The sequence below is a fragment of the Cyprinodon tularosa genome, unplaced genomic scaffold (assembly GCF_016077235.1).
Source record: "Cyprinodon tularosa strain WSP-4 unplaced genomic scaffold, ASM1607723v1 ctg323, whole genome shotgun sequence".
Lineage (NCBI taxonomy): Eukaryota > Metazoa > Chordata > Actinopteri > Cyprinodontiformes > Cyprinodontidae > Cyprinodon > Cyprinodon tularosa.
In genome coordinates this window covers 844,858-904,346 of record NW_024039034.1, presented here as the reverse complement: position 1 = coordinate 904,346, position 59,489 = coordinate 844,858, and the positions used below count along the sequence as shown (strand labels likewise).

The following is a 59,489-nucleotide window of genomic DNA, read 5'->3' as shown; positions in this document are numbered from 1 at the left end:
GGGGCCGGTTTGGGATTGGGCTAGAGCAGAGGTGGGAAATGTGGAGTCACCTCTACGTCGAGCATTTGTTCTGCCCAGCCACTGAACCGGGTCAGTCCAATCTGCACAATTTAGTTCACTGTGCAGATTGGACTGACCTGGTTGTGTTGCTGGGCAGAACAAATACATTATGTAGAGGTGTCTCCACATCACCCACCTTTAGGCAGAGGTTGTTCAAAGTTCAGCTGATACACTAAACCGGTAAGCTGGGACTTCATCTTGATGAAAAGTATCTTGTAAAATGATTGGCTTTGGAGGGGGTTGGTGTGGTCCGTTCTCGACTGGCTGCAGCTTGAGTGAGGCACAGGTGATCCAGGCGAGGATGATAAAGAGTCTTCCAGATTGAATTTTCGCTTTAGCTTCATATTTATAAAATGCCTGAAACGGATTAAAACTTTACATGTTTAAGATCATCTGAAATTTTTAGGTTAATATAATACAAGACAGGGGCTTATTTAATTTTGCCACTTTTGCAATAATGAAAAGACAAGGAAATACACTAATAGAGTGAGGCTAATCTTAGTCGGCCCCTTACACCCGAAAGTCTCCCTGAAGCAGGGCATACATTGTACGATGTTTTGCCCTTTTCAGGCCAATTTTCCAGTCGTGTGAGAATTTTTTGATTGGGTCGACTTGCAGCACGATCATACATTGTACATCGTGTAGTGTGCAGTGGGTAACGAGGTTGCAATCAGCCACTCACGACAACCTCACTATCAGCAATCGTGAGGTCAGAAGAAAAATCAAACATGTTCAAATTCAGTCGGCCGTTGTGGGAAAATCTCTCAGTGAGCATGCGCAAACAAAGATTCTTCTTCTTCCTCTCAGAAGAAAACACAAAAGAATTGCGTGGGTATGAGTGAAATGGAGTTCTGTCCGTAAAATTGACAAACCAAAGTAGCCACGTTTGCTCAGCAATGTCTTTGTCCAAACACTTTGTTGCCTTTTTTTTTTTAGGGCTTTCAGCACACAAAATTGCACAAATTGAAACGGCAGCATGTTTCACTTTAGCGAGATTCATATTCCTCTTCTACTTGTTTGGCTTCCAGATAGACCAGTCCGAGTAGTGTCAGCTCACTGCGGAGCTCAGTCCGACGTGGATTTCAGACGTACACTGTGAGCAGGTAGATCACATCAGAGCGTCGGGTCGCACAGGGTGAGAACATACATCGTGAGCTGTGAACTTTTAAACCCTGTGGTTTCATCGTACAGTGTGAGCTGTAGCTCCGTGCAATAATTAAAAATATTGCACAGTGTTTGCCCGGCTTGAGAGAGCAGCTTTTCGTCATTAGCAGTGCAGCAATGTGCAAAAATTTCGAAGGATTAAACAATAGAAACTTCACACCAACAAAGACCCCATGTGATGGCACCTCAGGCTGGTTTGAGCCTGATTCTGCTTCTGAGTTGTGACCTTGGGCAAAACACTTCACCTGCCTTACCTACTGTTGGTGGTCGGATGGCCTAGTTTGGTGCCGTTTGTATGGCACCTTCAGTTCTGTCAGCGTGCCCCACGACATCTGTGGCTACAGAGTAGTTTTCCGCCATCAGTGTATGAACAGATCATTGACTAAGAGTAGTGTAAAACTCTTGGGAGTCTTTTGAATTGAAAAAAGCTCATTGTAAATACGGGCCATTGGTTGAAATGCACAATGAGGAGGACTGATATGTTCTTTATGTGACAGCCTTATTTAATAATAGCAATTACGTCAAATTTTTTCCATTGCAATACTCCTGGATTCAGTCATTTTTAAAGACAAAGACATTTAACTATGTAATACTAAGACTGGTTGCAGCGCATGTGCCTCACCGTCATTTTATTTTACATGTATTTATTTATGAAGATATAAAATTTTATTACAAAAGAAAAGTCTGATAAGTTACATTCCTAATTGCAATGATATAAGAAATATAAAATAAAAGTAAATAGAACTTTAAATGTATAAAACGCTACCCAATTCTCACCAATCAACGTGCTTATATATGTTTGAAAATAAACTCCTAATATATAACACTACTAATTAGTGAAAATGTTGTTCAACAGACAAAGAGAAGCGATTTTTACTGCTTAGAACAGACTACTCCCTAAACCTTGATATGAGATACATATAATTTTTTTATTCTTAAAAGACATGCTTTACTTCCTCACACTATTGCAAACATGAATCAAACAGTGAACCACAAAGCGAGTTGACTGGCACTCTTCCATCCTGGGATAACCCAATAAGCCAGTTAAAAGCTTTCCATGGTTTTTATTAGAAGTTCTGTAGATCAGCAGGATAGACAAAGTTGTTCCTGAAGAGTTTGTAGGCCAGGAGCTGTCCACCGAAAATCATCATGACCAGGCCTGAACCTGCAGAGAGTTGAAAGTAGATAAAGGGCTGAAGGGAAACAACAAAGAGGAAGGCTTAAAGGTCAGCAGCATTTGGAGGCGTGTTGGATGTGAATCGGGGGGAGATCATATCTCACTCAGACAGAAATACAGAGAGATTTTTTTTTTTTTTTGTAGGCTGTCCAAAAGGTATCTAGGATGAATTTGGAGGCAAAGAAAACATTAATAAGAAGGTAAAATTCTTACCCAAAGCGATCCACCAGTGTTCAGCTGAGGGAAAATCTGACATCACTGAAAAAATAAAAACATTAAAAAAAATCATATACATCAAATTTGTACTGTTCTAGAGTAATTTCCTGGTAACTATATAATATATTTTCTGCATGTTTGTCTCTACCAATGGCATTCACTTATATAATCAGGCCTACAATCCTATCAGTTGTTCTGACCCATTCATCCACATGACTTTGCACGTGTGTGTTTACCTGCTACAGTCATGCCAATGTGCAACAGTGTGACAGTTATGGCATAATCCCAGACCCACTCCTCTACAATCCAAGCAAACACCAACCCCCCCAGAACATACGTCACTTCTGTGGAAATGACCCCGACTGGAAGGAAGAAACATAAGACAGAAAACTACAAGTAACTACAACATTTTGGGATTTTTTTTTGTTTGCATGAATATTAAGATAGGAAGAAATAACAATTTCTCAAATATTTTTCAACTTTGCTAGTATCCTGTTCGTAACAACTTACCTAGATATTTGGGGTTCTGCCATGATGGTTGTGTTGTGTAGTCAAATGGAGTTAATAAGCTGTTTATCTCATGAACTCTAAGGAAATGACAATACCATTAAGTGTGCCCAAGCAAATTACAACAGCTTTATTTGCGCTAGTTAAGCCTGCTTATTTGTATGCCTTTTTATTGTAACATCACCATGTGTGTCTGAGTGTACCCGAAGAGTCCAATGCAAAGACTGACCACGATGTAGTAGAGAGAGTAGAAGCACACCATGCACATCAGCAGATTTTGCAGAATAACCTGAGGAAAAAAGACTGTGAGCTGAAAAGAGCAGTAATGACCTTTCTGGTTGTGTAAAATAAATAAAAAGATTCCTTGACTTTAACTTTAGAATATTCCCCTTCTTACAATAGATCATTACTACTACGCCCTTCTAAAATAAGTAGAAAATGAAGAAAGACAAATAAAAACAGCTTTAGCAATAGTTTAACCTGATATTGAATATGTAATGCCTATAATCCAAATATTTTATTTACGTCCCAAAAATGACCCTGGCGCTGCTGGCTGGCTTAATTACTCATTTAATTCACCTGTCTAATTCTGCCCTGTTTCTCATCACTGCTCAACTGATCTACCTGCTCCTGCTTCTATTTAAACTCCTTGGTCCCAGCCATCAGTGCTAGATTATTCTTAACCTTTGGTGTGAAAGTTTTCTAGCGTGTCTAATACTGTTCTGATTGCCTGATCCTGACCCGTGTCTGTATTTGGACATTTGAGCTAACATGTCCCTGTTCTGATCTGTTTGCCTAACCTGTCTTCGGACTCCATTTGGATTCTTCTGTGAACTGAACCTGGATCTGCCTTTTGACTTTGCCCTATGGATTATCCTGTCTTCATCTGCTCTGATCTGATCTCTTGTCATTTCTGCAGCCTTCTAGGCTTCAGCGTCTGGAACGCTCTGGTGGCGTCTGCTTTGACTTTTCAGCCAACCGGCTGGAGTCATCCTTGTTCTCTGGGCACGGACTGAACTGTTTAACCAGGTTAGTGACTCACACATTCATAATCAACCTCTGTCAGATTATCGTGGGTCACCAACCGGTGTTTCTCTCCCATAGACGATCCTGCCTTAGATGACCAAGCCACTGATACTGAAGATCCACAGCCCGGCATTTTGAATAAACACTTTCTAAGTTATTTCATTGTCTGTCTTCCCCAAATTTTGGGTCCCCTGTTCTGAGTCCGTGACAAGAAAATTTATTAACCTTTTTTTTCCTGTCCAAAATGACCTAGAAAACATATCCTCCTGACTCCAGACAGTCAATGTCCTGCTAAAGCCTGCTTTCATAGATGACTGCCTGCAGCTCTTACAGGAAATGAGCTACACGACTCCACAGGGGCAGAGATAAAAGCCCTTTTCACATGACTGACATTTCAGGTGGCCAAACACAGGTGTAACTAATTATTTCATTAATGAGCTCCATTCCACTCGGATGGGTCACTGCCAGGACTCTCTGGCTTACTGCACACCTTAATGGAATGGGGGTCATCTGTAATCTTATTAGTTACACTTGTGATTTCCTGCTGGGACAAGTCAAATGTCTCCTGTGTTGTAGAGAGAACAGCACTTCACAAACAGAAAAACACCTGTTTGCTTTTTGTTTTTATTGTCTTGTATTACGTATAAGGTGTTTTGTTATATCTTAAAATAAAAACTTGTTCCATACTGCTTGTTTTAATTTAATCATAATCCGTTGTAGGGATGGATCACAAATTAGTTTAGGCTAGGAATGATGCACTGGTCTGCATCATTTAATAGAAAACTTTGGTGTCTAAATAAATTCATAAATGGAATTAGTAAAACCTTTCCAAAAATTAAAATATCTATTAAGACATTAAAATATGTAGAGCATTAGATGGTTAAATAAAAAAATTGTATGACTTGTTTTGCTTATTAGCAGCAGTTAGCATGTTAAAGCTAAGAATCGTTTAACACCTTTGGTAGAAATATATTGTGTTTAAGACAGCGTTGCCAATATGCACTAGGTAAATACTACTACTACTTTATTCATAGTCTTAAACTTTACTAAAACTTGCAGTTGTTAAAGCATGAACAGGCCCTTCAAACACTGGGCATATTTGGGCTATAAATAAAAGCTTTTAGCACATATGTGTTGTTCAGTAGCTTTAACAAAGACATTGAAAGTAGGGTTTGCCTCTTTTACTTTTCACTCCTTTAATAATATTAAATAGTTGTTTAGTCCTGTTGGGCTTCCTGTTTGGACCTGTTCACTTCCTGTTTGGATTAACTGAGTGTGCAACTGAGTGTGCAGCTGTTCAGAGGATCTCCATCTGAAGTTAAGTTATTTTCTCTGTGATATCTCTGTATCTAAGTAACTCTAACTGACTACTTTAAAACATAGCACCTTCTGCTGCACTTTTCTACTGAGCACTTGTCAGTTTCACACGGTTTTATTTCTGATAGCAAGAAGTAGCTAGCCTAGGCTAGCGCTAGCTTAGCATTGCTATGGCTTCTCTCTCTCCCTCCCTTGACTCTTTTCCAACTCTTCCTTCTTCCTCTCCTCTCTCCTGCTCTCTGTGTCAGATGTTCAGTTATTCCTCTGCCTCCTTTAGTGATAATGGGATGTGTAATAAGTGTAGTATTTTTGTAGCTTTGGAGGCGAGGGTGTCAGAGTTAGAATCCAGGCTTCAGGCTGTTGAAGTAGGCCCCCCACGTAGCTGTCCTCCAAAAGTGCCTGAGCAGCCAGGCGATTGGGTAACTGTACGCAGAAAGCGTAGTCGTGGATCTCTGCCCACTGGTCACCACCAACCCGTTCACGTTTCTAACCGGTTTTCCCCACTCAGTGACACACCCACTGAGAAGCCCACTCTGGTGATTGGCAGCTCCATAGTCAGAAACGTGGCATTAGAGACACCAGGGACCATAGTCAAATGTTTGCCGGGGGCCAGAACGGGCGACATCAAATCCTACCTGAAACTACTGGCTAAGGATAAGGTTAAATACAGTAAGATTGTTATTCACGCTGGTGGTAATGACACCCGGTTACGCCGATCGGAGGTCACTAAAATTAGTGTTGCTTCGGTGTGTAAGTTTGCCAAAAAAATGTCGGACTCCGTAATTTTCTCTGGTCCCCTCCCTGATCTGACCAGTGATGACATGTTTAGCCGCATGTCGTCATTCAATCGCTGGTTGTCTAGGTGGTGCCCTGAAAACAACGTGGGCTACATTAATAATTGTCAATCCTTTTGGGGAAAGCCTGGTCTGATTCGGAGAGACGGCATCCATCCCACTTTGGATGGTGCAGCTCTTCTTTCTAGGAATCTGGCCACATTTATTAGTCCTCCAAAACCCTGACCACCCAGGGTGCAGACCAGGAAGCAGAGTTGTAGTTTAACACACATCTCTGCAGCTTCTCTACTGTTACCCACTCTTTACTCCATCCAGACAGTGTCTTGCCCACGACCAAAATCTAATAAATTAGCAAAGATTCCCAAAGGAGTAAATCATGATAATCTAATTAAAATCAAAATAACTCCAATTGGGGAAAAAGTTAAAACAATTAAATGCGGTCTGTTTAACATAAGATCGCTTTCCTCTAAAAGTCTACTAGTTAATGACTTGATTTGTGATAATCACATTGACTTGTTTTGCCTTACAGAAACCTGGCTGCAGCAAGAGGATTATGTGAGCATAAATGAGGCAACTCCTTCAAGCTATTTAAATTTTCACATCCCCAGAAGTTCTGGGCGAGGAGGAGGAGTAGCAACAATCTTCGAGTCTGACTTACTGATTACTCCCAAAACAATTAATTCCTACAACTCTTTTGAACATTTAACCCTTAATTTCCCTGATCCAAATTTCAAGGCAAGAAAACCTCTTCTTTTTGTAACTTTGTATCGTCCACCAGGTCCTTACTCTGAATTTTTAGATGAGTTTGCAGAGTTCCTTTCTGATTTGGTATTAAATACTGACAGGGTCATCATAGTGGGAGATTTTAACATCCATGCTGACATTGAAGGCGATAGCTTAAGAGCAGCCTTTAATGCTATCTTAGACACTATTGGCTTTGTTCAAAATGTGAATAGTCCCACGCATTCTCATCTTCATACTTTGGATCTTGTGCTGACATACGGCATAGAATGTGAAGAAATAACAGTATTTCCTCACAACCCTGTCCTCTCTGACCACTTTCTAATAACCTTCAGGATTACTTTAACAGAGTTCTCCTCCCCCAAAAGAAGGTTCAATTTTAGTAGATCTTTATCAGATAGTGCAGTTATAAATTTTAAAGAATCTGCTTCACTTTCTCTCTGCTCTGTGTCACTGAGCAGTGCTGCAGAGTGCAAAAGCTTAGCTTATTCCCCTTCACAGGTTGATGATTTTGTTGAGGGGGTTGCTAGTTCTCTGCGTATTGCCTTAGACAACGCAGCTCCTTTGAAAATGAAAACCGTTAAAAATAGAAAGCTTGCTCCTTGGTTTAATGCAGAGCTGCGTACTTTGAAGCAAAATGCTAGGAAACTGGAGAGAAAATATCGCTCCACAGGCCTGCGAGAGTCCTTCCTAGTCTGGAAAAATGGTTTACTGTTGTATAAGAGGACCCTTTGTAAAGCAAGAGCAGCATACTTCTCCTCATTAATAGAGGAGAATAAGAATAATCCTAGATTTCTTTTTAATACAGTTGCCAAACTCACCCAGAGCCATAGCTCTGTTGAACCGTCCATTCCACCTGCTCTTAGCAGCAATGATTTTATGGGATTCTTTATAAATAAGATTGATCTTATTAAAAATAAGATCATAAGCACTCCTCTATCCGCGATTGTACCTGAGGTAGTCATGGAATCTGAACCGGGTTTAGACTGCTTTGATCCAGTTGAACTCTCTGAATTAGCAAAATTATTGTCTTCATCTAAGCCTTCTATTTAAGGAGGTATTCCCTTTGATCTCCTCCTCCATTTTAGATGTGATTAATCTATCTCTGTTACAGGGATATGTACCTAAAGCTTTTAAGATTGCTGTAATTAAACCTCTGCTTAAGAAACCGTCTCTTGACCCAGATGACTTGGTCAATTATAGACCTATATCCAATCTTCCTTTCTTATCCAAAATTCTTGAGAAAGTAGTTGCCAAACAAGTTTGCGATCACTTCCACCATAATGAACTTTTTGAAGAGTTTCAGTCTGGCTTTAGAGCTCATCATAGCACTGAAACAGCTCTGGTGAAAGTCACTAATGATATTCTCATGGCCTCAGATAATGGACTTGTATCTGTGCTCGTCCTGTTGGATCTTAGTGCTGCATTTGATACAGTTGACCATAATATTCTTTTAGAAAGACTTGAATATTTTGTTGGAATTAAAGGAACAGCACTAGACTGGTTTAAATCTTATCTATCTGATCGAATTCAGTTTGTTCATGTTAATGATAGATCTTCAACACGCTCAAAGGTTACCTGTGGAGTACCACAGGGATCAGTGCTAGGACCAATTCTCTTTACTTTATACATGCTCCCAATTGGTAGAATTATTAGACAGCATGGGATTAATTTCCACTGTTATGCTGATGATACCCAGCTATATCTGTCTATAAATCCAGATGAAGCTAACCCATTACATAGATTACAGGCATGTCTTGAAGACATAAAAACCTGGATGACTCTTAATTTTCTGCTTCTGAATGCAGACAAAACAGAAGTTATAGTCTTTGGACCAGAGTCTCTGAAAAAGAAACTGATTAGCCAGTCACTTCATTTGGATGGGATTAAACTGATTTCAGATAATAAAGTAAAAAATCTTGGTGTTATTTTTGATCAGGACCTGTCATTTAAATCCCATATCAAAGAGGTTTCTAGAATTTCCTTCTTTCATCTGAGGAACATTGCAAAAATTAGAAATATCCTGTCCAGGGGTGATGCTGAGAAACTAGTCCATGCATTTGTTACTTCAAGGCTGGACTATTGTAATTCTTTACTATCAGGAAGTCCACAAACTGTAGTTAAAAGCCTTCAGCTGATCCAAAATGCTGCAGCCAGAGTTCTAATGAAAATTAAAAAGAGAGATCATATCTCGCCTATCCTGGCTTCTCCTCATTGGCTTCCTGTTAAATCAAGAATAGAATTTAAAATCCTCCTTCTCACATATAAAGCCTTAAATGGCCAAGCTCCATCTTATATCAGAGATCTGATTGTTCCTTATGTTCCTAACAGAGCACTTCGCTCTCAATCTGCAGGTTTACTAGTGGTTCCTAGAATTTCTAAAAGTAGAATGGGAGGCAGATCTTTTAGTTATCAGGCTCCTCTCCTGTGGAACCAACTACCAGTTTTAGTCCGTGAGGCAGACACCCTGTCTACTTTTAAGGCTAGGCTTAAAACTTTCATTTTTGATAAAGCTTATAGTTAGGGTGGCTCAGGTTATCCTGAGATATCTCTATAGTTATGCTGCTATAGGCTTAGACTTTTGGAGGACATAGGGACCCCCATTTCATCATTCTGCTTCATTCTCTCTCTGTTCTCCTATTCTGCAGAATCTGTTAGTTCAATCTCTAACCTTCTGCTCTCTCTGCTTTTCCTCAGAGTAGCTTTGCCTCGTCTGTTCCTGTTTGGCTGTGACGTCATCCTGGAAAAAAACATCAGCTGTGCTGCTTCTATCAACACCCTTGTTAATAGATGTTGGAGATCGGCCTGTTTTCCAGTGTGGTCCTGTTTCTCTGACCGTGACTGAGTGGATGTGCTCTCTTCGTCCTCTGGCATGGGAGCTGCCTTGGAGCTCGTCTGCCTGGCTGTGTGTTTCCTGGACGGGGCCGCCTTTTACAGCTGCTTTTTGTATCTCTGCTTCTGTCTCCTTGAACCCCAGTCGGCCTCGGCAGATGGCCGCTCACACTGAGCCTGGTTCTGCTGGAGGTTTCTTCCTGTTAAAAGGGAGTTTTTCCTCTCCACTGTCGCTACAAGCATGCTTAGTGTGGGGGATTGTATTTGAGTCAATGAGTCAATGCAATCAACTGGTTTTCCTTAGATAGAAAACTTTGTATCAATTTGACTGTATGATCTGGTTGAACTGTAAAGTGCCTTGAGATGACATGTGTTGTGAATTTGGCGCTATATAAATAAACTGAATTGAATTGAATTTAGGGCAAGGTGAAATGCTAAATAAGTGTTGGTGATAACAGCTAGCTGAAAGCAGACATATAATTTACAAACACCATAATAGCAAATTAACCTAACTACTACTATTCTATTATCATTATGTCATTATATCAGTATGATGCTTGATATGGTGAAAATAGCAGACAGGCAATTTTAGCTCAAGGATCTTGCTTTCCTAATATTATTAGATCTTAAGAAAGCACAAGATTTCAAATATGTATAATTCATTTAGATGACTAAACCATACAGGACAAAAATTAATGCCGTTCCTAAGGGCCTCTGTTTAAACAGCTAGAAAAGTATGAGTGCTTGTAAAACGAAAGCAGCAGGGCCTATCCTAATACCTTCAGACAGCTAAACACCTTTAGTTAACCCTTTGTAATGTTTGTTTACCATCTCAATAAGAGACTTTGTCGCTTTTCTTAAAAAAGCTGACCCAGAAACCAGCATTCTCATCTGAAGTTTAAACATTATGTTATGTTACAGTAAAAGACCATCACTAAAATTGTCTATAATTGATTGGTGTTTGAAAGACATGATGCCATACACTAGCCTTCTGTATGTCTAGAATGATTAACTTTTCTAAATAAAGGCAGCATATTGGAATGAACTAAATAAAACATCAAGTGATGAGTTAGAATAGAACCAAAGGAGTAATATTTTACAATTTTATTAATATATTACAAATGTTTTTTTCTATCTCATACCAACATTGAATGTAAAATAATAATCAATAACGTATTTAGGAAAACTCTCCCACAGTTAATACTTTGATGACTTTGCAATACATCACAGTATTTTCCTTCATTGTTTTAAATAGCTCTCTATTCTATTTAACATGATGTTCTGGTCTTCTTACCCAGGTATCACTGGGAGTAGTCTTGAGGGAGAAGGGTCCATGGCGTTTTATGAGTGTGACTCCACAGCAACGACAGCAATAGTCCAACAACATGAATGGTTGACGGTCAAAATGAGAGAAAGTAGCCTACATGTGTACTTGTGAGTCTTTGAGAGCATGTTGTAGGGAAGCAAGGAGGGCTGGATTGGATGAAGTGAGATTACTGCTAAGAGGTTGGAGTAAATCCTATATGGGATAAGCCACATAATGCAGGTGTGCACAAATACTCATAACCAACAATTAGATAGTTGGCATTAAGACTGTTTAGTCAGTGTATGCAATTAGACACTAACTATGTTTGATCCTCACCTGGAGCTGCAAATTTCAAATAGTTTAAATAAACAAAACTATGAAACATAGCACATATAACAGCTAGACATGTTTTTAACATATCATATCCTTGTTTAACTGGTTAACTGGTTTAACTGGTTATCTGGCTTTGTTTTGATTTATCATAACATTTTCAAGCCAAGGTCTTGCATCTTACTTAAATGTATCAGACACAATTTCCAAGCAGTCTACAGTATGAACACTAGGGGGCAGGACAGCCTGCAAACCTTTAGAGAACTTAATCCACCACAAGAACAAGGGATTTCTAGAGGCAACTATGCACAGTTCTGACTCCACTAAATGGGATTCTGATCACATGAGGATATATTCAAATGTTCACACATATAATTTTCAAATATTATAATAGGATTGAAATTGTTGCTTATTCACAGACATAAACAAATATATACTGGGAACATGATAAATATAAATATATCTATTTTCTTCTCTCCCATCTCTTCTAGAAATAGCTTAAGAAAATTAACAGTTTGACGTCACATCATACATGCGTAAAAAAAGCACGTGTTCCTTTGTGTGGGTTTGGGGTTGACTTGGCTGCCACGGTAACCTGCATCATTGTATCCATGGTGACGGAGAGCAGAGGAAAAGCAAAGGGGGTTCCATGAGGATTAAGGTAGGCGTCATAGTCGAGCATCCCTCTGTGTGTACACACTGTGTGAACAGCAGCTGACAAGAAATGACACGTACAGATATTTGTTTGATTCCGCTGTATAAGAATCATAGACATGAATTATCTAATTTTACCTTTATATGAATATATTTTATTAAAAGTGGTGGAAACATGAAAACCTCAAGCACTAAAACCAACGGAAATAGAGGCAGTCTGTAAGTTACATACAGGTACCAGCATCAAGACTTAAAATTAAAATCAGCTGATTGTGTTGAAAAAAAAAAAAAAAAAGTAGAAACCTTTTGGAAACTTTCCACACCTGCAAGCTCTCTAAAGGATTTTACATATCTGCAATCATACGAGTCGAATGAAGCAAACTGGAGTTTTCTAATAAATAAATCCTTTAATTTTTCAGCCACTAAAAGCTAGTTGGGATGCCTATATTATATAGAGAATGCCAAAACAATTGATAAAGTCTTATATCTTTATGGTTGCCTGATTCATCCATATATCATAAAAATATCTCATAATGTAAATCTGGAGGACCGTATTATAAAAAACAGGCAGTTAGACATAAGTCTCAGTGAGAGAGGGTGTTTACAGAAGGACAGAGTTAAAACAATCTGTTTTCAATCTACTGACAAAGGATCAACTTTACTCTGGATTGGAGTCGAAAAATAAGGCCTGAAAAATAAGTGAAGCTCTGGAGAACATTAAGACTCGCTTATCTTTATGTCAATAGGGGATGTTTAAGGGGCAGAGCTGTTTGATTAAAGTATCGGGTGCCACACCAACAGAGTGAGATTGAATTGAATTAATCAATACTGCCCTCATGGATTTCTCTCTAATTGTCTTACAGTTTTCGCTCAAAAGGACTAATTATTTAGAACAACACTCTTTTCCCTATTTTTTCTCATGGTCTCTCTTCCCATTGCCCCTCCATTAAGTTACTCTTTTTCTTTTTTGCTAAGGACTCCCAACCACAGCTGCTCACAATAAGTGCAACACAAGCTTTTGCAGATCTCCCAACTCCACAAAGGCTTGTAAACAGCAGATGTAAAAAAACTAACAATACAAGGTATTGTTTTGTTTTTTCTTTCTTCCCCCACTTTGCCTTTTTTTTTCCCACACTCAGTCCATGTCTTCCATGTGTTCTGCTCCCTCCGCCGCCTCAGTCTGTTTTCCTTTTCATTCCTTCATGGAATGTAAATATAGGCACAATATGACCATTCGCTTTAACACGGGTCTCCACTTTTTACTGATTTTTGCCTAAGCTGCTTTGCTTAGAACATAATTTTTTAGGATTTTATAGAGTGAGGTGGGGGATGTTCTAGTGGGTGTTAAGGCGTGAAGGTCATGGTCACATTTAAGGTCAAAGAAGACATTTATAGAGCAGCTGTAACACCTCAGCTGTTGTGAGCAAATGTGTCTCCACTGTTGGTCTGTGCATGCTGCTCTGCAGCCTTTTTGGCTCTTTCTTTCCAAATTGGAATCCAAGCCATTTAAACAAATAATAGGTTGTTACTGGCTCACATTCTTTAACAGTTTATTGTTGAAATAATGCATCTTTCTTACCATTCCCTCACCTCTACTACAAGCTGTTGTTTTTTCTTCTGAATAGCTTCCACCATGTAAACACAGGAAATGACAAGAATGCCAACATCTGCAGCACTTTTAGCTGCCCTGATGTGAGTACGTGTGTGTGAGTCCATAAGTTTGGGAAAGGGAAAAAGGGGGGCAGGGTGCAGAAAAGTTGAACAAAGACCACTGCTAAAAAAAAAAAAAACATGGATAGATAGACAAATTGCGCCAAATAGACTAAAAAGAACTAGAGAGTTTTTAAATTCATCTTCTTTTGGGTTTCTCTCCACCTCTTTGGTGTTATTATCTATTTTCTGCAAGCATTTCCCCCTTTTTGTATCCTTCTTAAATATAAATGAAACACCACCCATGGGCGTACATGCAGTTAACTCATCTATCTCTCCTCTCTGTGTGTCTTTCTTGCTCACAGAATCCCGCGACTGTAAAGCGCTTTCAGAACTGGATGGAGCTGCATCTCTACTCGAGTCTTTGGATTTAAAAATGATTTTATTTGGACACTGATTAATTAAAACAGAAACTCTGAAGCTGGAAACTTTTATCTTTTTTATGTTAAAAAGGGGGGATCAAGTTTTGGCCCCAAGAGCTTCACAAAACGACTTTTACGCATTGGAAAACAGTAATCATCCTCGCTTATCTTGTTATGGTTGCCAGCAATAAAAAAAAATATACATATATAAAACGTATTGCAACGTAAGGTTTTACGCCTTTAAATAACCAGAGTGAGGAAGAAAATTATTTCCTTTAATTAACGCGTTTCTCCGCCCTCAAAGATACTCATCATCCTTTGCGCGCGTACCGTGCTCTCCTCCAGGCGTAAAACGTGTTCCGCGTTCAATATACTGAACTAAAACGGAATTTGCCATGTACTAAAGTCCCAATTTGGTTAAACAAAATCAAGACACCGAGCGTGATCTGCCTTAAGGAGCTTGGATGCTGGTGAGGACTGCTGCTGTGTCTAAAGGCTGCATGGGAGCGCATGCGGTGTCATCTTAATTCTCCCCGGCGCGGCATCATCTCGCTGGAAGTAGGCTTCGCTGGAAAGATGGCTTTTGACTTTTCCCCCAGGATCCAAAGCGTAATCCCTCTGCATGCCTGATTACACCGTGACAGTGGAAACTCGTCTTTAGTAAGGTAGGGAAGGAGCTGTCTCTATCTGATCCATCCAACTTTTGATCCAACAACTAAATCTGACAGTGGTGCCTGTTTTTGTCCATATCCTCTTATGTTTTCAGTAATATTTAAATTTTAACTAGTTTAAGCAGGAATACAAGATCTATAAAAGGGCAACTTATGTATCCCACTTCCATTTTATTTACCAGGATGAGGAAAAGCTATATGCTCATACCCTTCAAGGGTCGTAAATTAAAACCACATTTATTTTTGTGTATTTTATTCTATGATGAACAAAGTAGTGTATTATTTGTTAGGTGGGAGTGAAACATTAAGATGTAAAACTTGTTTTTGGTTCTTACTCTGTTAAGTTCAAGCAAATACCCTCAAATATTTCCCAAAGAGTAAACGGAGTCCTTATTTGTTAAATGTTAGGAAACATTAGAGAACAATGAGCATCAAGAAAGATGCAATACTGTACCACTGAACACAGAAAGCTGGCATTCCTGGAAGAGCAGCAAAAAAACAAAAACAGAAGAATTGCAGGAAGTAGACAAAAACCCACAAGGTGCTCTGCAGTTTAAAAAGTTGGCTTCAATGCAAACACTAAATATGGCAGAAAACTAACACTGCATATCACCCTTTAAAAAAAAAACAAGCCCAGTGTTTAACAGGCTGGTGGTGCTTTCATGGTGTGGGAATAGTTTTCTTGTCTGAAGACAGAGAAATGTGTTACACTTAAATATGGATGAGGATCAATAAATGGTCCTCTTGGAAGAAAATCTGGTTGATGAAGAATTAACTTTGATAGGAATTAATCTTTTAACAAGACCCCAAACCTTGGAATAGTTTAGATCAAAGCATATTGATGTGTTAGAATGATCTAGTTGAACTCAAGGCTTCATTTGATATCCTGAATCTGACTAAAACATGTCTGTTCTTAGGTGATTTTCAACTGACATGATTAATTTTGACTATTTTGGCTTCATGCCATATTCTAGTAAAGACAAAACTGTGCCTGTCACATGTTTGTTTGAAAGAAAATAAGTCGAGTTGCATTTTTTCCTTTCACTTGGCAATAATTTACTACTTTTTTTTTCTAAAATTCCAGTGTACACTGAAGTTTTTGAGAGAAAAAAAATGCATGCTTCATGGTCTGAACTGAAAAGCCAATAGGAATTTATCATGTACATTCCAGATTTTTTATCCTGTAAGTTTTTTTTTTGTTATAATATAGGCCTATTTATTGAAAAATTGTCAATTTCTGATTAAGTAATTTTTTCAGTGTTTGTACATATATTTATTTTTAATAAATCTTATCTAACACACCACACAAGTCAACATATACATTATCAGGCCCGTTTCGTTACACTGATAAAACCTTTTTTTCTGGCAGCAGTTTGATCTTACAATGATGCATCTAAAAAGGAAGCTCATAATACTGTATGAGTTTAGATACATATACATATTTTTACCTGTACCTTCGTATACCTTTTATATTTTATCTCCCTTTTGCTAAAGGTGCAACACAAATTCTTTTAGTCAAAACCAGAGAGCTAATTTTACTTCAAATCTCCTGAAATCCTACAGTTCTGAGTCCATACACTCCAAATAAAACGTATCTATTTACTTTAGAAGACAAACAGGCCCAGAGCATCACAGTCCTCCACTATACCTAACAGTGTGCATGCAAATTCTAATTTGAGTTTTGTTTGAGTCCACCTGATCTTTCCCAACAAGATTCAGCAAACTCCACGTATTTAATGGTAGGACAGCCAAGGCTTTCTTCTGCATCAATGAAGCATTCTTTTTAATGGCTGTAATCTAAGATTTATTAAGTGTTTTTGTTCAGGTCTCTAGCAGTGAATAAAAAAAACACATTCACACACACACATGCATATATATATATATATATATATATATATATATGATATGACTTAAATTTAATGCCTTGGTGATTTGAAAAAAGCATTTTGCTAAATTGTGATTATATTGCAAATCTCTTCGAATATAGTATATGCCCAGCATCCATGAAGCAGTAAAACTAGAATATATCTCTTTAGCTTAAAGCTGTTGGTTGTTGTGTCACCACTTGTAGGGGAATGTCAGATCTGACCTTTGCTTGATATAAATTCCCTGGACATCTCCCTGTTAGACTAATACATATGTTGACATACTATGTTTTCAAAGCAGTAATAAATAAACAGCCCGTTCTTAGCAGCAGTAAACAGATCTAATTTAAGAAAATCCACTTCAGACCAGCAGGCTGTTGTTATTGGGCTCTGGGTACCCTCTATAAGGGGGCTGGGTTTAGGATTATTGCTCTCTGCAACAACAACAACAAAACCGTTATAACTACTATGACAGAACTGTTAGGGAGGCTGCTGACTACCACCTATAAGGTAGATTCTGTTTGATGATGTTTAATAATTTTGCAAAGAACCATATGTTTTATTTTCCCTTCTTTTATTTTACCTTTGCAAACTGTTATTCAGTCAGAGTATACCTATAAAAAGAGTCGTCCACGATTTATATATTCTAAATTGAAATGAAGTTTTGGAGTCTAGATAAACCATCACAGACTGAGTGCAATGTAGATCTAATGTAATAAATTTAGGTTGGACCTGATTTAAGTGGGCACTCTTAGAAAAACCAATGAAAATCTGTCGAGAAAACGTTTTCTGATTTACAGGTCCATTTGATGGCTTTTTTTGCTGACTTATTTTTTCGATGGGAATGGTGATAACATTCTGATTGTGATTTTTCAAACAAAAAAATGAATTTATATATTTATGACACATTTGAACATATTCACAGTTCGAACTGAAAAGGTGCAAATGAAATGTGATTTAAGGCAGTTCCATCTTGTGCTTTTGTATTCCAAACACAGGCAAAAAAATCCAGGCAGTTGTTGTGATCCCTGAATGGAGAGCCTCATCAAGCCTAATGGTGCCTCTCACCACTTAGAACTAGTTTACAGAACGATCTGCTCCTCCCTGTTTCCAATAAAATATTTTCATGTATGTTCAATGACTGTTTAAGAATTGGTTCATATTGAAGATTGCAATACTGTACCACTGAACACACAAAGCTGGCATTCCTGGAGGAGCAGCAAAAAAACAAAAACAGAAGAATTGCAGGAAGTAGACAAAAACCCACAAGGTGCTCTGCAGTTTAAAAAGTTGGCTTCAATGCAAACACTAAATGTGGCAGAAAACTAACACTGCATATCACCCTTAAAAAAAACAAGCCCAGTGTTTAACAGGCCGGTGGTGCTTTCATGGTGTGGGAATAGCTTTCATGTCCGAAGACAGAGAAACGTGTTACACTTGAATATGGATGAGGATCAATAAATGGTCCTCTTGGAAGAAAACCCGGTTGATGAAAATTTAACTTTGATAGGAATTAATCTTTTAACAAGACCCCAAAACTTGGAATAGTTTAGATCAAAGCATATTGATGTGTTAGAATGATCTAGTTGAACTCAAGGCTTCATTTGATATCCTGAATCTGACTAAAACATGTCTGTTCTGAGGTGATTTTTTTTAACTTTCTTCATTAATCTTGACTAATTTGGCTTCATACCATATTCTAGTAAAGACAAAACTGTGCCTGTCATATGTTTGTGTGAAAGAAAAAAAAGTTGAGTTGCATTTTTTCCTTTCACTTGGCAATAATTTACTACTTTTTTTCTTTAAAATTCCAATGTACACTGACGTTTTTGAGAGAAAAAAATGCACGTTTCATGGTCTGAACTGAAAAGCCAATAGGAACTCTTAAGTTTTTTTTATAATATAGGCCTATTTATTGGAAAAATGGTCAATTTCTGATTAAGTAATTTTTCAGTGTTTGTACATATCTTTTTTTTTTTCAAATCTTATCTATTACACCACACAAGTCAACATATACATTATCAGACCCATTTCGTATAAGAATAAGATTTGACTAATTTGTTCGATGGGAATGGTGATAACATTCTGATTGTGATTTTTCAAACAAAAAAATTAATTTATTTATTTATGACACATTTGAACATATTCACAGTTCGAACTGAAAAGGTGCAAATGAAATGTGATTTAAGGCAGTTCCATCTTGTGCTTTTGTATTCCAAACACAGGCAAAAAATCCAGGCAGTTGTTGTGATCCCTGAATGGAGAGCCTCATCAAGCCTAATGGTGCCTCTCACCACTTAGAACCAGTTTACAGAACGATCTGCTCCTCCCTGTTTCTAATAAAATATTTTCATGTATGTTCAATGACTGTTTAAGAATTGGTTCATATTGAATATGCTGCTGTAATCTGTTGTAGTAAAGATAAAACTGACTAAAAAACAGCAATATAGACCATAGAAATTCCTGGATGACCTGGAAAACTGAGAATCTTCACCAGCATAGATACCCTAGAGAAGACCCAGAGCCTGGATAGACCATGTCCCCTGTTGTCACACATTCACCTCAAAGCATCAAACAGCCAAGGGAGCTGTATGTATACCACTGATCTCTAGTTATTTACTGGATTGCTGATAGACCCGAAAACAACTGAAGGCACCTGCCGCCATCTTGGTACTCCCCACTGTCTGCCTGTAATATAATGTAATTACCATAACAATTTAATAATGTATATTACATATACATTATCAATTTAGCACTTTTGGCACATCATCAGATTGTGTGTGTGTGTGTGTGTGTGTGTGTGTGTGTGTGTGTGTGTGTGTGTGTGTGTGTGTGTGTGTGTGTGTGTGTGTGTGTGTGTGTGTGTGTGTGTGTGTGTGTGTGTGTGGGTAACATGCTTAATATCTAACTACAGTATTACTATGCTCCATTAACACACTAATGTTGTTCTGATGGATTTGCATATGTTATATCACATGATTTATAGATTTCAGGGTCTTCATACTGAATATCCAATGTGATTTGCCTATTTGTTGAACCATAAATTGCATAAATTTACTGATGTTATGAAACAGCAAGTGTGCGTCAAAGTGATGACTTTATCTTTATTTAAAGAGTATTAAGCCCCCCTGAAAATGAGAAAATCATCTTTGTTTGATGCTGTAATGCACGTATTGTTTACATTCCGAGGGGTCTAACCAGGGAGTACCAATATGGCGGATGGTGACTTCACAGCGCCAACGGCCAATCAGCAATCCAGTCAATAGAGATCAGTGATGCGTCCCATTATTGCTTCTTCTGCTTGGGGTTATCTTAGAAGCACTTTTCTGCCATCTGGTGGTTGGAGTCATGCAAACATTTGTCTAAATTTGTTTATTTGGATGCTAAGTACTTCTCTTTCATTTAATGTTTGAGCGAAAAGCACAAATTATTGTTTATTGCATTTAGTTATTACCCTTTAGTTGGGCAGCGCTGGGATTCTTAATAATGAGCTGGCAGTCATTGCTGAGCAGAGGGGTGTCTATACTCTCCTCCCTAAACTGTTGTCCTATTGACCTGATTTCTGGATGGACGGAGGGGAATAAGGCTGATAGTTTCAGATGCACTATACCGTCAGTATTTGGCTGTTGTAGAGAGAAAGCTGAAAGTTATAGCTCTGACTTAAATCAGTCCATATATATTTTAGCTGTGACCCACATACATGGCCAAAAGACCTAAAGAGACTGCCAATAAAGAGCTTGAAGAAACATCCTCCTCAAATGTAGAAGCTCTCGGTTTTGGGCTCAAAATCACATTGATTTGGTTTAATGATGATGTTTCGCTAAAACCAAACCAAAACCATCTCTCGTGTTTGGTTATACTGGCATAATGAAAGATAATAAAAAAGAAGGCGTGTTTCTACAGAAAAAGAATAAAAAATTGCTGAACTTTTTTTCTTTTTATTTGTTATTCATATTTTCTACAGGTTATGAGTCATAATATTAATTTACCATCTGCCATGTTAAGATACTGAGATTCAATTCTTTAGTAAATAAGCTTCAATATGTCATATTGTACTTTTTATTTTTATCTGTAGTGGTGGTGAAGTATTTGAGAAAAACAGGCAAATACTACTTATTCAATAACTGTTGGATTTGACAGCAGTCTATTACTTTCCAGCATATGTGGAGGAATAAGGCTGAAATCACTCATAGTGTTGTTAACAGATTGAAATAACAAATACTTTCTATATTAGAGAAAAGTTATAGTAAATATATGCTTTTTAAAAGCAAAATAATATTTTAATACTTTAATGTGGAGAAAAAAAACAGTTATTTTAGTTATTTTATTGTTTTCTCCAGGAAATGTACACTTGGAGTAAGAAACTGAGGATAAAAAGGTTTGTCTAATATTTTTCTACGAATATTAATCCTGACAGTGAAGACTTTTACTTTTTTCTTTGTCAAAGAAAATGACAAATGGAATTCTAGAACAATGCAGCGCAATCACCACAAGGAACAATGCATTGTTAAAGTGTTAATAGAAATCCCAGAATGAAAATTTGCTTCAATCTGACCCACACTGATTTGAAATCAGCAGCATATAAGTGCAAAGAAAAGCAAACTAGTTATTCTAGAGACAAAGCTAGGGGGTACAAAGTTCTCTAATATCCATCTGACACCATCTGGCAAACAGAAACTGGATCAAAGCTTCAAGGTCGTTGAGCACAGCTTTGGAAAAGGACTGGCTGACAATGCAGAGAGAGGATATCCCGCTTAAAGCCTCCATCATGTACCCAAGCTGCACGGATTTCTAAATTATCTGAACAAAATACCTGATTTAGGTGAAGGATGTGAACCAAGGAGACAATGTGACCAAGATGCTGAGGACAATGCCATTCAATTTCTGGATAGACTTGCTATTAATAAAAAAAATAAGCTTAGCACCAAAGCTATACTGAGTTGAATTTGATCTGATTAACAAACAACATTTGGACCCAATTTTGCAGTGAACAAGCAGGGAGAGGAACCAGTTGAATCCTAATTACTATCACCAACTAATTTTCAGTACGGTTGACTTAAAATCAAGAAGCATTAGACACACCTAGAATAAGTATCTGTGCAGGAATCCTCTCTCTAAATTACAAATACACAAATAAATAAGGGTAGGAGCTGAAAGCAAGTTTATTTATATAGTAAATTCAGTACAAAAGGAAATCAAATGGCTTTATATGAATTAAACAATAAAATAGAAGGGAGGTAAAAGCGGAATAAAAGCAAGTAGAAGTAAAAACACGATAAAAGCAGGTAATAGAACCAATGAAACAGCTGGACCACATATTTAAACTAATAATACCTCACATAACAGTTTAACTTGAACAGTAAAAGGTAGTTCTAAACAAACTGGATTTTTATTTTGATTTAAAAGAACTCAGGCTTTCAGCGCTTTTACAGTCTTCTGGGAATTTGTTCCAGATAAATGAAGCACAGATCTGTTATCTGTTGAGGTGCTGGTCTATTCAGTGTTTTATAGACTAACAGAAGGATTTTAAAGTCTATTCTCTGAGCTACAGGGAGCCAGTGGAAGGACTTCAGAACTGGGCGGATGTGCTCTACTTTCTTAGTTCTAGTGAAAACACAGGCAGCAGAGTTTTGGATCAGCTGCAGCTGTCTGATGAAACTTTTAGGCAAACCTGTGAAGACTCTGCTGCGGTTATATATTCTACTAAAGATAAATGCATGAATTTGTTTTTTTCTAGATCCTCCTTGGACATTAGTCCTTTAACCCTTCAGATTTTCTTTAGATAACAAAAGGCTGACTTAGTAACTGCCTTTACTGTATGTGCCTCTGAAGGTTCAGGTCTGAGTCCATCATGACAGTGATAAACAGTGGTTTCTAGCTGTAGTAGCTGAACCTGTGAGCTAACTCTGGATCACTCCTCCTTTGGTCTGAGGATTAATACCTCAGTTTTATTTTTATTCAGTTGAAGAAAATTAAGCTGCATCCTTGTATTGATCTGTCCTAGGCATCTAACCAACACAGCTGGGTTCATAATCATCTGGTGACATTGTGATACAAAGCTGCTGTGTGTCATCATACCCAGCTGCAGTGGTTTGGAATGAAACAATTCTATGCTGCTATCAACATGTACAAATACAATGAAAAAGTCAGGATAACCTGTAATAGTCTTTTTGTTTTTTATGAATTATTAAGTCACACTTTGAGGCTAGATTTGTTTAATAAGGGGAAAATGGTCACTAATTTGAAGAGTCTAACTTAACGATGATATAATTCATGCACTCAATGGTAAAATATTTTAAAAGCTAAAAAAACTTAATGTATAAAACACTTATCCTCAAAGTTAGAGAAGGAAACTTAATGAGCTGTACAGACTGCATCTTTGTTTTTAGAGCAAAGGTCAAGCACTAAACATTAAACAGATAACCAAGCACTTCTAAACAGAAAGGCACTTTAATGACAAATGCTCCATCATCCGTTTATTGTGGAGAATAAGCTTGATTATGTTGAATCAAGAGTTGTTTTAACCTTGGGACCTGTTTGCAGATATTGAGCTAAATCATTCATAAAAAGACAATCATAGAGACCTTGGTTTTAAGATTAATTAGAAAGGCAAGTGTCATGTTGTTTAATCCTCCTTCACTGACATCAGGGATGGATAATCCTGCTGAAAAACCTCTCTGGTAGGTCAGCAGCTCCTTCACTTTCACTATAAGACCCCCAAAGAGATGATAAGAATGAAAATCTTATAGAAACTCCCATGGGATTTGCTATATATAGACATGAGAGCATATGGAAACCAAAACATCAGAAATTAATTACTGCTCCTGTCATTTAGATAAGGCTAAATAGGTTTCAAATGTTCCTGAGTAAATCCAGTTTTTGAAGCGTCTGCCCTGGGTCAGTTTGGATAAATGTGTAACTGATTGACAGCCAGGACTGTAGGGAAGACAAAATGAATCATTTCACTGGAACCAACAGGGCGCTCTCTGCAGCATCTACAGACACACGTCCGGCACGAGTGCCCCGATGATTCAATCCGGGGGATAATTTAATTGCATGGAGCTGAATTTATCACATGAGGCAGTAACACTCATGAAGTGTTACGGATATTAGACATTTAGAAAAAAAAAAAACAGTTTATCATCAGTCTAAAGATGGAAGAAAAAAAAAGATGTTAAAGAGAGTGCAGGATTTGACACTTAAGTGGTTCCCATCATAAAATGTGCTTCCAAAAGGTCAGTGTGAAAACACGCGGTGACATATCCTCTAGACAGATGACTCAGCCCGTAGGAGAACAGCACAAGCACTCCCTCATTATCTGTTTTTGTCTTTGCTTGCATTTCTTTCCTCTGACGCTGGCTCTGAGGAGAACTTCCAGTCATCTAAATTAAAATGGCAACACGGCAGTTGTATAATCAGCAAGAACGGTGCTAAAATGAAACATTGACAAACATAAAGAACATTTTAGGATGGAACTAAAGAGCCAGGTTAAAATGGCCTTTGCTCAAGATAAATTGCTTCACCCTTGCCAGACACACTCCCCCTACACAGTATGTGTTTGGTCCTATCAGTTTTAAAATCATCAGCAGTCAGGTGCCGTCCTTTCAGTTTATTAACATCACCATTTATCAATAAATAACGTTCCAGTTTGAGTTATTATTATCTATTGCATTTGAATTATCATTATCTAGAAAAAGGAAATGAGAGATATATAATCACATATTATGTGCATCCAATGCCATTTTTTATTTTTCATTTCTAGTTTAGTGTTGGAATAGGGAGACGTTTTAACAGGAATAAACCCTGCAAAAAGTTGCAGAAATAAGTGTAGTTGTTATTATTTCTTGTCAGTGGTCAGGCTTCACAGTGGAGCAGTGGGTAGCACCGCTGCCTTGCAGCAAGAAGGTTCCGGGTTTGATTGCAAGGGTCTTTCTGCATAGAATTTGCATGTTCTCCCTGTGCATTGCATGTTCTCTCTGTGCATACTCCACCTTCCTCCCACACCTAAATGCCAATAAGGTTTGGTGGCTTTGATAAGACAGCTTGGAAATTTTCTAATAGGGTTCATAACAGTAGTTGGAAAGATTTCAGTGATGCTATGTTCTCCCGCAGACTATAGACATAAAGATATAAAACACAAAGCCGCTGAAAACATACAAATCTGACTGAAAGAGAACACTTGTGCAACAGCTGTGCTGCTCGATTTCACCTTTGACCCTCATACTTCTCATAAAACTGCCAGTGTAGTTAACAAAATGATCCAGTAAAACATCTGGCTATGCCAGATATATCCCATCCTGCCTCTGAATGGGATCATATTAGTGCATTATGTTTTATTCCCCTCTTTGTCTCCTCTTTCCCTGACAGATATGATTTAGCTTCAAAACCAGAAGCTGTAGCTCCTTACTTTTTGTTGCTGATAGTTGGGACTGGATTTAGAAAATGCATGTCATGATATATGTGATGCAGACTTTGCTTTTCATGTTTGTTTTTCTATTCTTACCATTTACTTATGTTGTTTTGCAGGATTTGTTGTTCCTGTATCTTAGAGAAACCTGATCTTGGTCCCATAGTCTTTGTTTTTATTTGCTTTTTATTATTTCAAGAGGAATTTTATCATTAGCATTCAGGGCATTTTTTTTTTATAATCATGTTCCTTTGAGAACTCATAAATTATTGATATTAGGAGCTCTGGGGACATCACACCATGTGAGTAAGAGAAACACATCTGTTACCCAGGCTGTAACACAATTTAAACAAAGACAAAATCATGGGAAATTTATATTTTAAACTACGTACACCATTTGATATAAATCATAAATGCCATTGACCTACTATAAGTAAATGTGTATTTTGCCAAGAAACCATAAACAAATAACAAAAATTTCCAATAAACTGCCTTTATTTCCAAATCTAGTATATTCTATGAAAAATAGAGAAAAAAGGAGTGATTTTGCTGTAATATGTTCAGCTTTGCTGAAAGTGGTCAGTTTGCGTCTGGACTAATTCAATATGTCTTGAGGGCAGTTCTCTATTGGTAATTGACGAGTATGAAAATAACCAAATTAAAGAAATAATAAAATCCTGAGGGAACCAACAACCAGCATCTGCTACCCTCAAACTGTGGACTTTGTCAGGCTAAATGAACAACATAATAATTAAACACTGTTTGCAAATGTTAAACATTTCTCCTTGTAAAATTTTAACTCCAAAACCAAAATTAGTAACTTTCCAATTTTGAAAGTGGGCAATATGATTGCCCATCAGGTAAAGGTAAAATATTACTAATTTGAGTTTGTTTCTTTCTTTTTTAATAAGTGAAGACTCCAACTCAGCTTTGGCACATCAATAAGTAGACATATAATTATGTTAAACACTTGTTTTTTATTTTTTTGCCATACGCATCAGGTTTTCAATTCTTCACTGATTCTGCTAGTGTTCATGGCGTACACTAGATATACATCCATTCTAGGCTTGTCCCGATCCGATCCACGTATCGGATCGGGACGCCGATATTGGCAAAAAAAATGCGTATCGGCAAAGCATGTAAAATGCCGATCCAGACTGCCGATCCAGTTTTTAAAAAAAAATCCGGTCCGTATTTTCCAGTTTCGCCGATTGAAACGATCCATTCCACTATTTTGCGCCAGTGTTCCCCTGTTTTGCATTTTCATTAAAACTTACAGTAATATAGCACCTTTAACTGTTTACGGTTTTACTGTTCACTGTGCAATATTAGATTGCTATTCGTAATTTTGTCCAGTTTGTGTTTATCTCTTAATAAACAGGTAAGTTTGTTGTTACCAAGCATTGTGTTTTATTCAATCTCACCTAATTTAGCTGGCTAGATGTTATCAAGAGTACTAAAACCCTTTTCAACATGAGTCTTACGACTAAGGCTAAATACTTTAACTTAAAGGAATAGTACACCCAAAACATGATTAGCCTTCATTTTCTACTCACCCCCATGCTGAACAACACTCTGGAGTACTTTTTTGATATCTCAAATGCATCTGGAGATCTGGGAGGCTTCTTGCTGTCTGCTGACATTCAAATAATGGAGGTCTATGGTGACCGAGACAGAAAGGTCCATAAAAGTCCACAAAAACGTGTCAATATTCCTCCATACTGCTCGTCCAATGTAATCCAAGTGTCCTGAGTGGGTAGCGTCCATAATTTACTCGAAACAAAGTCATTTAGAACGTTTTAGAGCCTAAACAGTAGTGTATAGGATTTCCTAATAGCGCCCCCATGCGCGCTCACGATTCTACGGAAGCCGGCAGACCAAACCAGCGCATTCAGCTCGGCAAAGAACTCATGCTCTTCCTCAACACTGAAGTCCTCAGACATTTTTTTTCGTTGTTTCTTTCTTTGCACAGGTAAACAGCACATTTCTTCTTCTACGCTTGCATTATCGGCAGAGCAGACGCTGAATGCGCACTTTCAATTCAATTCTTTTATTAAGGGATAGCCCCTTGAGATGATCCATCTCGTTTTTGAGGGGGTCCCAAGAATAACAGAGACAAACAATAGACACAGTCACACATCCATACCAAAGCTCTTCCTCACTACAAGCTAAACAGTCCAACATCTCTACACAAATATATTTATGCAGGTAAACAAACAAATAGAAAATATATGTATCTATATAGAACACTAAGCAGAAATAAAATAAGAATAAAAGAAAAGTAAAGAACTCAGGAGAAAACCCACAATTGGAAAATCAGTTAAATAAATAAAAAAGATAAGAAGGAAAAATACGCATGTATATATGCACAACCGCACAGATGAATATAGGTACAGCAGCAGGTACATAACTTTTTGTTTTGTTTTGTTTTAAGGACCACGGCCAGGAAAGCAGGTGCACTGGTCACTTGATTGCAGAAAACTTAATAAGGATGATTTAAAGTGAGGAAAAGATTAAATTGATCTCAATGATCTGGGTAAGCTATTCCAGTCAGAAGGGGATTTAAATCTGAAGGCACGTCTTCCTATTTCTTTAGATATGCTTGGAACAGAAAAGAACAAATGATCAAGATGTCTAAGTCCATAAGTAGACCTATATGGATTCAAATGTTTTTGTAAATAGGATGGATAATTAAAGAAAAAACATTTATATATAAACTGAAACCAGTGTAACTGCCGTCTAGTCTTAGGTGATAAGAGGTTAAGTTGCTGATACATGTGACAATGGTGGGTAAGGTATGGGCATCTCAACACAAATCGTCAGAGACAGTTGAAAACAACATTTAGAGATTTAAGATGTGATTCTGTTGTATTCATATACACAATGTCAGCGTAATCAAGGATTGGAAATAAAAGCTGTGTTACAATTCGTAATCTGATCTGTTGAGTGAAACAATTTATAGAGCGATATAAGAGTCTAAGACTGAAATTAATTTTCTTGACAACGGAGTCAATATGTGACTTGAAGGAAAGATTGGAGTCAAGCAGTAGGCCCAAATATTTAAATTCTTCCACATTCTCCATAAGAGTATCATCCAGAAACCTTATTGACAGAGTATGATCTTGCTTAAAACGGGTTGTCTTGTTGTCAAAAAGCATACTGTAAGACTTAGTCTTATTAAGTATGAGCCCATTAGCTGTAAACCACTTCTGAATATCATCAAAGTCTGATTGCAATGAAGACTCAATCAAACTAATGTCAGGTTTAGCAGAGTAAATAACTGTATCGTCAGCATACAGCAGGATATTACAGTTTGAGCATACTTTTGGAAGGTCATTCATGAATATAGAGAACAACAGAGGGCCTAAGCAAGAACCTTGCGGAACCCCATTTTCCATAACTGTGTACTGAGAAAGACAGCCATTGAAGGCCACAGACTGATGTCTTAAATGAAGATAAGAATTAAACCAAAAAAGTGACTGCTTACACAGACCGATACCATGCAGTTTGTCAAGAAGTAAATAGTGATTGACCAAATCAAAAGCCTTGGTGAGATCTATAAATATTGCTCCAGTAGGCATGTTATTGTCTAAAGAGGATGTAACATCATTGACAAACTTTGTGAGGGCAGTAGTGGTAGAGTAGTTTGGTCTGAAACCTGATTGCATCTCAGAAAGGACAGAGAAGTCATTGACATATTTAAACAATCGCTTAAAAATAATTTTTACAAATATTTTTGCCACAGTATTAATAATCGAAATTGGTCTATAGTTATTTGGGTCAAGTGGATCACCACTTTTATGTATAGGTGTTACTCTAGCATACTTCCACATGGCTGGAACTTCAGATGTGGATATGGATAAATTAAATAGATAGCATAGTGGAAATGCCAGGATGTGAGATGCAATCTTAATAAACTTAATTTCCAGACCATCAGGACCAGCACTACCAGATTTAGTATCAGAGATAGCCTGTTGCACTTCAGTAGGAGTTATTGTAGTTAGTGTAAAAGAAGTATTGGCTACTGGTGAATTTACAAGATTGGAATGGAATAGATTAGATGGGCATAATTTGCTTACAGAGGAAAAATGTTGGTTAAATGCATCAGCCACAGTAGCAGGGTCACTACTAATTTTATCATTTACACGAAGCGATAGAGGAGAATTCACAGCAGGTTTATTCAATAAGCTGTTAAGTTTTTTCCAAAATTGTTTTGGACTAGTGAAGTCATTAGACAATGCTGTCTTATAGTAATTTGACTTTGCATTCCTTGTTTTCACAGTACAGATATTACGTAATCTCTTATATTCGATCCCATCAACCATAGCTTTTGTTGATTGGTAACGCTTCCAGGCCTTATCCCTTTCCTTAAAAAGATGCAACAGGTCACCATCAATCCATGGTAGATGCCTACCCTTGACTTTCACCGATACCCATGGTGCATGCTTGTCAATCACATTGTGTACCTCAGTATGAAAAAAAGTCCAAGCATCCCCAACATAAGGAATAAGTTCTAACCTAGACCAATTGATATTTAGCAAATCATTAATAAAGGAATCTTCAGAAAAGTTTTTATGTTGTCTTACTTTAATTATTTTAGATGGCAATCGTGGCAATCTTATTTTCCATACACAGAAGATAACCGAGTGGTCACTGAAGCAATCTGATAAAATACCAGAATCAGCTATTCTGTTGGGATGAGTGACCAAGATCCAGTCTAAGAGAGATCTGGAACTCCCAGCCACTCTTGTGGGTTCCTGTATTATCTGAGTGAGATGCAGGCTTTCCAATAAACTCTTCTCCTTAGCTGAAGACCTGTCGAGCCAGTTTCGGTTGAAATCACCCAGAACAATAAGTTCATCAGAACAATTAAGTGAATTAATAGTGGCAAGAATATTATTAATAGATTCGGAAGGAGAGTTAGGAGGCCTGTAGATATTACCAATAATCAGTTGTTTATGATCAAAACGTAGTCTCACAAAGAGGCACTCAAAGTGCAATGGGCTTTCATTTGGACTAACAACCTCTGAGGTCAAAGTAGAAGATATATAGGTAGCAACACCTCCACCACGACTGCCTCTATCTGCTCGATATAGGGTGTAACCCTCTAGGCTTATTTCAGCATCACATATTTTATTTTGTAACCAAGTTTCAGAAACAGTAATGACAGCAGGTTTGTTATAAGAAAGCCAAGCTCTTAGGAGATCAATTTTGTGAGGTAAGCTCCTGATATTTAAGTGAATGATAAATAAACCTTTACCCATATTCAAATAGAACCAAATAAGAGAGAGCAGGACACAGCGTAGGATAGAAGAGCAACACACACATACACACACATCTCACCACACACACACAAACACACATATATAGCCTTGACCGAAAAAGAAAGTAGACTATCTGCCAGCATACACAAAATATTATGATTATTCTTTTACTTCTTAATTTCCCATTAAGTCCACAAAAGGCAGCATCTATCATAACTAAAACAGAGAAAGGCCCGTTGTAGGGCGCACCAAAACAGCACATAAATGTGCAATCCAATAATAGGCCTATATGTCAACAGAGGGCTGCTTATCATACCAAATGCAAAGTATCTCAGTTTTGAGCAAAGGGACAATTAAGGAGTGTCTTTCACGAGTATTCAGTTTTCCATATCATTCATTGCCTTCAAAGGAAAAAAAAAAAAAGAAAAAAGAAAAAGAAAAGAAACAGAAGAAGGGGAAAAAAGGTATGAAACAATTGCAGCATCTTCTGAACTCATATACAATAGGCTAAACTCAAAGTTGAGTCAGTCAGCATTTCCAATTTCCTGCAGAAACTGAAGCGCAGCGTTGGGTGTTTTAAACTGCACAGGTTTCCCGTTGATATCGACTACAAGTATAGCAGGGAAAGTCATGTGATAGTCCAGTTTACGTTGCTTAAGCTGTTTTTTAATGTCATCGAATTCACGCCGTTTGTTGATCACAGCCGCACTGAAGTCGGGAAATATATGAATCCGCTCACCATTGTAGACAAGTTGCTGCTTTTCTCTGGCCAGTCGAAGGACTTTCTCTCTGTCCTGAAGACTGAGAAATCTCACCATGATCACTCTTGGCTTGACGTTGTCCTGTGTTTGCTGTGTTGGATGGCGATTTGCCCCCTTCTTTGCTTGCTGCGCCTCGGAGCGCTGCGCCTTCACCTTGGGTTGCTGTTGCGCAGGGGAGCGATGGGCCTTCTCAATGGCCGGGGGTGTAGGGAAGTTTTCACTCCCGAAGAGGTGAACAATCAGGTTGGAGATAAATCCACGAGTATCCTTTCCCTCCGATTTTTCCGGAACGTGGACAAAGCGAAGATTGTAAGCCCGGCTTCGGTTTTCGATATCATCCAGCTTGGCGCGCAGGTATGCGTTTTCCTTTTCTAATACTTCCATTCGTTTCCCATAATCAGAGATGTTGTCCTCGTTGCTGCTAACTCTCTGCTCAAGCTGCGAGACATGCTCTCCTAAATTTGAAAGCGAGAGCTTTATTGTTTCCAAGTTACTCTGGATAGTGTCCATTCTTGCATCAAAATGACGCACCATTTCGGACTTTAATTGCTGGAGCGCGTCCAGGAGAACTTCATTTGCACCTGACTGCATCTTAGGGCTTGCTAAAGCGTCAGAACGTTTCTTGAAACAAAAAGTCGGCTGCAATTTTCATATAACTTTAAGTTCTACAACATGTTTCAGTAATTAGAGATAATTGAAGGCCATATCTTTCGAAAAAAGTTTGTTTGGCAGAGCAGTCTGCAACACAAAACACTCACGCAGCCGCCATCTTTCAAAAAAGTCTTTCTTCTAGTTTGGTCTGCCGGCTTCCGTAGAATCGTGGATCCTATACACTACTGTTTATGCTCTAAAAACGTTCTAAATGACTTCGTTTCGAGTAAATTCTGGATGCTACCCACTCAGGACACTTGGATTACATTGGACGAGCAGTATGGAGGAATATTGACACGTTTTTGTGGACTTTTATGGACCTTTCTGTCTCGGTCACCATAGACCTCCATTATTTGAATGTCAGCAGACAGCAAGAAGCCTCCCAGATCTCCAGATGCATTTGAGATATCAAAAAAGTACTCCAGAGTGTTGTTCAGCATGGGGGTGAGTAGAAAATGAAGGCTAATCATGTTTTGGGTGTACTATTCCTTTAAACTTAAATACATGCTCGGATAGGCTGGTATCGGCCAGTATCGGTATCGGATCGGAAGTCCAAAAACAATATCGGTATCGGATCGGAAGTGCAAAAACCTGGATCGGGACATCTCTAATCCATTCCCATTTTATCTAATTAAACACTATTCTCTAAAACCATGGGCAACATTTGACACTTTAGACATAAAGTGATTATTTGTCACTTTAGTCAAACAAAGATGGACATAATTACATTTATGTGATGGTGGTAAAGGACATGTTTTACAAAACGCCCTTGGTATATTCTATACAACATCTCTCCTAGAAAAGGCTTCATTCATGTCGACATAGTTAATCACACCTTTCACATCTCTGTCTTTTTTAATCCATCTCAGTTCGCTTCACTCTGTGACATCTCTGCACACAGTTTATTGAAACAAACAATAAGGGAATGCCATTTGTCAGTCAATGTACGGCCATAAAAAGTCTCAAATTGTTTTTCACAAGTTCACAAAAGCACATCTAGTCATAATAGTATAGTAATGTTATTTATTTACTCTTCCAGCCTTACTTTGGACTTACCAGAACCCTCTGTTTCATGTTCTTTTTGTATGCTGTCCCACCTGTCCTTCTCTCAACCTCACAACTACTGCGAGGAATATATGCTGCAGACATATGGAGTTCTGCCACGGAATAAACAAGTTGTAATTAGCTACCTCAATTTAGGTCTCTCTCTCACCATCACCTCTGGTCCTATCATCTTTGTTGCCAAATACATGTACCTCTACACAGCCTCCCTCTTACTCCATGCCAGCTCTCTGGCATTCCCTCATTTTCTCCCCCTCCTCCTCTTCTCAGTCACACCTTAGAAACCGATACAGGATGGAAACATTTCCATTCCAAATTCTCCTCTTAAACCATAATTTCATTATTTATCATTTGCAAAACTAACTTTTATTACATTCCTACGGCAGCTTGCTGTGCTACAAAGCTAAACGTATTTGTATGATTTTTTTTTTTTTTTTTTTGATGTTGTGAATACTGCTGATATGTGGCTAGAACCAAAGGATTAGATGGTGGTGTTTGAACATTATTTTAAGAGTGAAAAAGGGAATTTGGTCCAGGAATATATTTCCGGTCTGGATAATTTGGAACATTTCATTCATTCATTCATTCATTCATTCATTCATTCATTCATTCATTCATTCATTCATTCATTCATTCATTCATCCATCCATCCATCCATGCCTGACTGTACCATAGTCAACAATCTACAGATATGGTCGGTTCAGGCAAAAAAATTATGTAAATGTGTAGGAAACCTGTAATTTTCTAATTTTAGTAAAACTTTTCTGCAAATTTACCTTTAAAACTTAAAAATTCATTCAAGTATTTCAAGCTGTGTTTTGTGTTTGATAGGTTAATACATTAGTTTAAACTACATTTTTCCTGCAATGACTGAAATATAAAATCCACTAAACTATGCTGTAAATTCACTTGAAATTGTTGCTGGTTATTGCCACAGTGCCAGACAGGACACTGAAAAAAAAAAAAAAAAACAAAATATGAAATTGTTGCTGAAACAGAGGGACATAGAATGAAGAACAATAAGGAAATGAAAGATTGCTTAAGACTTTTCTCTATATCTGTACTTGTGATTCCTGTGCACACAACTGGTTTGTTGCTATAGAAACATGTCACCTAGCAGCAGATGTAGTTGCTATAGGGACAATAGCTCATGTGATGTGTCATATGGAATTTGTGGTAATCTTTTAAAACACCTGTCATTGCTAGAAGACATAATAAATGCAGTGTGTCGAAATGTAGCAGGTGTCGTTGCTGCTAGGAAAGCTAAAATATAAAGTGGGAAAATTTAAATAAAATCTCAAGCTGTTTAAGTTTTAGAAGATGCTTGAGGATGTTGAATTGATTTAAATATTATCCCTGCCTAACTGTGAGTATGCGCAGATTAACAGCAAGAGCAATTTATTCATCACTGAGGTGATCAAACGGTTATTTCATTATTCATCAAACATGGTTAATGGAGCTGTGGATTTCAAATTTTCTATAAGCTCCTAGTAACAGAAAGTGAAAGGAAAGGGTATGAATATCAAACAGCAAGCTCAACGTGGTTAGTGAAATGTTCTGATAAAATCATTTTCAAACAACTAGATTGTATGCCATCTGATATGCATGATGATCAATGGACTCAGATGAACTGAGTGCCTGTTAGACGTGGAGCTTGTTCTCTGAATATTAGTTATTCATTTGATTTCGGCTCTGCAGGCTCTGCTCAATAGAAAGTGTCGCCGTGTCAGAGCCAGAGTGGTTTTTCATTAGCCTTCTGATGTGTCAGTTACAACAGTTCTTCCTCTCCACTCTGCATGTTTCTCACCTCAGACCCGTTAAGACTACAGAAAGAAATCCACTAGGCTGGCCTGTCTTCTCTTCTCTCCACTCTCCTTTTTTCTCATTGTCTTACATCTCCCATCAACACTTTGTCTCTTAGCAGCTTCTTCCTGCAGGCTTCAGGTCATGACACATGTTGCACCTCGGTAGGTGCAATGATAAAAGTGTTTCCTGATTCCCCTATTTTTCTTCACATATTCGTATTTTCACATAAGGTGTCGTTTTTCTCTCTGTAATCCCTGTTCCTTCTCCCCTATCATCAACCGTCAGCCATCTCTTTTATTCCTTTTTCAGTGAACAGAGGAAAATCTTTCCTGTTCCTCTAAGCACACCGTGTGGGTTCATGTTTGACGCACGCCGAGAAACGAAAGGAGAGGAGCGAACCAGCTGAAAACCCGAGAAAAGTGTTTATCCTTGTGTGTGATTCACCATCTGTGATATAGCCCTCTCCAGTGATCAATAGGATGATTGACAAGAAAAATACATAAATATAGCTAAGGGAGAAAAAAGGGGTTGGAGGAGAGACCCTCTGGTTCTGTGGCGTCTTCACTTTTAAGACTTGCTAGATCTCTGCTTATTCCTCTAGGGTTTACAGGGGACAGGAATGAAGGAAGGAAACCAAATTAGACAAATTTAAAATTAGACAAATATTTAAAAAAAGAATGAAGAGCCTACACTGGATGGGAGGGGGGAGTGAGGTGGACAACATGAAATAAGATCTGAATGGGAAAATATTAGACCCTTAAACATTAGAAGGTTTTCAAATGATCATATACATGTAATCTATTTAGAGTAAAGCAATCTGAAGCAACGGGGCCAGATATGGATATCTAATCGCTCCCTGTACCCACTAAGCTGCAACAACTCCCATCACGCTTCTGCAATCGCTAGCAATGAGACTTTTACATCATTGTGGAGGAATTTCCTCTCACCCTCCACTGCAGAATTTAAGTTTTTAGAGCATGAACCACCTGTGAGATCAGTGAGGATATCTCAAACCCGGACCAGACGACTGCAGGATGGTGACAGTGAGGAAGCTTAACGAGAAAACCGTGGTAAAAAGTTCCAACAAAGAAACACATTTTAAAAGATCCCAACAATACGGAGAAAAGCTCAGGGCAGGGCTTTTTTGTTTTCAATGTCTGTTTGTTGGCCTTCGAAGGGTATACTGTAACTGGGCATAGCTGCTCTAGTTGCTCCACGTATGTTTTCCTGCACTCTTCATTAAAATTAAACAGGAAGATAGAAGTCTAATCTGTTTAAAATGTAAAAGGAAGAGTGCTGTTCTACCATCTTCAAGCGTTGGCCTCAGAACAGACTGACAGCTTTGGTTCCTCTCTCTCTGATTATGACGAGCTTAACTGAATTTGTGCTTTCTGGTCAACACACGTCAGTTTAGGACAAGACATTCTGTCTAAAATTGTCAGTTGTGTTATTTTTTGTATTGATGAAGATGAAACCTAAATTAAAGCATATTTGTGTCTTTTAAGAAAGGATGAAAATGATAAATGGGCTAAATTTGTACTACAGAGTCAAATTCAAGCCCGTACACTCTGGAACCAATATAAACATGGGTTCAGTGCCTTATCCAGGAGTTTATGTTCCAACAGTTTCCCAACTGCATGACACCTGCTCTTCCTACCAAGCCAAGAAATCCACATTAAGTTAACTGGTCTTGGTAACTCTAAAAATACTTTATGGATCCCAAAGGAGAAGGATCTCTTGTAGCAGTTTGTCTTGCAGTGGATCAGGAAAAGCCTTTTAATGAAGACACTTGTTGTTCAACAGAGGACGCTTAGGGTTGCCATGATAGCATTTGGCAGCTTCTGTTCAGGATTGGCTGTTGGAAAAAAACAGCGACTTGATCTAAAAGTTATATTAGATATGTAAGATAAATTCTTTGTGTTTCTGGTGAAATGCAGTAGCCTATCATGATTGAGTGGAGGTTTTCAAGCATGCAAATGCAGAGATCAGGAGGCAGGGGTGAGTCTTGTAGATTTAATAAGGCAACTGAGTAAAATTTCCAAAATACAAATAATCAAAAAAACAGAAAATGTCAGGAAAAACTCACGTGGGAAGCATGAGATGAGGAAGCAACAGCACAACAAACCAGCACTGAGGGACTGCAGAGGTGGTGTATATAAGGGGAACTGAACAGAGGATGGGCTAATAAGAGGAATATGGAGCAGGTGTGAGTGGAACTAACTAGAAGGAGGCCTAAGGGAAAGGAAACAAGCAGAAGGGGGCAATAAAGAGTAACTCAAGAACTAAACACAGACAGAAAACGACTGCACATATAAAGACTGCAAAAGAAAATACAAATAAACTTAAACAGAGGGCAGAACCCTGACATAGCCAGGTTTAAAAGAATTACCTCAATTTAATCCTCCTAGTCCTCATCAGGACAATGATAATGGCCACGTAAAACCAGATTATAAAACATTTAAGCTGAAATGAAGGCTCTTAAAATAAGCTGCTGTTTGTTCTCAGGCCTCTTTCCTTTGATACTTATTAATAGACATCAGAGCAGCTGGAGAGCAGAGCTGAGGATTCGTTTGAGTGTTATAACATTTACATAACTTCATTAAATAGGTGGAAAAACAACTACAGCTCAGATGTAATAAAGACAACAGGGTGACTGGTAAAACAAAAAACAGAAAAAAATTACGATGATGTTTAATTCGATTTATACTCAGGAATGTAAACTCCTCCAAAGTAGTAATGCATGTCAACAACGTTGCATTTTTATAATAGTGTTCTGTATTCTGTAGATTTTAACACAATGTATTTTCCCTTTAAAATGTATTCTGAGGGTCTAAATGGGCTTTGCTATACTTAGGGTTTCAATTAGACTAGCACAACTATGATCCTTGGATGTGTGCATGATTGTGTGAAAGGCTATACTCTGAATCTCAAATGTCCTTATGTCTGTAGAACATCCTCCACACTTTCTTGAAATGCAGATTCGCATCCCTGGATATGCGCTCATTAAATCAGCTGGTAACCTGTTTTATTTTTGCAAATTTAGAAATTTATTTATAGATATTTATTTTTGGTTTCTACAGTGACCAAATTACAGAATTATTTACTGTCTTGTGTTTCCAAGGCTATGTCAAATGGAATCTCTCTGCTTAATTCTTTAAGTTTTTGTGTCCCCGCTGGCTCTCAAAGTGGTGTTTGATGGTACACTGACATTTTTCAGATCAGTGCTGCATTTAGTCAGTGTGAGGCTTAGCTGGATGATCAGTCCCTCTGCACAGTCAGCTGACATTTGTTCACGGTGAAACACACTGGGAGCCTCCAGTTGCAACTACGTTTCTGTTAATATTCATAGTATCACCACAGAGAATGATGTGAGTGTGCTGTATTTAACTTTCTATCTTTCAAGAGACTCATGCCTGCAAAGAATAACATATTTTATGGATGTAATGAAGGCAGGCTTTAGTTCACTCTGCAGTATTGCTAGTGTTCTGCAAAGGCATTTACAACCACAAAAATAAAGATGGTTCTTTTTTCCTAACTTAATTTGTCTAGAAAGAGTTTAATAACTACATAATGGCTTTTCAAGCTGACAGAATAAATTTTGCAGTGGCCAGGCAGAACTTTATAAATAAAATCATAGCAATAATGTTGTCCATAATTGTTTTAACTCTTTGAAAGGCTCTTTAAAGCAGAGGTAGCTGCATGCGTGAGCACTATGTCGTCATAATTAATGATAGACAAAAGGGTTGCTAAAGATGTTATAAAACCTATAAATGTACATTAAATTGTTTTTTTTTCATCAATAAATTTTCCTAGTTGCTTATTGGATGAAATATTTTGAATTTGCAGCATCATCATATGTAAACATTTCTGCTTTGTTAAAAAAAAACAACCTTAGTAAGTCTGTTCTTAAAATAAGCGTATTCTTTTTTAATCAAATGAATAAGGGAGACAGAGTGCCAGCGGAATAAGACCATCTAATTTTAAAATAAAAAAAAACCCCTGCAGTTTCTTATTTCAAGTGAATAACATCTAATTATCACATCTTAATGGTAAAAATACTAATTCTATTGGCAGATAATCTAATTTAACTACTGAAATGAAGGGAAATACACTTATCTTAAGAAAATACTAATAAAAAAAAAATACTAATACTAGATTGTTTTTGCAGTGAGGTTCTCTTGATAAAATCTCTTTGTTCTCTGTGCATTTTTAAACAAATTAAAACCTTCCCGAGCTTTTTGTGATGAATGAAATGCAGTCTGACGTTCTCATGTTGCCCTGCAGCAAAATATTCAGATATAGGGGACTTTATATTCAGCACACAAAAGCAGTTTTGCTCAAATAACTTTTGCAGCTTGAATGAATTCTAAATGTACAGGTGCTGGTCATAAAATTAGAATATCATGAAAAAGTAGATTGATTTCAGTAATTCCATTTAAAAAGTGAAACTTGTATATTATATTCATACATTACATACAAACTCATATATTTCAGATGTTTATTTTGTTTAATTTTGATGATTACAAATGACAACAAATGAAAATCTCAAATTCATCATATCAGAAAATTAGAATATTACTGAAGACCAATAAAAACAAAGGATTTATAGAAATGTTGGCCAACTGAAAAGTATGAACATGAAAAGTATGAGCATGTACAGCACTCAGTATTTAGTTGGGCCTCCTTTGGCCTGTATTACTGCAGCAATGCGGCGTGGCATGGAGTCGATCAGTCTGTGGCACTGCTCAGGTGTTATGATAGCCCAGGTTGCTCTAATAGTGGCTTTTAGCTCTTCTGAATTGTTGGGTCTGGTGTATTGCATCTTCTTCTTCACAATACCCCATAGATTTTCTATGGGGTTAAGGTCAGGAGAGTTTGCTGGCCAATTAAGAACAGGGATACCATGGTCCTTCAACCAGGTACTGGTAGCTTTGGCACTGTGTGCAGGTGCCAAGTCCTGTTGGAAAATGAAATCTGCATCTCCAAAAAGTTGGTCAGCTGCAGGAAGCATGAAGTGCTCTAAAACTTCCTGGTATGTGGCTGCGTTGACCCTGGACCTCAGAAAACGCAATGGACCAACACCAGCAGATGACATGGCACCCCAAACCATCACTGACTGTGGAAACTTTACACTGGACTTCAAGCAACGTGGATGAAGTGCCTCTCTTCTTTTCCTCCAGACTCTGGGACCTTGATTTCCAAAGGAAATGCAAAATTTACTTTCATCAGAGAACATGACTTTGGACCACTCACCAGCAGTCCAGTCCTGTTTCTCTTTAGCCCAGGCAAGACGCTTCTGACGCTGTCTGTGGTTCAAGAGTGGCTTGACACAAGGAATGCGACAGCAGAAACCCATGTCTTTCATACGTCTGTGTGTGGTGGTTCTTGAAGCACTCACTCCAGCTGCAGTCCACTCTTTGTGAATCTCCCCCACATTTTTGAATGGGTTTTGTTTCACAATCCTCTCCAGGGTGCGGTTATCTCTCTTGCTTGTACACTTTTTTCGACCACATCTTTTCCTTCCCTTCGCCTCTCTATTAATGTGCTTGGACACTGAGCTCTGTGAACAGCCAGCCTCTTTAGCGATGACCTTTTCTGTCTTGCCCTCCTTGTGCAAGGTGTCGATGGTCGTCTTTTGGACAACTGTCAAGTCAGCAGTCTTCCCTATGATTGTGTAGCCTATAGAACTAGACTGAAAGACCATTTAAAGGCTTTTGCAGGTGGTTTGAGTTAATTATCTGATTAGAGTGTGGCACCAGGGGCCATCAATTTTGAACCTTTTCACAATATTCTAATTTTCTGATATGATGAATTTGAGATTTTCATTTGTTGTCATTTGTAATCATCAAAATTAAACAAAATAAACATCTGAAATATATGAGTTTGTATGTAATGTATGAATATAATATACAAGTTTCACTTTTTAAATGGAATTACTGAAATCAATCTACTTTTTCATGATATTCTAATTTTATGACCAGCACCTGTAGATAAAGAAGCAATCTTACCTTACTGCTTAAAGAGGTGTGGATAGTAAATAAATGCACCATGCCGGTCATCTAAAGGTATGAACTCAGCTGTTATCTCTGGAATAATTTGCTGTTATCATTGTTCTGCAGAAATGTCTCTCTCCTCTAATAGTTTTTAGTTGGTTGATTTATAGCTTTTGATTGAGCAGATAATTTGAAGCAAACTGTCTTATTCTGCTGATAATCTGGAACAGATTAAAGGAGCATGAATCCACCAGGCTGTGTTTTGCTGAATGAACTCATTGGTTTGTAGATATTTTAAATATCCTCTTATCTTGCTTTACAATGTGACAGATTTTAGCTGAATTTACACTAAGCATTAAATAACATTGGTATCACATTTCAAGATTAATGAGTTCACTTGTTTCTTTGCTTTTCCTGGTGTGTTGATTTTTAAGCCATGGTATTAGATAGCTTCAACTATTAGGATTACACGATTTTATAACTGTCATTTGAACAGAAAAGGACTTTTCCACTATATTTATTATCTGTCATGTTGGATGACTGCAATATGTCAGGTAAATTGAAGGAAATAACAACCTCCTGATGTGTGTCTGCAGGTAAAAGGATGACTGCAGCTGCAGGTGTTCTGACAGGCTTGGCCAAGCTGAAGCGCCAGGACTCCGCCCGCTCTCAGCATCGCCCCATACCACCTGCTTTCCAAGGCTTGGCAAACCCCACCCCTGAGAGCGCCCCCAGGTGAAGGTTCTTCACAATTGGAAAACACAATATAAACTTATAGCAACACGGTTTTTGTTCAATAAAAGGAATACATTTAGTGACTGTTTTCTTGACATCTTTATTTTCAGTTATTTTCAGGGGGAAAATTTTATAACTACATTTTCAGTTTATCAGCTTTATCATCAAATGAGAAAGATTACCTTAAAATAGTCATCTCGATCAATATTTTATTTTCCTTTGTTAGCGACTATGCACTCACAAAAATGCTACGCCCAAATTCTATTACTCATGTAATTTTATTATTTAACAAACTTCTATTTACTGTTTTTAAAATGTGATAGACATAAACTTACTAAATGATAAACATCCTTTTAATAGAGCTTATTTATTTGTTTAGTATTAATACATTATACTTGCTCAACATTGATACCAATCAGTATATTTATTTCAAATAAATAAAGGCTATTGTTTGAATGGCATAAAGGTAACCTGATTATAATTTCAGTCAAACAATAAACTTTTATGTATTTTAAATAATTATGTGCAGTATCGGCCCATACAGACACCATCTGTTTGAAATAGATGTATATATATATATATATATATATATATATATATATATATATATATATATATATATATATATATATATATACACTATATTGCCAAAAGTATTTGCTCACCCATCCAAATTATTGGAATCAGGTGTTCCAATCACTTCCATGGCCACAGGTGTATAAATTCAAGCACCTAGGCATGCAGACTGTTTTTACAAACATTTGTGAAAGAATGGGTCGCTCTCAGGAGCTCAGTGAATTCCAGCGTGGAACTGTGATAGGATGCCACCTGTGCAACAAATCCAGTCGTGAAATTTCCTCGCTCCTAAATATTCCACAGTCAACTGTCAGCTGTATTATAAGAAAATGGAAGTGTTTGGGAACGACAGCAACTCAGCCACGAAGTGGTAGGCCACGTAAACTGACGGAGCGGGGGTCAGCGGATGCTGACGCGCATAGTGCGAAGAGGTCGCCAACTTTCTGCAGAGTCAATCACTACAGACCTCCAAACTTCATGTGGCCTTCAGATTAGCTCAAGAACAGTGCGCAGAGAGCTTCATGGAATGGGTTTCCATGGTCGAGCAGCTGCATCCAAGCCATACATCACCAAGTGCAATGCAAAGCGTCGGATGCGGTGGTGTAAAGCACGCCGCCACTGGACTCTAGAGCAGTGGAGACGCGTTCTCTGGAGTGACGAATCGCGCTTCTCCATCTGGCAATCTGATGGACGGGTCTGGGTTTGGCGGTTGCCAGGAGAACGGTACTTGTCTGACTGCATTGTGCCAAGTGTAAAGTTTGGTGGAGGGGGGATTATGGTGTGGGGTTGTTTTTCAGGAGCTGGGCTTGGCCCCTTAGTTCCAGTGAAAGGAACTCTGAATGCTTCAGCATACCAAGACATTTTGGACAATTCCATGCTCCCAACTTTGTGGGAACAGTTTGGAGCTGGCCCCTTCCTCTTCCAACATGACTGTGCACCAGTGCACAAAGCAAGGTCCATAAAGACATGGATGACAGAGTCTGGTGTGGATGAACTTGACTGGCCTGCACAGAGTCCTGACCTCAACCCGATAGAACACCTTTGGGATGAATTAGAGCGGAGACTGAGAGCCAGGCCTTCTCGTCCAACATCAGTGTGCGACCTCACAAATGCGCTTCTGGAAGAATGGTCAAAAAATTCCCATAAACACACTCCTAAACCTTGTGGACAGCCTTCCCAGAAGAGTTGAAGCTGTTCTAGCTGCAAAGGGTGGACCGACGTCATATTGAACCCTATGGATTAGGAACGGGATGTCACTTAAGCTCATATGTGAGTCAAGGCAGGTGAGCAAATACTTTTGGCAATATAGTGTATATATATATATATATATATATAGAACTGCATACTACTAGGATGTAAAATAATTGCCAAAATGGCTTTGTGAAGCTGCTGCCTACCTTTGTGAAACAGGAAAAAGAGTAATACAACGTGAATCCAGTATAAACTTTTGGCTCTCAAAATGGTATCGGTGCCCTATTTGTTGGTACTCACCAATACCACCATTTTAGTGCTGGATCGGGGCCCCTCCTGATACTGGTATTGCTATTGGTGCAACACTATTTGACATCATAATGCATAAGCTTAAAGAAATTAGCTTAAAGTTATTCTGGCACCAGAGTAGAAATGACAAACTACTGGATTGATTTTAAAAGCACACAGTCCTAGAAGAGTCTTCAAAGTACTTGCAGTCTATAAATAACTGCTTTCTACAACCAATAAAAGACTATAAGACAGGATGGCTGCATGGAACTGAAATGATATTATTTTTTTTTCCTCTTCCAACAACTGTTTTTCTTAGGAAGAGAAAGAGACGCACAGATGTGGTGGTGGTTCGAGGAAGGCTTCGGCTCTACTCGGCTTCAGGCTTTTTTCTCTTCCTGGGACTAATCATCTTGGCAATAGGCATTGGCATGGCGACTCTAGGTTACTGGCCACACAATAAAGCCATACCAACAGGTGGAGGAAATGAATTAAAGGTGGAGAAAGATGTAACTAATGCAAGCCAAGTGGTTCAAGGTAATAATAGTTCTGGTTTAGTTTATAAAGCTGTTCAAAGTCGTCCTGCTCTCTTGTTATTCTTCTCTTTGCTCTGGTTTTAGACTCTTCAAAGCAGATGGGCGGTGCTCTGACACGGTTTCTGGAACAGCACCTTCACTCTGAGAGGATGAAGATGCTTGGACCCTTCACTATGGGAATAGGAATCTTTATCTTCATCTGTGCTAATGCAATACTTCATGAAAACAGAGACAGGGAGACCAAGGTAGAGCTTTAATCCAGTTGAATTTTGCATCAAATGCATATTTAAATCAAATCATTTCATGAATTCTTGCACCTGGATTTTTGTTTGTATTGTTTGTTGTGAAGTAATAATTTAAACTATTCCCATTTTCATTTTTTCATACTTTTTTTCTCTCTATGAAGTATTTTATATTCATAACCCACTGACACCCAGATCTGACTTCTTTAGACCCATATCAAATCTTGAAATTTCCTTGCAGGAAATACCAACTAACCAAACTCTCCTCCACACTAGATAATCCATATGAGAGACATGTACTCAACAGTCATCGACATCCATCGCCTCAGGCAGAGGGAGCAGAAACACAGCAGCAGCTTCTGTGCACGAGAAGTGGCTGATCTTCGAGGCTTCGGGGGGGACACAGCACCGCACCTGGCCAGCAACTCCCTCCTCGGTTTCTCGTCTCGGGCTGGAAGCAGAATTGGGTCTACAGAGGAAGAGGAGGGGCTTCTTGGGGGTGAGGAGTTCCACCAGCACAAAGAGCAGGCCAGGCTGGATTGTAGCTTTGCGGGACTTTTAGCTCCGTTGTATAAGGATCGGCCTTTTTACGGCGCCGGGCTTGGGTTGGAGCGTTCAGATTCCATGCGACATCAATGGTCAGTTGATGGAGATGGGGAGAAGGGAGGACACCACACGGGATCTATTGTCTCCTCCTCCATCTCCGCCTTTACTCTGCCTGTTATCAAACTTAACAACTGTGTAATTGATGAACCAGAAATGGAGGCAATTACCGAAGAGGACAGAGGAGGTGAGCAGAGACGAGCAGAGAGGCCGGTGCCGCTGAGCTCCATGGAGTCTCTAGTAGTGCCAGTAGCATCTGTTGCCAAGGCCTCCAAGCCACCAGGCTTACAGCGTAGTAACTCTGCATCCTCGTCCTCCTCCTTCTCCTCCGGCACCCTCTCCCCTGCTCCCTCATCTACCTCAGGCTGCTGGCTCTCACCAGGAGCAGCAAAGAGTGACTTTGGCTCCAACTCTTCTCTTCAAATGCTTAACAGCCACTCCAAATCCCTGGACCTAGAGCGCAGGCCGAGCGTGCTCAGCGTGCGACCGGAGCAGAGGAAGCATCCCAGCTGGCCGCGGCTCGACCGCAGCAACAGCACCCGCAGTCACTGCGGGAACAGAGGCAGCAGCAAGGGATACACCCGCCTGGAGGACAGCGAGCAGCTGGGGGAGCGACGCTCGGACACTTTTGTGTCACCGACAGACAGGCGCGACTACAGCAAGCGAGAGAAGCTGCTAATGATATCCAGGTCACATAATACTCTCAGCTTCGAACATGATGAGTTTCACAGTAGTACGATGAAGAAAGGAAGCTCTGAAACTCGATTCTAAAACTGTCAGCTCCAAGTCTGTCCTGTTCTTTAAATTGTTCATAAGCTCTCTAAGTGTGCATCAGATGATTTTGGCTTTTAAGACCAGTTTTTGAATGCAGAGCAAATGTGGGAACCTGCACAGCAAAAGGTTGGCTCTTACTGACTCTACAGGCCTACTGTACTACATTAGAGGTGCTTCTTTACAGCTGACCTGTACATGTGAAAAAAGACGCTTCCTGCTGACATGAGTCTGCTCTAGTCTTTCCTAAACTGGGCCGGACTACACATTAGCGTTAAACAAAGATGGTGGCCTGCAAATAAATACAACAAAGACACCCTCACTGCCCTGCAGCCATGTAATACTGACCTTTCCCAGGAATTTGAGTACAAAGATCACTGCAAACACCAGCATTTTGGTATCTGTGGCTGTGCTGCCAGCATTTCAACCTTTAGGTTAGATTTTACTCAGGATTGTTCATCTCTACATAAGGCCAAAATCCCACTTTAAGAGAAGATTATCACATTTTTATTAGAAATTATATTATTTATCTAGGAGTATTTTCTGGAGAATCTCCTACAATTCCTGAAAAGTATAAAAGTCATTGGTCAAACCTGATCTTACAGCCTAATATACACATTTGTAAAACTATCCCAGCTAGAGGAAAAGCTTAGCTGAAACCATCTCACCTATCAAAAAAATCACTTAAAAAGCAGAGTTTTATTGCAAAAGGCTATTGCTGTATTTGCATCCATTATAATATAATATGATTAAAATAAAGGCTACCGGACTGAAGGCTCTTCAGTGTTTCTGTCCTTTGTAGTTTTCTGCTGGTCATAATATATATATATATTTTTAAATCATCATTTCAGCTATTTGTCTACACATTAATTCCAAACACTGGAAAATGTTTTGTCCTATTGCAGGCTGGTGTCTCATATTTTCTTGTAATAAACAGCAAACAGGTTTAACTTCAAAATTCACAAAGGAGCTGAAAAACAATTATTGGGAAGTTAAGTTAGATGGTAATACAAGTGTGTACAATCATCTGAATAAAGAATATCCTTGTTTTTTGTTTTATTAATTCAGAGCTAAAAGTGAAAAGCGTTTGATTTACTAATTGATCAAAAAGTAGTGATCTATATCAAGTACAGACATTAAAATAAATTATTAAGATGCCATGTTATGACCATGTTATGGACTTCACTATCATCAACGAGACGTTGTCGAGGAGACACCTTTAATAGGGCGCCGAAGATCACTGCTAAGGATCTGTTTCCAAGTAGGTAGATGGAAAATTGAGTGAAAGGAAAAAGTGTTTCAGAAAAGAATTCATAAGGAAGAGGGATATTTCATAAAATTGATTCAGCTCACATGTTCCTCATGTTAAACTACTCCCCAACCAGAGATTTACTTTGGGTGTAATTCGATAAAGGAGTTCAACTTTTTTACCAAATGAATAAATATAATTCTTTTGTCTTTTTTTGGCTTGGTTTACCAGATAAATTCAAAGCGATCAGACTCTTTATGATGACCATATTTGTTGTCACCCTGTTATATGTCATTAGTGTAGCATTATACGTTAAAAGCAACACCGTGTAGTGGTAAAATTGTTTTCCAGTCTAATGTGTCGAGGAAACCTTTCAGATAAAGTCAATTCTAGTCTTGTCAGCTCTTAGTTTTCTCTCTTTTTTTAATAAAATTAATTTTGTCTCACAAGGGTTGTGCTCTAATTATTTACAAACTATTTTGTATAAACAGGGAGCAAGAATTGCATTTTAGCACTGGAAGCCTTTAAAGCTAGCAGCTGGCATGTCACCTATCTCAGTGTTAACAAGTTAAAAGCCTATTAATGAGTAAAAAGAGAAATAATGCCAAAAACGTTTGCTTTATCATTGCTTCCTTTTATTTTTATTTAAATGATCTAAATATTACAAGGATTCCTATTCAATATTCATCCATTATCCATGTTTTGTTTTCCATCAATCCAGCTTTCTGTTTACAAATACTCTCATAGAAAAAAAGAAGAATTTATTGAACATTTGATAAATTACTGTTTTTGATAATGATTGGTTAGCCTTTTACTGTGTTATTTGTCATTTGGCATCTGGTGGTAAAAATCTCAAATCACATGAGTCCGTTAATAACTAGAATGGTGTTCTGTGTTGTTACAAGGGGAAACCTTTTAATACGTTTGCCCAGACATCTGTATTTTGAGGCATGAACTGGGAACTACAAAAACTTTACTGCGTTCAGGATTTACTTGAGCCCAGTTGGCCTTTTTATTGGCCTAAATCCACAATTTCTTCTGTTTTTGGCAGGGGCATTAATCTGCAGGGATTGCTACGCAGTTTTCCTATTTCTGTCTCAGATATTTCAACAGTTCACTCTTCTGTTATCACTGCCAAGGATCTAGGCTCTATCTTCTAGTTGCACCGATAGTTTTGTTTTGACAAAAACTAAATAATAAATGGTAAATGGCATGTACTTATATAGCGCCTTTATTCAAGTTAGGAGACTTGACCAAAGCGCTTTACACTACATTCATTCACCCATTCACACACACACTCACACACTGAGTGAAAAACATTTTTCATCCAATCTGTGTCTTTGCAAGTAATGAATGTCATATTTCCTCTTTTTTCCCTAGATATCGATTCTTTACAAATAGACTTGGGTGTAGTCACCCAAAAGGCCAGCTGAAATCAACTGCAAGGACAGAACATAGCAGATAAAATATAGCATTATTGCATTCCCGTTGCATATGTCACATGAATTTAAATACCCTTTAAAAGATAACATTTTATTTAAGGGAAACAATTCCAAGTTGTATTTGGAAAAGCACCCACACAACCAGTCCGAAAAAGGCTGATTTCCATGTAAACAGAAAACAGCTGATATTAATAGAAATAAAAAAAGACTGAGAAAGTACTAGTAGTCAAAAAAAAAAAAAAACTGATGTGTGGGAGTTGATCACAAGGGACAGAGGATAAATAAATGGGGTGGAAAAGTATTAGCTGAAATAGATGAGTATCGTCTATGGCTGCTTATCAATGAAGGTTGATCCAGCAGTCACTCGATGAGTACTTCCTGGACAGGTTGGAACACAGAGAGACACACAGAACAACACAATACTCTTAAGGGGAATTTAGAGAGACCAATAAACTAGCATGCATTGGCTTAAGCCCGAAGTTTAAACCAAAGGACTGTCTTGCTGCAGGGCGACATTGCAAACAACGACACCACTGAGGAGCACCAATTCCAACACTATAAGAAGGGCAAAGATATAGGATGTGTTGCCTCTGAAGGAATTTGAAAATTATTTGTTACTTTTTAAAGAAAACAAAAAATTTTTTGACCGTTAACAGTCAAGAGTCATTAGGTCAACGTCATAAAATTTCACTCAAGATGCACATGTGATAACATGAATAAAAAATGCTTATAGAAAATCAAACAACGAGCATTCTAAAATGAGACAAAAAAATTTTGAAGCATAAAAACTTATTGGAATGTGGCATGAAGAATTTAATATATACATAACGTGCTCCTTGTTCTAAAACAGTCTATTAAAACAGGCTGTAGGTTTAATTGATCTTCAGCAGGAGAGTTTAGTGTTTGCCTACAGGGGAGGGTTGCCTTTGCAGATTTTGTGGGGAAAGTATTTCTGAGTTTGTTTTTAACGTGCTGATCTAGAATCGTTTTTCTGAAGAAAGTGTGACAGTTCATCTTGGTTGGGTAGGATCTGTAGCAATCCCGTCAAAGCACTTAATGATGACTGGTGTCAGTGCAACAGGACAGTAATCATTAAGGGAGGTAATGGTTGCATTTTTTGGGGGGCACATGCACCATGACCGTGGACGTCAGACAGGTAGGGACTCTGGAAGCTGAAGGGAGAGGTTAAAGATGTCAAGGAAAATAGTGGGAAGTTGGTCAGCTTATGATTTTAGTGCCCAACCTGATACCATGTCTGGACCTGCTACCATCTTTTTCATAGTGCAGATGGAGGACAAAAGGCTGATGCTGAAGCTGGTTCTTCTGCTGCTTCTAAAGTCAAATTGTGCAAAGAGGTTTTTTTTTTTTTGGCTGATCTGCTGGTCATTGTGGTTATAATCTGTGATGCTCCTGATGCCTATCCACATACTGCTTTGGTTTTTGTTGTAGACGTACTCCTCATGGTTTGTGAAACCAAAAAAACACAACCCTGATTGTGTTTTTTGGTAACACAACATCAGTGCAAAAGTGAATATAGAAGAGCACTGATAATACTGATAATCCATAAGAGCATTGACAATGTTGTTATCCAACCAAGTCTCTTTGAATATTTGTACACAGCTGTCCATCTGATGTTAGATGATCCTCAGTGGTGTTTTCTCCAGTTTTTTTTTTTTGTCTACATAGAGCACGTTGAGGTTACATAATGAATATTGCTGTGAAAGATTACTAAAAAGGGGATTTTTCAACTCAATTTGTGGTGTTTAGACCAACATGCTGGGTTTTTAAAGATAATACCAAAAAACAAGAACAGAAGGATGCAACGCTAAGCATGTCTACGCATTTTAAAACTTTTCCCCTTTTTTAGCTTAATTGGTCCCATTTCTGTGTTATTCCTTCTCATTAAACATTGTATCTGAGTTGGTAAATGTATAAACTAAGAGGAAAACCGTCAAAACTTAGCATCCTGATTTAGCCATGTTCAGGAACGTATTTGTATTTATAACATGGTTACTGCTACCATACTACTTCCATCTGCTGGTATGAATTATATATCACAGCCTTTATTCTTAAAGTATTCCTACAGATGGTGCAGATGCAGGATATTTCTAAACATTTAGGGTAAGCAATTGGATCTAAGCTCAACTCCACTGCTTCTCCTAATTTGAAGGCTTTTAAAAACTGACTTTTCTACAAAGTTATAAAAAACCAGAAACCGAAAAGGGATAGGGATAATAAACACAAAATCAAAAATCAAAAATGTACACTGTGAAGAAGACAAAAAAACAAGAAAATATTAAGAAACTACAAACAAAGCAAAAAACTTTAGTTACCCCAGAAATATAAACATGATGCAGATCATTTTTAAAATGTCCAAAAAAGAAACCTATGACTTTTTGGTTTTGCAAAAAATGGATGATCCTTTCTTCATTATTTTCCTTGACAGTTTAAGTATAAGATTGATTTGAAACAGAGTCATATGGTTATGGCTTTAAGCTTGGTCGTATCCCAACCTTTAGTGTACATGAATAGAAGTTTATGTGTTGATTCTGTTGTTTTTATTTTTATTCCATTTTTAGATGAAATACAAATTAAATCGTATGATTCAGTCTATGACTCCAGTTAACGCCTCTCCCTGGCAAATAGCAATTGGAACAAATAAGAGACAATGATGATAAGACTATCTCCCAAGGCTGTGTTTTATTGCATCCCAGTGGAAGTTCTCTCTTTGGAGTTTTATCGCTTAAGATTGTTTCTCTGTTTTGTGCTGCATTTAAATGTAACACCACATGTTAGAATGAGTCATCCCCAATTAACATATTCGCTGTTGTTATGTGTTCATATATATATATATATATATATATATATATATATATATATATATATATATATATATATATATATATATATATATATATATATATATATATATATATATATATATATATATATATATATATATATATACATACAGACAGACAGACAGACAGACAGACAGACAGACAGATAGATAGATAGATAGATAGATAGATAGATAGATAGATAGATAGATAGATAGATAGATAGATAGATAGATAGATAGTGCTGTTTTGTTTCTGTGTTGCTGAGGAAACAGCTGATGGTTTTAACTTTGCTGAAGGCAGCACCCATTGTGAGATGATAGAAATAGATGATGTCACATCCTATTTTCATCAACTAAGCAAACTGAAATCACTCATTTGGACATTTTACAAGATGCCACTAAGAGTTTAATTTCATCAAACAAAGTGCATTTTAATTAGGCCCTTTTGTTTAGTTTTATTTTTTTGGCTTGAAAACAGCAGAACAAATCTAGCCCATCTCTATCTGGTTCCAGCACCCTCTGGCTTCAACGGCTGGGATATGGAAAACAGCCTCGTCTATAATAATGTTTGTTGCAAATTATAACTCTTCCTATGATCCACAGATGTTTGGGTTTTGGTTTTCTTTGTGTTTAAAAATGTTCTTGATGCTTATTTATCTTCTTGAGAATTTATCTTATTCTATTTTGTTATGATTTTATTGCTCTGTTCTTTGTGCTACTGAATTTATTCCTTGCAAAGCTCTTTGAAGTTTTTTTGCTTCTAGTTCAGCTTTTTTTATGTTCATCATTCCCTTTCCCTCAGTCTGCCTCTTTGCTTTTCTCCACTGTTGTTCCTAAACCCCTGTTTAACTCACCTGCATTCAATGTCATTCTCTGCTCATCCCTCAGTATTCTGCTTTAGCTTACTAGTTGGGATTTATCTGCTCATTCCCTCCCTACACTAACTATTACTCAATCTATCTTCCATGTTCTTGTTCTGATGGTGCAGCTCCTGCTTGTTTTCTCTTTGACCATGCTCATTTTTCAGGTTCCTGTCTGCACTTTGGTATAACTAAAAATCTGAGTAAAAATGATCTTTTAAAAAAAAATAAATCTTTTTTTTTTTAATTGGATAGATAGCAATGAACTGGGCTTTGATTTTGCCCTGAAATAATAGCAGTGATGCAAACCCTCACTCACAAACTAAGCAGATTAATTAGTACTGCACCTCTGGTGGCTAAATGAAACAGCATGCTGAATAGCCATTGGTAGTGGAGCTGGCAGCAGGGGTGTACAGCATCAGCAGAGCCGTCAGAGATAAAAGCCGAGCATTGTGGTTCGGGATGAGCAATGCTGAATTAGTAATGGAAGTGAGTCATCCGCTCTGAAACATATTGGCATCCACAGCAAATGAATGCTCAAATGTGTATTTTTTTTTTTTTTTTTTATCATGGAGACCAACAATTACAATTTTATTTTTATCAAACTATACTGTGGTTTTAGATGTGCAGAGAAAGTTATGGACAGTCAGAGCTGCAGTGTCCAATGAGACTCACTTCTTGTCATATCTTGTCCCATTATACCAAATCCTCCGTAAAGAAGTTGAAAACTGACTTTATCACTGAAAAGAGCCCCGTGGCACTTGTCTTAGTGTGCTCATTTGTCTTTGGGTTAGAGCAGTTGCCACAAAGCAGAGATGGGGGTTCCGGCTCAGTTGCCATAGCAGCATGAGATGTGCTCTGGACCCCTGCCTGAGGAGTAAACTCGCACAAGCACAAGCTAAGCTTTTAAAAGCAACACTAACCCCCCCTGGAAGCCAGAAGGAAAAAAAAGTAAATTGAGCAGTAATTTTGGGAGTTGAACCAAAAGACTCCATCACTGCCAAAGATTGAACAAGAATATTGACTGAAGTCAGCAGAGTTTATATGATGCATTGAACTGCATGTGCTGATCAAAGGAAAAGCTGCTTTATACAAACATAAAAAAGGTATTTAGTTGCAAAGATTGGTAGAAAATCTCCCCTTTCCTTGTGTCCTTATGCTTTGATTATTAAAAAATATATATATATCATGAGAAAATTAACCTTTTAAATGACAAGAGAGAAATATAAGCTAAATAATAATTCACACCTACAGCAGATTTTAGGAGTTCTTTGGTTAGAAAATATAACAGGACTTGAGAAACCCAAAAATAAAAAATAGAAAGATACTTTATCTAGGAAATCTAGTACAATAGGTATTGAGAGAGGACGATTATCTCAGTAAAGTGCTGCTACATGCAATTAGAAAAACAAGACTGTGGTACAAACTGTAAACACTGACCTGCGCAGTGAAGGAACTATTTGTTATGGAGAAAATAAGACTATAAAAGACATAATTTGAGAAAAAATTTAAATACTATAGATCACAAGAAAAAAAAACATAATCAATTCTGAACATAAGGACGCCAATGTAAAAATAAATAACGATGTATGTATGATGTCCCCTCTCACTGTGCCTGCTTAAAGAAAACTCAATAAAAAGGAATTTATATTAAAAAGAAGATGTCTTTATCTGTAGTCTCAGGAAAGACAATTCCAAAAAGACCAGGAGAAGTCATCGTGTACTAAAGGATGCCAGTGGAATATAAGTAATTAATTTAAAAATTCAATCCTGCCTCTATTGCAAAAGATTTGAGTTTCTTAACATAAATAGAGGTCATTATTGTGTGTTAGTTTTTATGTTTTATTTTCAGACTAAGGATTGGTCTTTTTTAAGATCCATTTAAAATCAAAGATATGCACCTTAAAAGTCCCCCTTAGATGATATCTCACTGAACTGTACACAACATGAATTTTATCACTGTTATGTAGGAATTCATTGGTAGTGCCTTATAAACCTTAGCTACGCTAATTGATAATATTTATGTAATAAAAAAATAATGAAATAATTGTGTTTTATCTGTCTCAAATATGTATCTGATAGCATTCTGTAAGAGTATACTTTCTTTGCAAAGTGACTGATTAATGGTAACAAAGGAGAGGTGATTAGCTACCACACTAATGGTAAGAGTAGTTTAAACTGCTGGAGTTCTATCTGTGTGAAGTTTGGAGTTTTCATGTTTAAAAATAGATATTTATACTCCAAGTAAGCCATAAATGATCAGGAGGATGTTACTTTTTGGTCAGGAGTCAAATTATTGTCACTTCTGTCTTAGAACCAAGTCTGGACCTTATTAGGTGCACTGGATGATCCCAGAGGCTATGCTGTCGGGGGCTTAGATTCCCCTGGTAGGGTCCCCCACGACCAGCAGGATCTGGGTGGCGGGTCAGACAAAGATCGGTTCAAAAGTCCCCATGATGAGGAAAAACCCAAGGCGTGTGACATTACCAATGTGACGTTGTCTGGTATGGCGGGGCCGGGATCCCATCCTGGAGCCAGGCCTGGGGTTGGGGTTCGTCAGCCAGCTCCTGGTGGTCAGGTTTTTCCTTGTGGAACCCGTCTAGGCCCAGTTCTAAGGAGCAACGCAAGGCTATCCCCCAGTGGGCTAGGATGGACAGGCGCAGAGAGGATTGGGCAGAGGTCATTATTTACAGGTGCTGGTCATAAAATTAGAATATCATGAAAAAGTAGATTGATTTCAGTAATTCCATTTAAAAAGTGAAACTTGTATATTATATTCATACATTACATACAAACTCATATATTTCAGATGTTTATTTTGTTTAATTTTGATGATTACAAATGACAACAAATGAAAATCTCAAATTCATCATATCAGAAAATTAGAATATTGTGAAAAGGTTCAAAATTGATGGCCCCTGGTGCCACACTCTAATCAGCTAATTAACTCAAACAACCTGCAAAAGCCTTTAAATGGTCTTTCAGTCTAGTTCTATAGGCTACACAATCATGGGGAAGACTGCTGACTTGACAGTTGTCCAAAAGACGACCATTGACACCTTGCACAAGGAGGGCAAGACACAAAAGGTCATCGCTAAAGAGGCTGGCTGTTCACAGAGCTCAGTATCCAAGCACATTAATAGAGAGGCGAAGGGAAGGAAAAGATGTGGTCGAAAAAAGTGTACAAGCAAGAGAGATAACCGCACCCTGGAGAGGATTGTGAAACAAAACCCCTTCAAAAATGTGGGGGAGATTCACAAAGAGTGGACTGCAGCTGGAGTGAGTGCTTCAAGAACCACCACACACAGACGTATGAAAGACATGGGTTTCTGCTGTCGCATTCCTTGTGTCAAGCCACTCTTGAACCACAGACAGCGTCAGAAGCGTCTAAAGAGAAACAGGACTGGACTGCTGGTGAGTGGTCCAAAGTCATGTTCTCTGATGAAAGTAAATTTTGCATTTCCTTTGGAAATCAAGGTCCCAGAGTCTGGAGGAAAAGAAGAGAGGCACTTCATCCACGTTGCTTGAAGTCCAGTGTAAAGTTTCCACAGTCAGTGATGGTTTGGGGTGCCATGTCATCTGCTGGTGTTGGTCCATTGTGTTTTCTGAGGTCCAGGGTCAACGCAGCCACATACCAGGAAGTTTTAGAGCACTTCATGCTTCCTGCAGCTGACCAACTTTTTGGAGATGCAGATTTCATTTTCCAACAGGACTTGGCACCTGCACACAGTGCCAAAGCTACCAGTACCTGGTTGAAGGACCATGGTATCCCTGTTCTTAATTGGCCAGCAAACTCTCCTGACCTTAACCCCATAGAAAATCTATGGGGTATTGTGAAGAAGAAGATGCAATACACCAGACCCAACAATTCAGAAGAGCTAAAAGCCACTATTAGAGCAACCTGGGCTATCATAACACCTGAGCAGTGCCACAGACTGATCGACTCCATGCCACGCCGCATTGCTGCAGTAATACAGGCCAAAGGAGGCCCAACTAAATACTGAGTGCTGTACATGCTCATACTTTTCATGTTCATACTTTTCAGTTGGCCAACATTTCTATAAATCCTTTGTTTTTATTGGTCTTCAGTAATATTCTAATTTTCTGATATGATGAATTTGAGATTTTCATTTGTTGTCATTTGTAATCATCATAATTAAACAAAATAAACATCTGAAATATATGAGTTTGTATGTAATGTATGAATATAATATACAAGTTTCACTTTTTAAATGGAATTACTGAAATCAATCTACTTTTTCATGATATTCTAATTTTATGACCAGCACCTGTATTGTAGGAAGAGTTTATACAATAGTGTTGTGAATAATAAAGGTATTTTTTCAGTTGGACCATGATGAGAAATTACACACAATCTCTCTGTGTTGTTCTACAGTCTCTTGTTTATATGCACAAGCATATACTTGCACTCCTTTGAGTGTGAACAGCTGCCACTCAGGGCTTACCAGCGTAGCATAGGAGCAAAATGGCAGACAGTGTATCCAGTTGACCAAAATATTCACATGAAGACAGTCATGACTCATAAATGCCTTAGAAAAAAACAGTCTTGATGATAAGGAAAAGGGTAAACATTGGCGTTACATTTCCAAAGTAGAAAGCATTTTGAGAACAGAAGCAGCTCCAGTTTGACTCGGAACTAGATTTTGTCCTCGGGACTGTGATTAATAACCTGATACAAATCAGATTGATATGTGTAGTTCAATATCAATTTTACACAGCATCCACCTGGAAAGGCCCCTGTGGAAGGTGTTCACAAAAGGGAGGGACAGTCAGAAGAATTCTTCAATCTGATTGGATAAGTCAGGAAGTGGTACCTGCCTTCTATGTCAAACTCTTAGCCAATCACAGCAGCAGTAGCAGCTGTCACGTATCATATGTATATATTCATCGGGATGCTGCTGGTGGATCATATGTTTACATGATGAAGGAACAAAGACAGTTATTTATTGTAAATATTGCGCTAAATATCTACTAGCGTTTAGCTGATGCTTACCCTCTGATAACTATGCTGTTTTCCTGTTGCCTGGTCTGGTTGATAAAGGTTAATTCTCAGCTCTGGGAGATTTCTGGCTCAGTTGTTTGGCCTCTGTGTTATTTACAGACACACAATAGGCTCGTTAAATGCTGGATTAATCCAGGTTTAATTCTTCTTGTAAACTAAGAACGAAACACAACAAAATAATAAAAAACTTGCAGTCATGCTCCATTTTAGACGCACTCAGCTGAGCGGCATCATTAATGATGTGATTCCCCTCCGATATTGAAGATGATTAACTGAGTAGTTGTATCCAGCAGATCTTGTTTTATTCAACAGATTAATAATCAATCGTTAATTTGAACTATTCAGTTAGCAAACCTTTCTGTAAAAACTAGGTATCGGACGCCTTCTCTCTCTCTCCTCTTTCTCCTTTATTGCTCTTCCTTTTTCAAACCCAGACTTTGGGGCACTGCATTTTTCAGCCGTGGAGGTTTTTACCGCCCTGCTGCTTATTTACATATTTTTGTTAATTTGTTACTTTTGTTCTCACTATGTCAAAAGACGTGCGTGTGGCATTAAAGCCCTGGTACAAGCGAACTGTCGGTGACAGACAGGGAGACCTTATGCGATGCAGGACCGGAGGACCAAACCATTTCACGGGAGATGGGTCGATTTTTATCCTTGCTTTTTTTCACTGTTTACCGCTGAGAAATGAGGAAGAACATGAAGATTATTGGTTTTAATGCTGGATTTTCTTTTTATATTCAAAAAATATAGCAGGACCTGCAATGGACAGGGCGACCTGTCCAGGGTGTACCCCGCCTCTCACCCATTGACAGCTGGAGATAGGCACCAGCACCCCTCGCGACCCCACTTGGGATTAAGCATGTTAGAAAATGGATGGCTGGATGGATACTGTAGCAGGACAAATCTTTTTTTTTCTTCTTTTGGGCCCCCCATCAGTAGAGGGCCCGTAGAATCGTCCTAACTTTCAACCCAAACGACTCCCCTGCTCCTATATACCAGCTGGTAATGGACACGGAGTGTTAAGTTTTACAGAAGTAACGTCCAGCTTTTTAAATTCAGCCACTTGACCGTCCATTAGGGGAGGAAAAACAGACAAAATAGCAGAGTCTACAGGTACATCCAACGCCTCAGCCATGTTTGTTTTTCTGCAGCCTGGTGCTTCTGATTGATGTCAAACATGACAGTGCATTTCATTGGTTCGAAACACATCTGTATTGGAGACTAATGCATCTGTTGGCTTCTGGCAAAATATATTTTCACGAGTTTTTGAATTCACAAATCTTGCAACACTTTATCTTGCTTGCAAGGTAAGGTGAGTTACAGCTTGTAGTCAGATAATCTAAAATGTGAGGTGTGGTTAATGTTCAAGTTTTGTGTATTTACATAGATTCTTTAAACATCAGCAGCTTGAGTGTGTAATCTCTTATTGTAAATCAAGGGATATTTTTTATTAAGCATAAGAAAATCACCTCTTGTGTTATGTTATTAAGCTTGACAGAAAATTGTTTAAAAATGTAGTGTTGTTTTGGTCTACTGCGCACACCTAGTGGTTGCTCCTTTAATCTGTGACGCCTTACCCTTTACACAGCAGTATTGTGGTTAAGTAGCTGCCACCCAATGATGATTTAAAAGCATCATAGGGCTATATATATGTAGCTGATGAGTGGAAAGTATTTTGTGAAAGAGGCCTCCAAGGATACTTCTTGTCATTTTAGTGGAATAGCTTGAACCTTTTCTCTTTGATAGTGTTTTGGATTCAAAGCAATCTAAGTCATTGCGAAAGTAAGATGTAGGAACTTGAAATCATCACAGATGTCTGAAAAAAATAAAAAGAAAAAAATGCCACAAAATACCACAGAGGGACCTGACAATTCACTGTCTTTTTTGGTTTGTTTTCCCTACCCAACTGGAGTTTACAGTTAAAGCCAGACTATATTGCCTGACTATATTTGACTGACTATATTTTTTTTTTCTTTTTTGTCAAAGTCAGGAATCTCTTCTATAATTATACATTTTATTTACTACTTAATTATTTTGTGCTTATCTGCAGGGAGGCTGTCATTCATCTGCCACTTTGCTGCTGTTACACCTGGATTCCTCCACATGCAGCATTTTATAAGAAACATAAGGGTTTTAAATGACTGGAGCTCATTAATACCATAAGGAGCCTGCTATTACTGGTGGACAGATTTCTCTGATGCATTTATTACAATAAATGAGCAACAGTATAGTGTTCTGTCTCATAGTCTGACAGAAGACAAGATAAGCTATCTTCCTGCTTCTGTGAGACACAAACAGTCAAGCGTAAAAACCAACAGCTGTTCGTATAGTAGAAGCTTCACCAAGCTGTTTTATTTATTGCACACTGTCATCAGTCTCCTTCTTCCCTTTAAAGCCAAATAATTAAAGCTGGTATAACCTTGCAAATCCAGAAACTTGGAGATGGATTTAT

The 59,489-nt window shown here is 38.1% G+C and overlaps 2 protein-coding genes across 2 annotated transcripts; one reads left to right on the top strand and one right to left on the bottom strand.

Annotated features, from left to right (window-relative positions):
• Positions 1–1,713: 1,713 nt before the first annotated feature.
• Positions 1,714–11,316, bottom strand: tmem244 (transmembrane protein 244). The gene is made up of 6 exons (XM_038293235.1): positions 11,129–11,316; positions 3,328–3,413; positions 3,128–3,204; positions 2,854–2,979; positions 2,615–2,659; positions 1,714–2,389 (listed from the first exon to the last, which is right to left on the bottom strand). Exons 1-6 carry the CDS (start codon positions 11,219–11,221, stop codon positions 2,292–2,294), a joined length of 525 nt encoding a protein of 174 aa, XP_038149163.1. The 5' UTR covers positions 11,222–11,316; the 3' UTR covers positions 1,714–2,291.
• Positions 11,317–14,097: 2,781 nt separating this feature from the next.
• Positions 14,098–45,836, top strand: tmem200a (transmembrane protein 200A). The gene is made up of 5 exons (XM_038293310.1): positions 14,098–14,861; positions 41,273–41,411; positions 43,786–44,003; positions 44,087–44,247; positions 44,521–45,836. The coding sequence occupies exons 2-5, from the start codon at positions 41,281–41,283 to the stop codon at positions 45,616–45,618; spliced, it is 1,608 nt and encodes a 535-aa protein (XP_038149238.1). The 5' UTR covers positions 14,098–14,861; positions 41,273–41,280; the 3' UTR covers positions 45,619–45,836.
• The last annotated feature ends 13,653 nt before the right edge of the window (positions 45,837–59,489 follow it).

Excerpts from the sequence above, each read along its gene's own strand:
- tmem244 (XM_038293235.1), bottom strand. The coding sequence starts at position 11,221 with ATGTTGTTGGACTATTGCTGTCGTTGCTGTGGAGTCACACTCATAAAA. Across the intron at positions 2,980-3,127 it reads GCAGAACCCCAAATATCTAG|TCGGGGTCATTTCCACAGAA; the intron begins GTAAGTTGTTAC and ends TCTTCCTTCCAG. Across the intron at positions 2,390-2,614 it reads ACACTGGTGGATCGCTTTGG|GTTCAGGCCTGGTCATGATG; the intron begins GTAAGAATTTTA and ends AACTCTCTGCAG.
- tmem200a (XM_038293310.1), top strand. The coding sequence starts at position 41,281 with ATGACTGCAGCTGCAGGTGTTCTGACAGGCTTGGCCAAGCTGAAGCGC. Across the intron at positions 41,412-43,785 it reads ACCCCTGAGAGCGCCCCCAG|GAAGAGAAAGAGACGCACAG; the intron begins GTGAAGGTTCTT and ends TGTTTTTCTTAG. Across the intron at positions 44,004-44,086 it reads TGCAAGCCAAGTGGTTCAAG|ACTCTTCAAAGCAGATGGGC; the intron begins GTAATAATAGTT and ends CTCTGGTTTTAG.